Source organism: Plasmodium chabaudi (genome assembly GCF_900002335.3).
Source record: "Plasmodium chabaudi chabaudi strain AS genome assembly, chromosome: 3".
NCBI classification, from domain to species: domain Eukaryota; phylum Apicomplexa; class Aconoidasida; order Haemosporida; family Plasmodiidae; genus Plasmodium; species Plasmodium chabaudi.
In genome coordinates, this window is record NC_030103.2 from 1 (window position 1) to 72089 (window position 72089).

General features: G+C 24.1%; 19 protein-coding genes across 19 annotated transcripts in view; 3 read left to right on the forward strand and 16 right to left on the reverse strand.

Annotated features, from left to right (window-relative positions):
- Positions 1–1335: 1335 nt before the first annotated feature.
- On the forward strand, positions 1336–2765 carry PCHAS_0300100 (fam-a protein; the record flags this gene model as incomplete). The annotated part of the gene is made up of 6 exons (XM_016799233.1): positions 1336–1466; positions 1607–1841; positions 1932–2001; positions 2162–2271; positions 2366–2596; positions 2742–2765. 6 exons carry the CDS (start codon positions 1336–1338, stop codon positions 2763–2765), a joined length of 801 nt encoding a protein of 266 aa, XP_016653127.1.
- Positions 2766–4688: 1923 nt separating this feature from the next.
- Positions 4689–5812, reverse strand: PCHAS_0300200 (CIR protein; the record flags this gene model as incomplete). Its single annotated transcript, XM_016799238.1, has 3 exons — positions 4689–4754; positions 4859–5659; positions 5798–5812. 3 exons carry the CDS (start codon positions 5810–5812, stop codon positions 4689–4691), a joined length of 882 nt encoding a protein of 293 aa, XP_016653128.1.
- Positions 5813–8299: 2487 nt separating this feature from the next.
- Positions 8300–9370, reverse strand: PCHAS_0300300 (CIR protein; the record flags this gene model as incomplete). Its single annotated transcript, XM_016799244.1, has 3 exons — positions 8300–8365; positions 8454–9221; positions 9359–9370. 3 exons carry the CDS (start codon positions 9368–9370, stop codon positions 8300–8302), a joined length of 846 nt encoding a protein of 281 aa, XP_016653129.1.
- A 2281-nt stretch (positions 9371–11651) lies between these two features.
- Positions 11652–12809, reverse strand: PCHAS_0300400 (CIR protein; the record flags this gene model as incomplete). The annotated part of the gene is made up of 3 exons (XM_016799252.1): positions 11652–11786; positions 11891–12640; positions 12777–12809. 3 exons carry the CDS (start codon positions 12807–12809, stop codon positions 11652–11654), a joined length of 918 nt encoding a protein of 305 aa, XP_016653130.1.
- Positions 12810–16085: 3276 nt separating this feature from the next.
- Positions 16086–17272, reverse strand: PCHAS_0300600 (CIR protein; the record flags this gene model as incomplete). The annotated part of the gene is made up of 3 exons (XM_016799260.1): positions 16086–16178; positions 16275–17102; positions 17240–17272. 3 exons carry the CDS (start codon positions 17270–17272, stop codon positions 16086–16088), a joined length of 954 nt encoding a protein of 317 aa, XP_016653131.1.
- Positions 17273–19863: 2591 nt separating this feature from the next.
- PCHAS_0300700 (CIR protein) lies at positions 19864–21806 on the reverse strand (the record flags this gene model as incomplete). Its single annotated transcript, XM_016799267.1, has 3 exons — positions 19864–19950; positions 20038–21669; positions 21789–21806. The coding sequence occupies 3 exons, from the start codon at positions 21804–21806 to the stop codon at positions 19864–19866; spliced, it is 1737 nt and encodes a 578-aa protein (XP_016653132.1).
- Positions 21807–23161: 1355 nt separating this feature from the next.
- Positions 23162–24362, reverse strand: PCHAS_0300800 (CIR protein; the record flags this gene model as incomplete). Its single annotated transcript, XM_016799276.1, has 3 exons — positions 23162–23254; positions 23358–24209; positions 24348–24362. 3 exons carry the CDS (start codon positions 24360–24362, stop codon positions 23162–23164), a joined length of 960 nt encoding a protein of 319 aa, XP_016653133.1.
- A 1930-nt stretch (positions 24363–26292) lies between these two features.
- PCHAS_0300900 (CIR protein) lies at positions 26293–27484 on the reverse strand (the record flags this gene model as incomplete). The annotated part of the gene is made up of 3 exons (XM_016799283.1): positions 26293–26376; positions 26482–27333; positions 27470–27484. 3 exons carry the CDS (start codon positions 27482–27484, stop codon positions 26293–26295), a joined length of 951 nt encoding a protein of 316 aa, XP_016653134.1.
- Positions 27485–30016: 2532 nt separating this feature from the next.
- On the reverse strand, positions 30017–30319 carry PCHAS_0301000 (conserved Plasmodium chabaudi protein, unknown function; the record flags this gene model as incomplete). Its single annotated transcript, XM_730458.2, has 1 exon — positions 30017–30319. The coding sequence occupies one exon, from the start codon at positions 30317–30319 to the stop codon at positions 30017–30019; it is 303 nt and encodes a 100-aa protein (XP_735551.2).
- A 2022-nt stretch (positions 30320–32341) lies between these two features.
- Positions 32342–33524, reverse strand: PCHAS_0301100 (CIR protein; the record flags this gene model as incomplete). Its single annotated transcript, XM_016799298.1, has 3 exons — positions 32342–32413; positions 32518–33372; positions 33510–33524. 3 exons carry the CDS (start codon positions 33522–33524, stop codon positions 32342–32344), a joined length of 942 nt encoding a protein of 313 aa, XP_016653135.1.
- A 2670-nt stretch (positions 33525–36194) lies between these two features.
- Positions 36195–37514, reverse strand: PCHAS_0301200 (CIR protein; the record flags this gene model as incomplete). The annotated part of the gene is made up of 3 exons (XM_016799307.1): positions 36195–36323; positions 36429–37364; positions 37500–37514. The coding sequence occupies 3 exons, from the start codon at positions 37512–37514 to the stop codon at positions 36195–36197; spliced, it is 1080 nt and encodes a 359-aa protein (XP_016653136.1).
- A 796-nt stretch (positions 37515–38310) lies between these two features.
- Positions 38311–38595, reverse strand: PCHAS_0301300 (conserved Plasmodium chabaudi protein, unknown function; the record flags this gene model as incomplete). The annotated part of the gene is made up of 1 exon (XM_016799314.1): positions 38311–38595. One exon carries the CDS (start codon positions 38593–38595, stop codon positions 38311–38313), a length of 285 nt encoding a protein of 94 aa, XP_016653137.1.
- Positions 38596–39945: 1350 nt separating this feature from the next.
- Positions 39946–43130, reverse strand: PCHAS_0301400 (CIR protein; the record flags this gene model as incomplete). Its single annotated transcript, XM_016799322.1, has 3 exons — positions 39946–40485; positions 40588–42978; positions 43116–43130. 3 exons carry the CDS (start codon positions 43128–43130, stop codon positions 39946–39948), a joined length of 2946 nt encoding a protein of 981 aa, XP_016653138.1.
- Positions 43131–45655: 2525 nt separating this feature from the next.
- PCHAS_0301500 (CIR protein) lies at positions 45656–47567 on the forward strand (the record flags this gene model as incomplete). The annotated part of the gene is made up of 3 exons (XM_016799329.1): positions 45656–45670; positions 45795–47153; positions 47256–47567. The coding sequence occupies 3 exons, from the start codon at positions 45656–45658 to the stop codon at positions 47565–47567; spliced, it is 1686 nt and encodes a 561-aa protein (XP_016653139.1).
- Positions 47568–48146: 579 nt separating this feature from the next.
- PCHAS_0301600 (CIR protein) lies at positions 48147–50831 on the reverse strand (the record flags this gene model as incomplete). Its single annotated transcript, XM_016799336.1, has 3 exons — positions 48147–48467; positions 48577–50682; positions 50817–50831. 3 exons carry the CDS (start codon positions 50829–50831, stop codon positions 48147–48149), a joined length of 2442 nt encoding a protein of 813 aa, XP_016653140.1.
- Positions 50832–53307: 2476 nt separating this feature from the next.
- Positions 53308–58207, reverse strand: PCHAS_0301700 (CIR protein; the record flags this gene model as incomplete). The annotated part of the gene is made up of 3 exons (XM_016799343.1): positions 53308–54159; positions 54263–58057; positions 58193–58207. 3 exons carry the CDS (start codon positions 58205–58207, stop codon positions 53308–53310), a joined length of 4662 nt encoding a protein of 1553 aa, XP_016653141.1.
- Positions 58208–60324: 2117 nt separating this feature from the next.
- On the reverse strand, positions 60325–62688 carry PCHAS_0301800 (CIR protein; the record flags this gene model as incomplete). The annotated part of the gene is made up of 3 exons (XM_016799349.1): positions 60325–60459; positions 60568–62538; positions 62674–62688. The coding sequence occupies 3 exons, from the start codon at positions 62686–62688 to the stop codon at positions 60325–60327; spliced, it is 2121 nt and encodes a 706-aa protein (XP_016653142.1).
- Positions 62689–65367: 2679 nt separating this feature from the next.
- PCHAS_0301900 (CIR protein) lies at positions 65368–67871 on the forward strand (the record flags this gene model as incomplete). The annotated part of the gene is made up of 3 exons (XM_016799353.1): positions 65368–65382; positions 65519–67261; positions 67371–67871. The coding sequence occupies 3 exons, from the start codon at positions 65368–65370 to the stop codon at positions 67869–67871; spliced, it is 2259 nt and encodes a 752-aa protein (XP_016653143.1).
- A 764-nt stretch (positions 67872–68635) lies between these two features.
- Positions 68636–72089, reverse strand: part of PCHAS_0302000 (CIR protein) — a gene marked incomplete at both ends in the record, with an annotated part of 4101 nt that continues 647 nt past the window's right edge. The window contains 2 exons of the mRNA XM_016799362.1: positions 68636–69175; positions 69279–72089. The exon at positions 69279–72089 is cut by the window's right edge and continues 495 nt beyond it. Coding sequence (XP_016653144.1) covers positions 68636–69175; positions 69279–72089 — 3351 coding nt within the window. The remainder of the gene's footprint in view (positions 69176–69278) is intronic.

Here is a 72089-nt window from a genome sequence, read left to right on the forward strand (position 1 = left end):
AACCCTAAACCCTGAACCCTAAACCCTGAACCCTAAACCCTAAACCCTAAACCCTGAACCCTAAACCCTAAACCCTAAACCCTGAACCCTAAACCCTGAACCCTAAACCCTAAACCCTAAACCCTGAACCCTAAACCCTGAACCCTAAACCCTGAACCCTAAACCCTGAACCCTAAACCCTGAACCCTAAACCCTAAACCCTAAACCCTAAACCCTAAACCCTAAACCCTAAACCCTAAACCCTAAACCCTGAACCCTAAACCCTGAACCCTAAACCCTGAACCCTAAACCCTGAACCCTAAAACCTGAACCCTAAACCCTAAACCCTAAACCCTAAACCCTAAACCCTAAACCAAAACCCTAAAACCAAAACCCTAAAACCAAAACCTTAAAACCAAAACCTTAAAACCAAAACCTTAAAACCAAAACCATTAATATATTTATTTAAAAAAACCTCTTATTTATACGATCCTATATTTTAATTAAATTCCAATTTCCCCGATAAAACAGTAATAAAAATTTTATATATGAAGTCATAATCAAATTCATTTTGAGTAATTGTCTATGCTATAATATGGACAGATGAATACACATATTTATAATATTAATGAAATAAATATGTATATAATTTAATATAAGATTATAAATTGAGATACACAAAATATAAATCGAAATTCGACATATCGATGTTATTTATAACAAAATAAAGATTTATGAAAGCATTTTTTACGATGTCTAAAAAAACATATGTCAATAAAAAATAATACTATAAAAAATTATTTCTTTTCCAAAAAAAATTCACTTTTTTTTATTTCATTATTTTATATTGTTGTTAAAATTTTAATTTGTATTAATAGAAATTGTTTTGCATACTTTTACTTATTTGCCATCAATTTATAAGATTTATGGTTGGCATATATTATATTTTAAAACAGTTAAAATGGAATTGCCATGATATATATAATTTAATATACCCCTGATCACTAAATAGTGAATACTTAAAGAACTGAAACCCGATTAATCATGTAGAGAATACAGACGCGTCACTAAATTCTATATTCTATATGTATTATTAATATACAATAATATTTTAAAAAATAATTATGTATAAAAATCGGATAAGTGTATGACATAAAAAAATAAATAAACAACTAAATAACAAATAAATAAAATTTTTAAATTATTTATATTTTTTAAGTAAATAGTAGTTTTTTATACTTTATTGGAAAAAATTGTTTTCTTTATTTTTAATTATATTTATACTATTTTTCGAGTTAATTTTTAATTAAAAAAAAATACTATATATTTTTTAATATTTTGTTTGTAAAGTTCAAAATGAATAAATTTTATATTCAAATCGTTTTATTTATTTTAAGCATTTTTATATATGCAAATAATGAAGCCCTTGCAGCTGATGCCGCTCAAATAAAATCTGCGCAACCCAAATTCAAAAAACGTTATCCTACGTAAGAAAATACAACAATATATATATTACATATTTCATTATGATAATATTAAATACATGCATATACAACAATGTCATATACAAATACAATACATTTATTTCTGTACACATTAAAAATATGTTCATTTTTATCAATGATAGTTCAAGAGAAATATATGAAAACAACAAGCACTTATTATGTACAAATCCCGAAGAAACAATAGAAGCGGAAAAACTTATGAAAGAAGTTGTAAAACATTTAGAATACCATGCAACAAGTAAAGATGGTTATAGATTACATCAATACGACTCTTATAGTGGTGTAGATTTTTATATAAAAAAGCATAACGATACAAATGTTGAAAAAATACAATATAAAGTTTATAGCAGCAATAAGGTAACGAATAACGAACAATATAAGTTTTATAAACCAAATTAAATTCAAAAATTGTTATAACTTATATATATTTATCTGTGTTTCCATTAGTATAATAAAGTAATAAGCGAGATATGGGATCCCGATAGTAACACTTTCCTCGATAATGGCTCTGATAAAGGTATACATAATTAGTCAAATTAACATATTATTGTTACCATTTATTCGAAAATTCCCGATCTATTATTTCCATTGTTATATGATGCTATTTATTGTTTCCCATATTTCAAACTCATGATATTTTAATTTCATCTATGCAATTTTATAATATTGTTTTTTAGTAAAAATTGAACGTGTGTACAATCCAAATTTAGTATTGATACAACAACGTTACAAAAATGGGCCGCTGAGCCGTGAGAAATATTTTTATGCTTTAGTCAAAAAAGTTCAAGTAAGGAAACCTTTCCTCTTCTGTTTCATTATAAATAGTATTTCTCATATTATAACATGCAATTTATTCAAATACACTTTTATTAATTTTGTAGATATCGCATGACACAACTATAATTGCCATGGTTTCACCAAATGTAAATGATCACCACCCTTCCAATATAAAATATAAAAACCCAATAATAGAAAATGCAAATTCATTCAAAATTGATATTGATTCTGAAGATTATATTAGAAGAGGAAAACTAAAAAAAACGTTTGTTAACATAGCTGGATACTACATTCAAAAATGCTGCACTCATGTTGATGTCACCTATGTCGAATCTGTAAGCAATATATAAATTTAATAGCTTATTCCAACAATTGTTAAAAAAATAGTGTTTTAAATAAATGTGCATATTTATAATATATACTATAATTTGCAAAAATTTTAATGCTTTATATATTCATCCATTTATGTTTTTTTCGTAGATTACTGGGCGTTCTTTCTTTTAACAAAAATAGATTATTGGAAAAACTTGGGATTATTTTTCCTTCATATATAAACATGTATTTCATATAAATATTTTAGCATCATAATATTAGAAGATTTGTGTTAATAATACGATTTATTTGCATTATAATAATGTGTTGTGTATACAAATTGATTATGTCGTTTAATATTAGGATGCATCTATATGTATTAATTCATGAAAACTACAAATGTAAGTATTATAATTTATGAAAATATTTATTTATGGCTTATTTTTATATTATTATGATAACTCATTTTTTATACTCAAAATCGATAAGTTGTTTTGTCTTTTACTATTTCTGTGATTTTAACTGTTCTTGTAAAACAAATAATTTTCATTAGGAATTCTATATTTTATTAATTCTATCATAGATAATACTATTTTAAGTTAAAGGCTATTCAGTAAACACTGATATTTTAATACATGATAATATGGAATAATAAAAAGACATCTAACATGAATTTAGTTATTAACGTTTTCTTCAATCATTCGGTTTTTTAGATACAAAAACACATATACCAAATTATGTCTTTAACAAATATATATCCTTGATGCCTTTACGATGCATTGTTATATGCCATTTATTTGTTATTTATTCAATAAGACGAATATATATAGAAAACATTTGTATGTAGCATATAGGATATATGAGGTTATTCTTTACATTTTAACAAAATAGTAGCATTTTTTCAATAATAAATAATTCATTATATAATAAATTTATTTTTTTAAAAGGTTTTATATATTATTAACTACTATTATTCATAAAATTTTGGAAAAAACAATAATCAGGCATTAATAATACTTTAAAATGACATCTTTATATAGATTACGAAAATAACAAATGATAATGTTATATTCAACTATTACATAAAAATACACATTCTATTTATTTATTGAACATAATAATTTATAAAAACAACTGATTTACTTATTTATTATTGTTATATATTTATATGTACTTTTAAATATAGAACCATGAATATTTCAGCTTTAGTTATTTTACAACAAATGTAAGACATTAATTAAATTTATAATTCCAAAAAATCGTTTGTTCTTTTATAAACAAAAAAAATCAACAAAAAAAATCAGCAAAAAAAATAAATTAATAAATGATATAGGATTATCCTGCAAATGGTTGTATATATTTAATAATTCCATTTTCTCATCAACCCAACAACTTACTTATCTCCATTACTTTCTTCATTTATCATCGGGTTCAAGATGTGCTGAGAGAGGATATTGTTTTAAATGCTCTTTCAGATGAAATTATAATAAATTACTTACTTATAATTCCATTCTACATCAGTTTCTCATATTAAATATTTTAATTATTTAAATCAACGTCTTTTCTATAACCAAATCGATACTTTGGGATCATCTGTCTATATCTATTTCGATATTTGTTCGATTATCCCATAAGCTATTAACCTCAAATTAACAATAAAATACAAAACGTACATAATGTAGTTCAATACATTTACCATTAAGTTATATTAATACGAAACCCAATTATTATAATTTTTCCTATACATATTTAAAACAATTCTTTAAACTAATAAAAGTTATCAAATTATTAAAAAGTATGCAAAATTATATGTAATGTGGTACTTAATCATAACCCATATATGGGTTCCATAAATACAACTTTAACCCTGATCCACTACATAAAATCATATAAAAATTATACAAAAAACATGCAAAATTATGCAGGAGTGCAATAATTTACACATATAGCTTTATATTTTATTGATTATATTATTTAAATATTCTTATAGACCTCAAATTAGGTTCCAAAGTTATTTATCTCCAATAGACAGTTTCTTAACACATATCAATCATTATTACTGTTCCTGGAATAATCATTACTCTTCGAATTATATGTTAAGATTCGTTTTCTTCTTTATTTTTTTAGCCTTTTTCCTAAATATTGTTTTTGAGATCGTTTACCAAATCCAAATAATGAATACTAATATAAAAATGGTAATCGTATATACATTTTTTGATAATCGCATATAAGGGATCACGAAAGTAAGTTTTAAATATTATATTTTTAAATTCCTTATTATTTACCTTATAAGCAATTCTCAAGAAAAATGGTATTGTAAATGTCAATAAAACTGGAATTAACTTGATTGTTATCGACGAACTTGATGATGCAAATTCAGAACCTTTTTCAGAGCCTTTTACACTATATTGTATTTGTTCTATCGTTGGAAGGGATGAACTATCTTTACATTTATTTTTTAAATTATCATAATCGTTAAATAAAATAGTCAATATTTTTCTATATGATTGATTTCCAATAACGCTAGGATCTTCATTAAATTGATTATATTTTTCAACAAATTCTTTAGCATCTTCCGAGCATTTTGCGCAACTATTATTTTTTGCATCGAATTTATTATACATATTACATAATGATTTCAATGGAGCATAAAAATTAGATATACCATTAATATCCATATTCATCAAATCTTGGTTTTTATTTATAAAATCCATGTAAATATTATAAGCTTCAACATCAACCATTTTTTGAATATCACTCTCTTTGTCCTTTATATATTTATTATGAAAATCATTTAGATTTCTGATCCCGTCGTATGACATTAGATTTATTTTATAACATAACCACAAAATAGCGTATTCAGAAAGTTTATTATCTTCTAAAATATCGTCAACAACCGATTTAAAATATGTAAGCAATTTTATAATAGCAAAGTTAACATTTTGGATGTTACTATCACATTCTCCATTAGTCTTCATCCCCTCGTTAGGGCAATAATCGTTAAATGTCGTATCATTTTTAATTTGTACATTTGAACCATTCAGTTTCACAATAATACCATTATCGATCCCAATAATTAATCCACACTACGAATATATTTTACGAATTAAAGAAAAGAATATGTTGATGTAAATTTTACTAAAATTAAAATTAATATAATTTATAGGCTATTCAATATATGAATTTTATGCGAAGAGCATATTTTGTTTAAAAAAATTATGTACCAATTTCTTAGACATTATAATGAAATTCTGTTAAATTTAGATATTATGCGGGGTGATATGATTATATATATTGCATAAAATGTATGTTATATTTACTTAAGCTCTTTGCATAGAAATTATCTTTAGTTAAACACAGTGTACTTATTTTATGGAAATTAGCTAAATTATCTTAAATAGATGGTTGCTTAATACACTTTTACCATATCTATATATGATACATTTTATACAAAAAATGCTATTATTACTATAATCATTAAAGGAATATAAATATATATTTAATAAAATAGGTTAAATATTTATATACTTGTTTCTAATATTATATAATATAGTTTTTTCTATAATTATAGCATTAGCAAGTTACATGCTTCATTTTCTATGGAAATTACATAAATTTATATTATTTTTATTTAATATAGATAAATTCATAATTCATTTTAATGTGTTCAATAAATTTATATTTATTCCTATGTACATCAATTTAGAAATATGCCTTATTGGGTTATTTTATAATATATTTTGAGCATCTTTTCTACGGTTTAAAAAAACAATTAGCACTCAACCATGAGCAATTTATAAGTTTAAATAAGTCTTCAAATTCATATTATTTTTAAAATAATACATAATAAACATTAATATTTAACACATAAATAACTATTGATGCAAATTTTAAAATATAATAGAAAATTATGTGAAATTAGGTTGCTATATTGCACTTTAAGAGGAAAAATATATGATATATTTGCTCTTTTAACACATTAATTTAGATGAATACTCTCTAAATATTCTGAATTGCTCATTTTATCTTATATATTCTGTTATTATAGTTATCAATGTATATGCATTCAAATAATTTATTAAAATTATATGATAAATAATGCCATTTTAAATTAAAAAAAATGATTATTTACAAATACTGATAATATGGAATAATAAAAAGACATTTAACATTAATTGATAATTTAACCATTTCTTCATTTATCCAGGTTTTTATAATATAAAACTTCATATCCTCAACTGTATCTTTAACAAAATATGTAACGTTGATACCTTTATAATGCACTATTGTATATCATTGACTTATTATTCATTCAATAAAACATAATTTTATATATCTCTGTTAGAAAATATCATTATATTTTTATATAATTTTTTACTGAATATGCATAAAAAACTATTCTATATTGAAATGTATGATATAGATTTAGTGGGCAATTGCTAATATTTATAAAAAATTTATTATGAATTTTTTCAATAATAAATTATTTTATAAATAAATATATGTTAATCATTCATTATGTTGTAATGTTTTATTTTTAAAATTATATAAATATATTTAAAATTGAAAATTAACTGAGTCATTCTAGCAACATCATATTTATCCAGATCATAATATTATATAATTTCGTATTATAATTATATAAATATGTTTTTTAAATTATACTTATGATTTTAGTTACGCATAATAATAGTAATAAACGAATTTACATATTTATCATTTTAATACTTATATTGAGTTTTAAAATCGTGTTCATAGAATCTGAGCCCCAAATAAAAGCTATTAATAATTTTATCATATAAATAATCGTTTTTTCTTTTATAAAGAAAAAAATCGCCAAAAAATAAAATAATAATTGCCATATAATTTTCTACATGCTTAATAATTACATTTTCCCATAAACTCAACAGCTCCTTTCTTATCTTCATTACTTTCTTCATTTATCATCCGGTTCAGGTGGCAACGAGCAAGGGAATCGTTTTAACTGTCATTTTGGTTTAAATTATAATAAATTATTTTTTTTATTCCCATTTTCTCCCTCAGTTTCTCATGTTAAATATTATAATAATTTAAATCAACGTCTCTTCTATAACTATATCGATACTTTGGATTCATCTTTCTATATCGATTCCAATATTTGATCAATTGATCCATAAACAATTAATCACAAATTAGAAATAAAATACAAAAGACATAGTTCAACACAATATCATTAAGTTATATAAATAAGAAATGGAAATCATATATTTTGTCAAAATGTATTACTTTATTCGGTCCTTTTCATAGTCATCTTCATCCTCATTTGTTCTCTTACATATTTAGACTTAATATAAATCTTAACAAGTCCAACATATCCTATACATATTTTAATAATTTGTTTCCTATATATATTTAAAACAATTCCTTAAACTAATAAATATTATCAAATTATTAAAAACTATAAAAAAATAAATGCGATATAATATTTAACTCTAACCCACATGTGGGTTCCACAAACATAACCTTAACCATGATTCACAACATAAAAACTATACAAAAATACAATAAATATACACATATAATATTATATTTTATTGATTGTATTATTTAAATATTCGTATAAACCCCAAATCATGATCAAAAATTACTTTTTCCAAATAGAAACTTTCTTAACATATATCAATTATTATTACTATTCCTGGAATAATCATTCTTTTCGAACCATATATAATGATTCATTTTCTTCTTTATTTTTTTAGCCTTTCTCTTAAATGTTTCCTTTGGACTCGTTTATGAAATCCAAATAATGAATTCTAATATAAAAATGGTAAACGTATTTATATTTTTTGATAATCCCATATAATGAATCACGAACATAATTTTAAATTCCTTATTATTTACCTTATAAGCAATTCCCAAGAAAAATGGTATTGAAAATGTCAATAAAACTGGAATTAGTTTTCTTGGTATCGATGAACTTGGTGGTGCTTTTATCTCTGAAAGAGTTGGAACATCGTTACAAGAACTACAATTTTTAGCACAACCATTTTTAAAACTATTATAATCATTAAATAAAGCATACAATATTTGGCTATATAAATTATTTTCAGTAATCCTATTATCGTCATTAAGTTTATTAAATTCATTAGCAAAATCTTGAGCATCTCGTGAACAACTTGTGTATTTTTCTTTTTTTTCATCACATTCAGTATACAATTTACATAATGCTTTTAATGCTTCATAAAGTCTAGACATTTCTTTAATATCAATAGGCATCGAATATATTTTTTTATTTATAATATCTTTACAACTATTATAAGCTTCACCAGACATTTTCTCAATATCCTTCTTATTATCCTTTATATATACATCATAAATATCTTTTAGATTACTGACTCCATTTTGTGAGTTTTTATTTAGTTTATGGCATAACCATAAAACAGCGTATTGAGCAAGTTTATCATTTTCTAAATTATTGTCATTACAACTCTTAAAATGATTTAGCAATGTTATAAAATAAGAGCTAATTATTGCTTCATAAGAATAACATGTGCCTTCCTCATCCTTGGCAGTACAATACTTACTCTGTATTTTATCAAATTCAATCATTGCAATTAAATTATCCACCTTCACGGTAATCTTTCTATCTAACCGGTTAATTACTTTACACTATGAAAATATTATAAAAATTAATAAAAAATATATTAATATATATATGTTACTAAAATGAAGATTAATGAATTTATAGACGATCTAACATATAAATCACATGAGAAGAGCATATTTTATTTAAAAAAATTATATACCAGGTTATCCATTGTAATGAAATTATGTTATAATTTGGAGATTATGTGGGATGACAATATTTATATATATTGTATGAAATATATGTTGTATTTAGTTAAACTCTTTACAGATCAATTATCTTTCGTTAACCATATTATTCTTAATTTTAACTTCATATAAAATAATAATACAGTAATATTACTAAAATCATATTATACTCATTTTATGATAATTAACTAAATTACCTTAAATAGATAGTTGCTTAATATACTTTTGTCATATGTATATGTAATGCATTTTATACAAAAAATGCTATTATTATTATAATCCTTAAGGGCATATAAATAGTTATTTAATAAGATATATTTGTTTCTTATAACATATAATATAGATTTTTCTAAATTTATAGTATTTTCAAATTAAGTTACATGGTCCATTTTCTATTCAAATTACATAAATTTATATTATTTTTAATGAATAGAAATAGATTCATAATCCATTTTAATGTGTTCAATAACTTTATTATTAATACTACGCACATCAATTTAGAAATATACCTTATTGGGTTATTTTATAATATATTTTGAGCATCTTTTATACGGTTTGAAACAACATTTAGCACTGAGACCATATTTATTGAGTTATTTATAAGCTTAAATAAGTTTTTAAATGCCGATTATTTTTAAAATAATACATAGTAAATATTAAACATATAACATAAATATGTGTTGATGCAAATTTTAAAATATAATAGAAAACTATGTGCAATTAGGTTGCTATATTGCACTTGAAGAGGAAAAATATATGATATATTTTCTCTTTTAATATATAAATATTTGCTAAATGATCTTTATTGCTCATTATATCTCATATATTCTATTGTTATAGTTATCAATGTATATGCATTCAAATAATTTATTAGAATTATATGATAAATAATGCTATTTTAAATTAAAAAAAATGATTATTTACAAACACTGATAATATGGAATAATAAAAAGACATTTAACATTAATTGAGACTTTAACCCGTTCTTCATTTATCCAGGTTTTTATAATATAAAAATACATATCCCCAACTGTATCTTTAACAAAATATGTAACGTTGATACATTTATAATGCACTATTGTATATCATTGACTTATTATTCATTCAATAAAACATAAAATTATATATCTCTGTTAGAAAATACCATTATATTTTTATATAATTTTCTACTGAATATTTATAGAAAACAATTGTATGCAACATATAACAGGGGTTTATAGGGGCATTTTTTTAATTTTTATTATGAATTTTTTCAATAATAAATTATTTTATAAAATAGATATTTATTATTCATTCATTATGTTAATCATGTTTTTATTCTATAATTATATAAATAAATTTATAATTGAAATATAAGTGAACCATTCCAACAACATCATATTTATGCAGATCATAATAATATAAATATATTTTTTAATTGTACTTTTGAGTTTAGTTACCTATAATAATAAATGAATTTACTTATTTATCATTTTAATACTTATATAGAGTTTTAAAATCAGGTTCATAGAATCTGAACCACCAAATAAAGTTATTAATAAATTTATCATATAAATAATCGTTTTTTCTTTTAAAACAAAATAAATTAACAAAAAAATAAATTAATAAATGACATATGGTCGGCTTACATAAGTTTGTATATATTTAATAATCACATTTTCTCATCAACTCAACAACTTCTTTTTTCATTTATCATACAGTCCATGTGGTATTGGGATATGAAATCATAATAAATATTTTCACCCAAATTACCATATTAAACGTTGCAATTATTCAAATCGATGTTGTCTTATAGAATCAAATCGGCACTTTGGATTCATCTTTCGATGTCGATTCCAATATTTTATCAATTGATCTATAAACCATTAATCATAAATTAACAATAAACACAAAAAGTGCATAGTTCAACATATTTACTATTAAGTTATATTAACACGAAATCCAATTATTATAAGTTTTCCTATACTTTTTTTAATAATTTATTTCCTATACATATTTAAAACAATTACTTAAACTAATATATTATCAAATTATACAGAATTAAACATAATTTAACACTTAACTATAACCCGAATATGGGTTCCACAAACACAACTTTAACCCTGATTCACAACATAAAAACATACATAAAATATATAATAAATATACATATATAACTTTATGTTTTATTGATTACATTATTTAAATATTCTTATAAACCCAAAAATTATGTTCCAAATTATGGCCAAAAATTGATTATTTCCAAATAGTCAGCCTTAATATATATCAATAATTATTACTATTCCTGGAATAATCACTCTCTTCGAGTAATAAATAATTATACACTTTCCTCTTTGCTTTTTTTCGTTTTTCTCTTAAATATTGTTTTTGAGATCGTTTACCAAATCCAAATAATGAATACTAATATAAAAATGGTAATCGTATATACATTTTTTGATAATCCCATATAAAGAATTACAAAAATAAATTTTAAAGATTATATTTTTAAATTCCTTTTTATTTACCTTATAAGCAAATTCCAAGAAAATAGGTATTGCAACAAATATAAATGTAATTGGAATTAACGTAACTTTTATTGAAAAACCTCGTGGATAAACTGGGAGGGATGGAAAATTGGTACATTTTTTTTGTAAATTGTTATAATCAGTTGATAATATAGATAATATTTGACTATATAGACTGTCATCAATACCAGTATCATTATTATTAAGAAGTACTTCATATTTTTCAGCAAAATCGTTAGCATAATCCAAATTTTTTTCGCAATCCGGATGTTCATCACTAATTTGATCATACAAATAATATAATATATTAAATGGGGCTTCAAGTTTAAATATATCATTAATATTCATATCCATCAAATCTTTTTTTTTATCTATAATTGCCTTATAAGTCAGACCATCACCACCATTTATATTCTCATTATAATAATTATTTGTATCTATATAACTTTTATAAAAATCACTTAATTTTTTGATTATAGGATTATCCTTTATTTTTAGTTTATAACTTAACCATAAAATAGCGTATTCGGCAAGTTTATCATCGTCTAAATTACACTTTGTCTTTAAATTTTCTAGCAAATAAATAACACCAGAACTAATCATTTCATAATAACCACTACATTTATCATTGTTTTTTGGTTTATCCTTGTAATCACAATAATTGTGGATTGCTTCATTATTTACTTTAGTTTGTGTTCCATCATCTTCATCATCATCAAAATAGCCATTGATCGTAACAAATTCTTTATACTACAAATATATTTTATGAATTAAACAAAAAAACGTATTAATATAAATATTAATCAAATGAAAATCAATATAATTTATGGACGATACAACATATAAAACACATGCGAAGATAATATTTTATTTAAAAATTGTATACCACATCCTCAATCTTATAACTTGGGTTTCTCATAATTTGGAGATTATGAGGGATAATAATATTTATATATATTACGTAAATATTTGTTGTATCTATTTAAGCTCTTTACATAGTAATTATATTTCGTTAAACATGTTATACTTATTTATGGCAATTATCTAAATAACCTTAAATGGATAGTTGCTTAATATACTTTTACCATATGTATATATGATACATTTATACAAAAAATGCTATTATTACTATAATCCTTAAAAATACATAAATAGTTATTTAATAAGATATATTACATTTTTATATACTTGTTTCTTATATATAGTATAGATTTTTCTAAGATTATAGTATTTTTAAATTAAGTTACATACTCAATTTTCTATTCAAATTAGATAAATTTATATTATTTGTTTAATATAGATAAATTCATAACCAATTTTAATAAATCCAATAACTTTATTTTTATTCCTATAAACTCAATTTAAAAATATATCTTATTTGGTAATTTTATAATATATTTTACGCACCTTTTATACTATTTAAAACGAAAATTAGCACTAAACCCGTATTTGTTGAGCTATTTATAATCTTAATTAATTCTTTGAATGCATATTGTTTTTAAAATAATACTTAGCAAATATTAGTTTATAACACATAAATAACTATTGATGCAAGTTTAAAGTATAATTGAAAACTAAGTGTAATTAGGCTGTTATGTTACCCTTTGTTAGGGGAGAGATAAAAGATATATTTGCTCTTTTAATATATAAATTATTCGATAAATGCTTTGTATTGTTCATTTCTATCTTATGTATTCTAATTTTCTAATTGTCAATGTGTATACATTCAGATAATTTATTAAAAAATTAATATTTTATTAATTATATGATAAAATATTGCTATTTTAGATTAAAAAAAGATGAATTACAAACACTAATAATATAATGCACTCTAATGTGTAATAATAAAAATGAATTGATAAAATTGAATCTTTAACTGTTTCCCATCAATCAAGTTTTTTAGAATATAAAACCTCATATCCCAATTGGTATCTTTAACAAAATATATAACATTGATGCCTTTATAACGCACTGTTATACCCATTGATTTATCATTCATTCAATAAAAAATATATTTATATATCTCTGTTAAAAAATACATTATATTTTTATATGATTTTTTACTGAATATGCATAAAAAACATTCTATATCGAAATGCATGAAGAGATATAAAGGGGCACTTTTTATATTTTTTTAAAAACTTTATTATGAAATATTTCAATACTATTTATTAGTAAAGTATTTTATTATATTATATCTGTAAGCATATAATAATAATGCTATTCTATCTATAATACTATTTGTCATTATTAAAGAAAAATATGATATGAAAATTTATTAATATATTTATATTTTATCTTTTAACCATTTTAAAATATAATTTATTTATACCTCAAAATTATAAACTTAAAATATTGTATATATAGTTCAATTTTTATTGTGTTATTAAAAATGTTAGATGCATAATATGCCTTTTATAGATAACGCTGTATTGTCGAACATCGATCGATTGTTTATGAATCTATATTTTATTATTATATATTAGTAGTTTGTTTAATTAATGTTACAAACACATATATTAATCTGAATATATATTGTAATATAGAGGAATATTCAAAATGGTTTTTATTATAATCTATAGATGCCTATTCAGTTTTGTTATTACAGTTTTGTTTGGGAACTTTATAATTGAAATTAAAATAAATATGATACAAATAATAAATTTTTCTAATATGTTTCATCAAATAAAGAAACATAATGTGCTATTCATGATTCAATATCACCCCTGATTAACAAGACTTATATAATAAATAATAAGGATTCTTATATATCGTTATCCAAAAATTACCAATAAAATGTAACATGTGAAGTTATAGTATTGCCAAATTTAATATATACGAACGAATTAGATATAGTATTATGGCTTATGGAAATATGTTCAGTACACCCTTTCATATTAATGGCCATCCCCCTTTGGGGGGTGCATATTTAGGAATAATCTCAAGATTAAACATACGAGATGGAGCATATATTTAATCACCATTTATAGAACAACAATATTATAAATTATAAATATATTATTTCGTAATAACAATATATTTAAATTCCGAAATTGAGAATTTGCATATGTAATATCCTAATATATATTATTAGTTAAAAAAATTTTATTATTATGTGCTTTTTCGATAAAATTAATATTAGTATTTAATTATATGAAATTTTTACAATAAAAAATATTTTAATATTAGTTATAATTATTAGAACAAAATATGATATGAAAATTTATTAATATATTTATATTTTATCTTTTAACCATTTTAAAATATAATTTATTTATACCTCTAAATTATAAAACTTAAAATAGTGTATATTTAGTTCAATTTTTATTGGGTTATTAAAAATGGTAGATGCATAAAACATCTTTTATAGGTAATGTTGTATCGTCGATTCTCGATCGATATTTATGATTACCTATTATATATTGTAAATGCTTAATTAATGTTTAAAACACATATGTAATCTGAATATATATTGTAATATAGAGGAATATTCAAAATGAATTTTATTATAATAAAAGCTATATATATATATTATACTTTATGGAAATATATGCTATGTGACCCCTTTCATATTAATGGATACGGTCATTTGGAGATGCATATTTGGATTTCATTTCGGGATTAAACATACGGGAATGGTAAATATATTTTATCAACATTTACAGACCCAAAATATTATCAAACTATAAAAAATTATATTATAATATATTCCGAACCATAACTCAAAGTCCAGATACAGTGAACAAAACAATAACCCATAATGCATAACCTTGACCCATAAAACATAAACACCTCGGTATCAAGAATATTAGAATCGAAAAAAATTTAATTATATATATTTTTTGATTTTGCAACTTTATGTTTCATTATTTTATTTGTATTTTTTTAAATCATTTTTATATAAACAATAAATATTATTAAAAATTATACAAATTAAATGTAATGTAGTACATAACCCTAACCCATAACATAAAAATCATATAAAAATTATACAAAAAACATGCAAAATTATGCAGGAGTGCAATCATTTACACATATAGCTTTATATTTTATTGAATATATTATTTAAATGCTTTTATAAACACAAAAAATATGCTCCAAAAATATCGTCAAAAATGACTTGTTTCCAAATAGACATATTCTTAACATATATCAATCATTATTATTGTTCCTAGAATAATCGTTAATCTTCGAATCATATATTAAGTTCCATTTTCTTCGTTGTTTTTTTTAATTTGTTTCTTCTATATTGTCTTTGAAATAGTTTATCAATTCCAAATAATGAATACTAATATAAAAATGGGAAAATTATTATATATTTTTTCATATAAGGGATCACAAAATATAAATTAAATATTATACTTTTTAATTCCTTATTATTTACCTTATAAGAAACTACCAAGAAAAGTGATATTACAGAAAATGTCGATAAAACTGGAATTACTGTGTTTAATGTCGATGAACTTGATGGTGTAGCGTCAGGAGTGTCCCCCAATGTTTCTCCAGAATCTTTTACAGAATTATCTACAGTTTTTTTTTGGGGGGTTAATTGTGAAATAGATGAAAAACTGCAAGATCCTTTACAATATTTATTTATTAAATTATTATGATCATTTAATAATGTAGACAATATTTGACTAAATGAACTGTCTATTATATGATTAGAATCTTCATTAAGATTTTTAAATTGATCAGCAAAATTTGCAGCATATTTCGAATATTCTTTGCAAAACGATTTTTGATCAGAAATTTCATGATACAAATAATATAATATATTAAATGGGGCTTCAAGTTTAAATATTTCATTAATATTCATATCCATCAAATCTTTTTTTTTATTTATAATATCCTTATAAGTCGAACCATCACCATTTATTTTATCTTTATAACACTTATTTTTTTCTATATAATTATTATAAAAATCATTTAGATTTGTGACTGTATTATTTTTCTTTATTTTTAGTTTATAAATTAACCATAAAATAGCGTATTCGGCAAGTTTATCATCGTCTAAATTACACTTCTTCTTTAAATCTTTTAGCAAATGAATAACACCCGAACTAGTCATTTCAAAATAATCAAGACATTTATTACTATCTGATCTATCCTCGTAATCACAATAATTGTGGATTTCTTCATTAGTTACTTGAGTTTTTGTTCCATCCTTTTCATCCTCATAAAAATAGTTACTGATCGTCTTAATTGTACTATACTACAAATATATTTTATGAATTAAACAAAAAAACGTATTAATATAAATGCTAATCAAATGAAAATTAATATAATTTATGGACGATACAACATATAAAACACATGCGAAGAGAATATTTTATTTAAAAAATTGTATACCACATCCTCAATCTTATAACTTGATTCTGCCATAATTTGGAGATTATGAGGGATAATAATATTTATATATATTACGTAAATATTTGTTGTATCTATTTAAGCTCTTTGCATATCAATTATATTTCGTTAAACATGGTATACATATTTTATGGCAATTAACATCATAATTTTCATTTCTTTGAACCATGTTTTACTAATTTATATATAATACAACATGTGCATGATACTACTATTTTTTTAATAAAAAACTTTCAAATATTATATACTATACACATATAAAGAACTAACAAATAATATATATTGTATTTAAATTGTTAAAATGTTCGTTATGCCTCATTACTTGTGTATCATTAATATATTAATGTATTCTATTATTTTGTATAATATGTTGAATCTTATTTATAAACAATATAAAATAATTTTTGTTTTAAATATAATATTTAAAAATAAATGGTGTGTATTTATTTTCCTAAATGTGTGAAATATAGTGTGTAAACGTTTTGATTTATTTATACCGATTAAAAGCATTTTAAAGTGTGCAATAATTTTTTATATCCTAATATCCATCTATATATATGCATTATAACGGATAATTGAGTGCATATTTATTTATCTTTTTACGATTAAAAAACATATCTTATAAGGTTAAGTTATTCGAGCTAATTATAAAGTTAAATATTTCACTATATAGAATATTGTTTTAGAATAATAATTAGTATATATAATAAAGCGGTTTTATGACATCAAAATGGGCCTAATAAAACAGTTTTCATATAAATTACTTTAAACTGTGTAGTTGTTTAATTTTATAATCGTACTAATACTTCGGTTGGAATGATCAGTTAATGTGGGAAAATGCAACATAATTTACCTTTTACATACCCCAATTTTACTAGAACCCAAACATATGTTATGTATTCCATATTTTATAATAAAAAACTATACTTTAAGGAAAACTATATAATCATTAATAGAATTGTTATTTGGGCTGGTAGTGCTAATGCTAATATTAGCACATTAAAAAAATACTAATTCAAAATTGTAATATTTCATTTGGCATTCTATGCATACAATTTTAATTTATCATGCCTTTAAGAATATATATAATGAATTTATACCCATATAGGCCATCAAATACACATAGTATATTTGTTCATATTTAGTAACATGCAAATTTATTATTACTATTATTGTTGTATTGGCATACCCCTCTATAGTACAATGAGATAATTAATGCACTCAAAAAGAGTACTTTAAGCCAATTAATAATTTCCCTTGTTCCATTGCTTTAATAAATAACATTTTAGAGCATATATATTATTTCGTAATAACATATATTTAAATTATAAAATTGAGAGTTTGTATATACATGATATCCTAATATATATATTATTAGTTAAAAAAAAATTATTATTATGTGCGTTTTCGATAAAATTAATATTATTATTTAATTGTATGAAATTTTTATAATAAAAATTTTTTTTAATATTAGTTATTAATAAAGTATTTTATTTTATATGTATAAGCATATAATAATAATTATAGTTCTATTTATCATATTATTTATAATTATTAGAGCATAATATGATATGAAAATTTATTAGCATACTTATATTTTATTTTTTAACTATTTTTAAATTTAATTTATTTATGCCTCAAAACTATAAAATTTAAAATATTATGTATATAGTTCAATTTTTATTGTGTTATTAAAAATGGTAGATGCATAAAACATCTTTTATGGATAATGTTGTATTGTCGATTCGAAATCGATATTTTATGAATCTATATTTTATGAATATTTATTATATTTTGTAATATGTTTAAAACACATATGTAATCTGAATATATATTGTAATGTAGAGGAATATTCAAAATGAATTTTATTATAATCTAAAACTATATGTATATTATACTTTATGGAAATATATGCTATGTGACCCCTTTCATATTAATGGATACGGTCATTTGGGGCTGCATATTTGGATTTCATTTCGGGATTAAACATACAGAGGTGGTACATATATTTAATCAACATTTATTGACAAATATATATGATCAAATTATAAACAATTTAATAAAAATATAATCATAACCACAAACCTTCAACTTTACAAAAAATATAGACAATTAAATTTATCATTCTATAGTGTCTCGTTTTCTTTTATAAACAAAAAAAATAACAAAAAAAATAACAAAAAAAATCACAAAAAAATCAACAAAAAAATCACAAAAAATCACAAAAACATCACAAAAACATCACAAAAACATCACAAAAACATCACAAAAACATCACAAAAACATCACAAAAACATCACAAAAACATCACAAAAACATCACAAAAACATCACAAAAACATCACAAAAACATCACAAAAACATCACAAAAACATCACAAAAACATCACAAAAAAATCTACAAAAACACAAAAAAATCTACAAAAAAATCAACAAAAAAAATTAATTAATAAATGGTGCAGGGTATCTTGCATAAGTTTGTATATATTTAATAATGAACCTTTTCCCCATAAACGGAATTTATAAGTTTTAATGTGTGTTTTTTTTGACTATATGATTTTATAATTATTTGTATCTTCTTTCTTCTATCACTTAAGTTTATAACTGTTCATGTCGTTTTATTTACACCAAACAAACTTGGAACTTTTTTCATTTTTTTTCTTTTTAATTTCTTTCTCCGGTCAAATACCAAAAACTAACATAAAATTATAAAAAATGAATAATATTTTACAGTGAGGAAATATTTTAAAAATAGTACACTTCATAATTTTCTTTTATTTACCTTGTACATAATAGCTAAAGTAATGGATATTATAATAACTATAATTGGAATTCCAATTTTTTTGTATTCTTTGAATATAAATATATCACCTATTCCTATTGTTCCATTTCCTTTTGTTTCGGTTCCTGGATTTTCTGATTTAATCACTTGATCTTCAACCGTTTTTTCACCTCCTTGATCGCTTTTATCAGAATTTTGGATTCCAGATGATGTTTGAGGTGAATCTTTTTGGGGTGGTGATTGCTCATCCTCTTCACCGCCTGATCCAGATTGATTATCATCTGAATCACCAGGGGAATCTACTTCATTAGAATCGGTATTTATACTATTAATAATTTCTTTAAAAAAATTACTATATTTATAGTAGGTATTTTCTAAATTAGTCAAAGATGTACTATATAATTTCTTAATAGTATCTGTGCTCTCTGTAATTCTTTCCTTAATCATTTCAAACGAAGTAATTGCATCATTTAATTTCTCCACACCTTGAAATGAGACACTTAAAATTAAAGGTTCAGTATTAAAAAGATCCCCTAGCGTACTTTGAGTTCCATTTTCTACTGGAGCTCTATCTGATCCATCTTGTTCACTGCCTGATCCTTCTTTATCATCTTGTCCATCATCTGTATTTAATTCCCCCTTATCTTTATCTCCTTTCCCATCATTTGAATCTTCTGATCCACCTACTGATGGTCCTGTATCACCACTTGCACCCCCTGTATTTCCTTCACTATTGTCTGAAGTCTTTAAATCAATTTTAGAATCGTCTTGTACATTTGATGAACTTAATTCTCCTGTTTTAGTTTTTTCTAATGCAGTACTGCTTTGTGAAGATGATGGTGTTTCTTCCGAAGAACGTGGTAATCCTGGTGGGTCCGTTGGTTTTGACATTGTAATTTTGTTATGCAGGGATTTACATTTTGAATTATTGAAGTTATATGATTTAAAACCTTTCACTGCGTTCATCTCTCCTCCATCTGGTTTTGTAAGTTTTTTAAGATTAGTTTCTAAATTAATCTTTGAATCAGTTTCCTTAATAGCATAATTTCTAAAATCATCATATATACCTTTTAATTTATTCAATAAATTAAGATATGATTGGCATTTATGAATATCATTATAAATTGATATATATTGATTAGAACATTCGGTAGAATTCGTAATATGGTTCGTAATTTCGTCACGTTTTTTTTCATAATCTGTAATTGTTTTACATATTTTATCAAGTAATTTATAAAATTCGCTCATATACCTAAGATTCGCTTCTTTCAAACCCTGCTGCATATTTAAAAAAATCCAATAATCAAATATTCCTTTATGTTTCTCTAAATACTCTTCATAAGCCTGATTTAAAGTAATTTTTTTGTCTTTTTCTTCGCTTTTGTCATGTATCTTAAATAATTTATCACTTAGCCACATCAATAAATATTCATCATATTTATTATACTCATTTGCTTCTATTGATACTTTGAATTGCTTAAATATATATGCGGCCAAAGCATTAATACCAGCTTCATTTGTTTTACAAACACCATTATAGCAATAATATTTGATGGTTGAGTGTTTGTTAATTATCTTCGTATTGACATTTTCGCCTTTAAAATAACTATCAGCTATATTAAGATATTTACACTAAGAAATATTTATAAAAATATACATTAATTCAAAATTTATTCAAATAAAATTTAATATAATTTAAACATAATAAAATTAAGGATAAATATGTTTTATTTTAAAATAAGGTTATTTACCATTAGTTTGTGATCCATTGTAATGGAATTTTGTTTTTTAACTGTAGATTGACATCATATTATTTTTACATAAAACTTATATACTACACCAAAAAATTTATGCAATTATTTGTCTTTATATGTCAAATTGCCAATAGTTAAACACACTATTAGCATTTTTCTTAATAATAATAGTTTAAAATAATATACAATAATATAATTAAATAAAACTTATATTAAGTTTTGTTGCAATTCAGGTAAGTATGCTTATTTTGCGATTTTTTTGAAACATTTTTATCATATACGAAATATCGCTATTCTTAATAACATTTGGAATAGCTTCATTGTATAATTTTGTTTGACATTTCAATATCTTTAAATAAAACACATTCTCTAATTATTATACGCTATAATATGTAATAACTTTGCTTATGTGCTAACATTTCTTTATATATAAATATAATAATGAATAGTTTCAAGTGCACATATTATCTAATTTGTAAAATTAAAAAAGTGTAACACACAAATTAAATTAATTAAGCTACTACAATTAAAATGAATCATGAATATAAATTAGTTTTAGGATCATAGTTAGTATATATAAAGTCCATATTATTCTTTTTATCCTTATTATTTATTTAGCATATAAATAATGTTTTCCCTTTTATAATTAAAAAAATAAATTAATAAAGGGACGGGGTCGATTGAATAGCATTCTCTATATTAATTAATTTCATTTTCTTATCAACTAAATTTACAAATGTTTTTATGTTTTTTCCTTACTTCCATTTTCCCCACAATTTCTCATAATAAATATTAAATTATTTAAATCGACGTTATATTATAAAATCAAATCGATACTTTGGATTTATTTTTCTGTATCGATTCCGACATTTGATCGATTCTCCCAATACCATCTACCCAAAATTAACAATAAATATAAAAAATACATAGTTCAACACATTTATCATTAAGTTATATTAATACGAAATGCAATTATTATAATTTTTCCTATACATATTTTTAATAACTTATTTCCTATATATATTTAAAACAATTCGTTAAGCTAATAAATATTATCAAATTATTAAAAATTATACTTAATTAAATACATCTAGTACTTAACCATAACCCATATATGGGTTCCATAAACACAACCTTAACCCTGATCCACAACATAAAAATCATATAAAAAATATACACAAATCATGCAAAAATACAATAATTATACATATATAACTTTATATTTTATTGATTATATTATTTAATTATTCTTATAGACCCAAAAATTGTGATCAAAAATTATGGTCAAAAATTATTTATTTCCAAATAGACAGTTTCTTAACATATATCAATCATTATTACTATTCCTGGAATAATTATTACTCTTCGAATCATATATAATGATTCAGTTTCTTCTTTATTTTTTTTAGTTTTTCTCTAAAATTTTGTCTTTGAACTCGTTTATCAAATCCAAATAATGAATACTAATATAAAAATGGTAATCGTATATTCATTTTTTGATAATCACATATAAGGAGTCACTAAAATAAGTTTTTAATATTATATTTTAAATTCCTTATTATTTACCTTATAAGCAATTCCCAAGAAAATTGGTATTGAAAATATCAATAAAATTGGAATTAATTTGCTTGCTATCGACGAATTTGATGTTGTAACGTCAGAAATGTGTACAGAATTATCTATAGGAGTTTTTCCATAACTTTCTACGGAATTTGGTGGAGAAATTTTTTTGAGTTTTATCGATGGAAGAGTTGGTAAATTGATAGATTGGCAATTGCCACATTTCTTTTTTAAATTATCATAATCATTTGATAAAGTAAGCCATACTTGATAATATGGACTATCTTTAGCAACATTAGGATCTTCATTAAGTTTTTTGAAACTTTTAACGAATTCTTCAGCATATTGCGAACATTTTGTGCAATCTGGATTTTTTTCTTTATCCTCATCATACATATTACATAAAATTTGTAATGCTTCATAAAATTTAGATATAACATTAATTTCCATACTCATCAATTCTAGTTTTTTATTTATATGTTTTTTACTAATCTTATCATCACTATCATCAATTATTTTCTGATTATAATTCGTATTTTTTTCTATATGTTTAGTATACAAATCGTATACTGTTGTTATTCCTTTTTGTGGGTTTTGATTTAGTTTATAACTTAACCATAAAATAGCATATTCAGCAAGTTTATCCCCCTCGAATTTTTCCTCATCATTACTGCTATTAAAATTTTCTAAAAAAAATATAAAAGCAGCACTAACTATTTCATCATAACCAAAGCACTCTATTGTATTATAATTCTTCTTTAAGGGGCAATAAGATTTGAGCATGTCATCATATTCAACATATGATACATCAGTCACTTCCAATTTAATTAAAGTATCGATCTTGTGAATGTGTTCACACTACGAATATATTTTACGAATTAAAGAAAAACATATATTAATGTAAATGCTACTAAAATGAGAATTGATATAACATATAGGTGATCCAACATATGAGTTACATGCGAAGAACATATTTTATTTAAAAAAATTATATACCACTTCCTTAAACATTATAATGAAATTCTGTTATAATTTGCTGATTATGAGAGATGGCAATATTTATATATATTGGATAAAATATATTTTGCATTTGGTTAATCTATTTACATAGAAATTGTCTTTAGTTAAACATATTTACTTATTTTATGACAATTAGCTAAATTATCTTAAATAGATGGTTAATTAACACACATTTGCCATATGTATATATGATGCATTTTATACAAAAAATACTATTCTTACTAACATCTGGTATAACATTATTATAAAAATTGGTATCTTTTTACGATGAAATTAAAGCATGTTTTCTTATATTATGTTTAAATATATAAAAGGAATGTATTTATATCTTATGTTTTAATAATTACCCTTCTAAAACTTAAATACTGTATAAACCTAAAAAATTATTAATTATATTATTACTATGCTCCTTAAAAGTATATAAATAGTTATTTAATAAGATATATTACATTTTTATATACTTGTTTCTTATAATATATAATAGTTTGTTCTAAAATTATAGTATTTCAAATTAAGTTACATACTCCATTTTCTATTCAAATTACATAAATTTATATTATTTTTATTTAATATAGGTAAATTCATGATCCATTTTAATATATCTAATAACTTTATTTTTATTTCTATGTATCTCAATTTAGAAATTTATCTTATTGGGCAATTTTATAATATATTCTGAGCATATTTTCTGCAATTTATAGCAACAATTAGCAATGAACCCGTATTTATTGAGTTATTTATAAGCTCAAATACGTTTTAAAATACATATTATTTTTTAAATAATAGATAGTAAATGCTAAATATATAACACATAAATAAGTATTGATGCAATTTTTAAAGTATAATAAAAAATGATGTGGAATTGTGTTGCTATATTACACTTTAAGAGGAAAAAGATATTATATATTTGCTCTTTTAATATATAAATTTAGATAAATATTCGCTGCATGGTCTCAGGGTTAATTTTATCTTATATTCTATTTTTATAGTTATCAGTGTATATGCATTAAATAATTTATTAAAAATTCTATATTTTGTTATTCTATGATAAAATAATGCTATTTTATATTAAAAAAACGATGATTTATTAAGTGCTGATAATATATTGCATGCTAATATGGAATTATAAAAAGACATTTAACATGAATTGAGTCTTTAACCCATTCTCCATCGATCCAGTTTTTTTAAATATAAAACCGTATATCCCCAATTGTATCCTTAACAAAATATGTAACATTGGTACCTTTATAATGCACTATTACATTCCATTGATTTAATATTCATTCAATAAAACAAATATTTATATATTTCTGTTAGAAAATACCATTATATTTTATATAAATTTTTTACTGAATATCTATAGAAAACAATTGCATGTAACATATAACAGGGATTCATGGCTATTGTTTATATTTTTTTTAAATTTCATTATTTTTTTCAGTAATATATGATTTTATAAAAAATATTTTTTAATCATTCATTATGTTAGTAATGTTTTTATTCTTAGAATTATATAAATAAATTTATAATTGGAAATTAAGTGAACCACCCCAACAACATCATCATTATATATATAATAATAGTTGATCATTTAGTATTATAATTATATAAATATTTTTTTAATTATACATATGAACTTATTTGCCTATATTAATAATAAAATTTACATATTTATAATTTTAATACTTATATAGAGTTTTTAAATCAGGTTCATAGAATCTGAACCCCAAAATAAAAGTCGTTAATTAAATTTTTCATATAAATAATCGTTTTTTCTTTTATAAACAAAAAATATAAAAAAATAAATGGTACAGGATTATCCTGCATATTTTTGTATATATTTAATAATCCCATTTTTCATCAACCCAATTTATAATTATTCCAATTGGCTCTTTTCGATGAATGCATTTGTAACGCCATTTTAGGCTCTCTTTTGATCACTCAAATTTATAATCTTTTTCATGGCTTTTCTTTTCGACTTTTTTCGCCATACGGGTGTTAAATACTAACATAAAAATAAAAATATATAATTATTTGTCTTTTTATGCACTCAAAAAATATGTTGTAATGTATATTTTTTAAATTTATATTTTTGAATTGTAATACTTACCTTATATGAAATTCCTAAAATAATGGGTATTAAAATTAATGGGACTGCGATGTAGGGTAGTTTATTTCCATTGTTTATACTTGTGGGGGTTACTGGTAGGCCTGGTAAACTAATTCCGGGGGGTGTACCTATTTCTGAAACATCAATTGCCGGTTCCTTAGCCTCTGGTTCTTGCCATTTTTTTGCACATGTTTCTTCACAGCTCTTTGCTCCTTCGGGTATTGTAAAAGTTGGAAGTTGATCTTTATTATTGTTAGCTTCTCTAAATTTATCATAATCTTTTTTTAAATTTGACAACACACGACAATATGGATTACAAATCTCTTTCCAGGGAAATTGAATAATACATGAATGATACGAATCAACACATTTTTTAGCACTTTCTATGCATTTATTGGTGTCTGAAGAGCCATTACATGTATTAATTGTTTCACATATTCCTTTAAGTAATCTATAAAGTCTCTTCAAATATTCAGAATGAATTCCCATCATATCTTTTATTTTTTCTATGGATTCACTATGTTCTCCAAACCAATCATTTTGTTTAAGTATTTCATACATAGTACCTCTTATAATCTCTATATTCTGATCTTGGCTAATTTTATAATTAAACCATAAAATAGCGTATTGAGCAAGTTTATCACCATCTAACTCTTCCTCATCAATACTCTTAACATATTCTAGCAATCCCATAATACCAGAGTTGAGAAATTCCCTATTAGTATCACATTTTCCTTTTCCATCCTTTCCACTGAGAGAACAAAAAGCTTTGAATATCTCATCTTTAAACGTATAGTTTTGAGTATTTTTATCGAAGACAACATTTTCATCAACAAATTTAATTGCTCCACACTACGAATATATTTACGAATTAAAGAAAAGAATGTATTAATATAAATGTTATTAAAATGAAAATTAATATAATTTATAGGCGATTCAGCATATTAATCACATATGAAGACATATTATATTTAACAAATTTATATACCAATTCCTCAGACATTATAATGGCATTTAATTATAAATATTACGCCTAAATAAATATGTGTTACTTGTAAATATATATGATTAAGCATATACTTACTGTTTATAACAATTGGATTAATGTAAAATAATAATAAATGTGGTTAAAAAGAATATTAAATTTCATTTATGTCTATTTAGCTAAATTCCCTTAATATGCAACATGTTCAAGCATGCTTAATCATATAATAGAAAAAATAAACAAATATATAATATTATTGTCAATATTCAGGTTAGTCTATTACACAATTTTTATAACCTTGTAATAGTTTAAATAAAGTATATCTCCTAATTGTTATACGTTTTCACATAGAAAATAAAAATATATTTTTTTGTTTTTTAAATAAAATAATTTAAAAAATTGTATTAGTATAAATATTTAAATAACCAAACATAAATTGCTATCCGAATTGTTCAAAACATGATTGTGTCTCATCATTAGACACCCTTAATGCACTTATATAAGTTATTATTCCTCATGACATATTGGTCTTTAATATTATTTCCAATAAATGAAAAGACATTTTTTTGTTTAAATTATAATATTTAATAAATAAATCAATATGATTTTTTCTAATTAAATGATATATTTGGTGCATTTATATTTAATCAATATATATATTATAAGCTCATTTTTAAATATACAATAATCTTGCTTATTTCCTAGCATTTCCTTATATATAAATATAATTAATCAATAATTTTTGGTGCATATATGATTTTATTTTTAAAATTAAAAAAACATAATATGAAAATTAGGTTAATCGACCTATTACAATTAAAATAAATTATGGAAATTGATTAATTCTGGAGTAATTGTTAGTATATATATATGTATATCATTTTTTCATCCTTATGAACTATTTAACATATAAATGATCAAGAAATATATTTTAAATATTAAATCAAATAAATGTAATTTAAATATATTATTTTTTAATTTTATAATTGCGTTCATATTTGTTTAGGATAATGAATTAATTTGAAAAGCAATATAACATGTGTTACCATTTTAAATATACTTTTATACTTATAACCTAAAATATATTTTGTATTGAATATTTTATAATATCATATTAGTTATTTTATAATGTAAAAATATTATTTTTAACGAACATATGGAATTATTATTATTATTTTGCTTGATAGCGTTAATTCTAATATTAGTACATTAAAAGTATACTTAGCTAAAAATTGTAATATTTCATACGATCTTTTGTACGTACAGTTATAATCTTATCATATATTTAAGAATATATATAATGAATTTATATCCATATAGCGTATCAAATAAGTATAATATATATTTTCGTGTTTAGTAGCATACTAATCCATTATGATTATTATTATTATTGTTACTGATATATCACTGTATGCTACAATGAGATAATGAATGCACTAAAAGGAATACTTTAGACCAATTAATAATATTCCCTGTTCCATTGTTGCAATGCATAACATTTTATAGCATATATATTATTTCGTAATAACAATATATTTAAATTATAAAATTGAGAATTTGCATATATATGATATCCTAATATATATATTATTAGTTCAAATAAAATTTATTATTATGTGCGTTTTCGATAAAATTAATACTAGTATTTAATTATATGAAATTTTTACAATAAAAAAATATTTTAATATTAGTTATAATTATTAAAGAAGAATATGATATGAAAATTTATTAATATATTTATATTTTATCTTTTAACCATTTTAAAATATAATTTATTTATACATCAGAATTATAAAACTTAAATATTGTATATATTGTTCAATTTTTATTATGTTATTAAAAATGTTAGATGCATAAAACATCTTTTATAGATATCGTTGTATTGTCGAATCTCGATCAATATTTCATGCATCTATAGTTTATGGCTATCTATTATATATTGTAATATCTTTAATTAACTTTAAAACACACGTATTCATATTAATATGTATATTCAAAATGAATTTTATTATAATCTAAAGGTATATATTATACTTTATGGAAATATATGCTATGTGACCCCTTTCATATTGTGGTTATGCCCCTTTTTTGGCTGCGTATTTGGATTTCATTTCGGGATTAAACATACAGAGATGGTACATATATTTAATCAACATTTATAGACAAATAAATATTATCAAATTATAAACAATTTAATAAAAATATAATCATAACCCAAAATATAGTTCCCATAGTACACAACTCTGACCCAAATACGAGTTTCCAAAAATACACCTTTAAATCTGAACCCTTACTTTATAATAATGATATATATTTTTTTTACATCTTCAAAGTTTTAAAAAGTTAATATAATAAAAAAAATTATATAAATATATACGCAATTACATTTACATAAAATGTGGAAGAACAAATACATACTAATATTATTACTATTATTACATAATAAATAAATTAAAAGCATTTCTTCTACAAGAATACAGTCCTATTTTCCTAAATTGGTTCCTATTATATTTTGTAATAAATCTAACCGAATAATGAAAAACCACAACCCTAAAGCTTGATAAATTTCTTAATGGTGTATTTCGCTTTTCGCCTTAATAAAAAAATAAATGATATTGCTAAACCTCCTAACAATAAAAACAAGAATACAACTGCGATGAGTATTGCATTATTCATGAAGCCGCTGAACGTTTCATTAAAAACTGAAAATTTCTCGGTTGTGCCAAAACTAGTTCTTGAAATAGCCTGATTAGATGTAAATTTAGAAATCTCAGTACGTATATCCGAGTTATTTTCACTATGTCTGACATCTATTAAACTTCCACCACTCGATAAAAGGGAAGATGAGGGCATACTTGTTGGCATTTTATCCACATTTGGTTCCACTACTGATTCATATCCCTCATTATTATCGTTTGGTTTTTTCGATATTTTGAATTTGCTTGTAATTCACGATTTAACCTTTCAATATCATGCTCAATATATTTTAATTTGGATAATATATTGCTATATTTGTAATTCGTTTCACCAATATCTATAATTTTTTTAGTATATATTTTTTCTTCTTCATAATTGCTGTCTTATATTTATCGAAAAATTCGACCTCGATTCATAAAAATCATTTACGTCGAAACAATTTGGTTACATATTTTAATAACTTATTATTTCAAAAAAATTTTGAGATTTTTGGAGAATATAAATTTTTCTCTTTTCTTATATCGCATTAATACTTCAAAAAAAAATTATATTAGCATGTATTAATATATTGCACATAATTTAGCTTATTGTTTCTTAAATTAAACGTAATTTTTTTATAAATACAGATAGCAATATAAAGGTTGTGTAAATTTAATATACAAATGAAAAAATAATTATATTCTTAATAACCAAGCGAAACAAATAGCTTGCATTTTTAGTATATTCCAAAGTTCAAAGACCACTATATTTTTTTTAAATATCGAGTATATTAATTTTTAGCGTGATTTGTTTATTAAATAAATCTATTGTATATAGTATGCGAATACGTCTTGATATTCATTCTCAAAATAATTATATTTATTACTTTGTGTATTTTAAGATTATAGTATTTTCAAATAAGTTACACGTTTCATTTTCTATGCAAATTGTATAAATTTATTTATTTTTATTTAATATAGATAAATTCATGATCCATTCTAATATACCTATAACTTTATTTTTATTCCTATGTACTCAATTTAGAAAATTGCCGTATTGTGCAATTTTATAATATGTTCTGAGCATCTTTTCTACGGTTTATAACACCAATTAGTACTGAACCCATATTTATTTAGCTATTTATAATCTTAAATAATTCTTCGAATGCATATTATTTTTAAAATAATACATAGTAAATATTAAATGCATAAAAAATAAATAACTATTGATGAAAACTTTAAGTATAATATAAAACTATGTGTAATTAGGTTGTTATATTATATTTAAGAGGCGACGAGTAAAATATATTTGTTCTTTTAATATATAAATTTAGATAAATATTCGCTATATGTTTTATATTGTTCATTTTATCTTATATTCTATTGTTATTGTTGTCAATGTATATGCATTAAATGATTTATTAAAAATTATATATTTTGCTAATTCTATGATAAAATAATGCTATTTTATTTTTAAAAAATGATGATTTACTAAGCACTGATAAAATAATACATGATAATATGGAATTATAAAAAGACATTTAACATGAATTGAGTCTTTAACCCTTTCTCCATCGATCCAGGTTTTTTAAATATAAAACAGTGTATCCTCAAATGTATATTTAACAAAATATGTAACGTTGATACCTTTATAATACACTGCTATGTATCATTGATTTATTATTTATTCAATAAAACATATATTTATATATCTTTGCAGAGAATACTATTATATTTTTTATAATTTGTTACTAATATTTATAGAAAACAATTGTATGTAGCATATAATAGATATTCAGTGGGGCATTGTTTATATTTTTTATTCATTCATTATGTTAGTGATGCTTGTATTCTTATAATTATATAAATATGTTTTTAAATTATAATTATGATTTTAGTTACGCATAATAATAGTAATAAAAAAATTTACATATTTATAATTTTAATACTTATATAGAGTTTTTAAATCAGGCTCATAGAATCTGAACCCCCAAATAAAAGTCGTTAATTAAATTTGTCATATAAATAATTGTTTTTTCTTTTATAAACAAAAAATATAAAAAAATAAATGATACAGAATTATCCTGTATGTGTTTGTATATATTTAATAATCCCATTTTTCATCAATGTAATTTATAATTATTCTGATTGGGTCTTTTCGATGAATTCATTTGTAGTGCCCTTTTTTGTTTTATCTTCATTACACAAATTTATAATCGTTTGCATATTTTTTTTTTGAATTCAGCTTTTTTCGCTGTCTATATGTTATATACTAACATAAAAATAAAAATATATAATTATTTGCCTTTTATACACTCAAAAAATATGTTGTAATGCATATTTTTTAAATTTATTTTTTTGAATTGTAATACTTACCTTATATGAAATTCCTAAAATAATGGGTATTAAAATAAATGGAATTGCAATATAGGGTAGCTTATTTCCATTATTTATACCTGTGAGGATTCTTAGTTGACCTAGTAAACCAATTTTGTGGGTCGTAACTTGTTTTGTTCCTCCAATTGCCGATTCCTTACCATTCAATATTTGTGTTAAAGATTTGCAATAATTCTCACAATTTTCTCTTCCTTCTGGCGGCTTCAATTCTGGAAGATCCTTTTTATTAATATTAGCTTCTCGAAAATTTTCATAATCTTTTTTTAAATTTGACAATACACTACAATATGGACTACAAAGCTCTCCCCAGGGAAAACTATTCATACATGTACGATACGAATCAGCACATTTGTTAGCAGATTTTATGCATTCACTGGTCTTTGAAGGGTCATTACATATATTAATTGTTTCACATATTCCTTTAAGGAATTTATAAAGATTGGTCAAGTATATAGAATGAAAATTCATCATATCTTTTTTTTTTTCTATGGATTTACTATGTTCACTAAACCAACTATTATTTTTTATAAAGGTGTTGTAAATATCATTTATTCCATGTCCTGCCTTCGTATTTTCCTTAATTTTAGAACTAAACCATAAAATAGCGTATTGAGCAAGTTTATCACTTTCTAATTTGTTCTCATCAACATTCTCAAAATTTTTTAGCAATGCTATAAAAGCAGAGCTGAGCAATTCACCATCATTATCACATTGTCCTTTTTCTCCATTTCTACTGGGAGAACAATAAGTTTCGAAGATCTTATCCTTATACGTATACTTTTTATTTTTTTGATCGAAGACAATATTCTCATCGACAAAATTAATTTGTTCACACTACGAATATATTTACGAATTAAAGAAAAGAATGTATTAATATAAATGCTATTAAAATGAAAATTAATATAATTTATAGGCAACTCAACATATGAATAACATGTGAAAAGCATATTTTATTTAAAAAATTTATATACCACTCCCTTAGACATTATAATAGAATTTAATTATAAATATTACACCTAAACAAATATGTGTTACTTGTAAATATATATGTGATTAAGCATATACTTACTATTTTTAACAATTGAATTAATATAAAATAATAATAAATGTGGTTAAAAAGAATATTAAATTTCTTTATGTCTATTTAGCTAAATTCCCTTAATATGTAATATGTTCAAACATTCTAATCATATAATATAAAAAATAAACAAATATATAATATTTTTGTCAATATTCAGAATATTCCTATTACATAGCTTTATAACCTTGTAATAGTTTAAATAAAGTATATCTCCTAATTATTATATATTTTCACATGGATTATAAAAATGTATTTTTTTGCTTTTATAATAAATTAATTTAAAATGATTGTATTAGTATAAATATTTAAAGAACCAAACATAAATTGCTACCCGAATTGTTCAAAACATGATTGTGTCTCATCATTAGACACCCTTAATGACTTATATAAGTTACTATTCCTCGTGGCATATTGATCTTTAATATTATTTCCAATAAATGAAAAGACATTTTTTTGTTTAAATTATAATATTTAATAAATAAATCAATATATTTTTTCTAATTAAATGGTATATTGGGTGCATTTATATTTAATCAATATATATTATAAGCCCATTTTAAAATGTATAATGACCTTGCTTATTTCCTAGCATTTCCTTATATATAAATAGAATTAATCAATATTTTTTGGTGCATATATTATATAATTTTTAATATTAAAAAAACATAATATGCAAATTAGGTTAATCGACCTATTACAATTAAAATAGATCATGGAAATTGATTCATTTTGGGTAATAGTTAGTATATATAAAATGCATATTATATTTTCATCCTTATGACCTATTTAATATATAAATGATCAAGAAATACATTTTAAATATTAAATCAAATAAATGCAATTTAAATATTGTAATTTTTAATTTTAGGATTGTATTCATATATTGTTTAGAATAATGAATTAATTTGAAAAGCAATATAGCATGTGTTACCATTTTAAATATATCTTTATACTTATAAACTAAAATATATTATGTATTGAATATTTTATATTATTATATTAGTTAGTTTATAATGCAAAAATATTATTTTTAACGAATATTATGAAATTGTTAATATTATATTGATTAGCAACTTTAAGATCATGACACCATAATAAAGTATACATAGCTAAAAATTGTAACATTTCATACGATCTTTTGTACGTACAGTTATAATCTTATCATATATTTAAGAATATATATAATGAATTTATATCCATATAGCATATCAAATAAACATAATATACTTTTCGGATTTAGTAATATACTAATCCATTATGATTATTATTATTATTATTATTATTATTGTTACTGATATATCACTGTATGCTACAATGAGATAATTAATGCACTAAAAGGAATACTTTAGACCAATTAATAATATCCCTTGTTCCATTGTTGAAATGCATAACATTTTAGAGCATATATATCATTTCATAATAGCACTATATTTAAATTATAAAATTGAGAGTTTGTATATATATGATATCCTAATATATATATTATTAGTTAAAAAAAATTATTATTATGTGCGTTTTCGATAAAATTAATACTAGTATTTAATTATATGAAATTTTTACAATAAATAACAATTTTAATATTAGTTATAATTATTAAAGAAGAATATGATATGAAAATTTATTATTATATTTATATTTTATCTTTTAACCATTTTAAATATAATTTGTTTATACCTCAAAATTATAAAACTTAAAATATTGTATATGTAGTTCAATTTTTATTGTGTTATTAAAAATGTTAGATGCATAAAACATCTTTTATAGATATCGTTGTATTGTCGATTATCGATCAATATTCCATGCATATATTTTTTATGGCTATCTATTATATATTGTAATATCTTTAATTAACTTTAAAACACACGTATTAATATTAATATGTATATTCAAAATGAATTTTATTATAATCTAAAGATATATATATTATACTTTATGGTAATATATGCTATATGACCCATTTCATATTAATGGATACAATCATTTGGAGCTGCATATTTGGATTTCGTTTCAGAATTAAACATACAGAGGTGGTACATATATTTAATCAACATTTATTGACAAATAAATATGATCAAATTATAAACAATTTAATAAAAATATAATCACAACCCAAAACATATATCCCATAGTACAAAACTCTGACACATTATACGAATTTCCCAAACACATCTTTAAACCTGAACCCTTACTTTATAATAATGATATATATTTTTTTTACATCTTCAAAGTTTTAAAAAGTTAATATAATAAAAAAAATTATATAAATATATACGCAATTACATTTACATAAAATGTGGAAGAACAAATACATACTAATATTATTACTATTATTACATAATAAATAAATTAAAAGCATTTCTTCTACAAGAATACAGTCCTATTTTCCTAAATTGGTTCCTATTATATTTTGTAATAAATCTAACCGAATAATGAAAAACCACAACTCTAAAACCTTATCAATTTCTTAATGGTGTATCTCGCTTTTCGCCTTAATAAAAAAATAAATGGTACAGGATGATCCTGTATGTGTTTGTATATATTTAATAACCCCATTTTTCATCAATGAAATTTATAATTATTCCAATTGGTTCTTTTCGATGAATACATTTGTAACGCCATTTTTGGCTTTCTTTTTGTCACACAAATTTATAATCTTTTTCATGTTTTTTTTTTTCATCCTTTTTCGCCATGCAGGTGCTAAAAACTAACATAAAAATAAAAATATATAATTATTTGCCTTTTTATACACTCAAAAAATATGTTATAATGTATATTTTTTAAATTTATATTTTTGAATTGTAATACTTACCTTATATGAAATTACTAAAATAATGGGTATTAAAATAAATGGAACTGCAATGTAGGGTAGTTTATTTCCATTATTTATACTTGTGGGTATTACTGATTGAGGTGTTATAGAATTTGATTTATCCATTTGGACGCTTATGCTACTTTGTGGTTCTTCTCGACTATCAGCTAATTTGATTTGTGATCGAACTGGTAAGCTATCTTCGGAGGTTGTAACTTGTTCTGGTTGTTCACTTGTCTGCTTCTTAGACTCGGATTCTTGCTTTTTTTTTTCACATAAGCTATCACAACTTTCTATTCCATTTGGAAGCTTCATTTCTGGGAGATTATTATGATTTTCTCTAAATTTATCATAATCACTTTTCAAATGTGACAATACACTACAATATAAATTATAATTCCTTTTCCAAGGGCAATTGTTAACACAGTATTGATACAAGCTAACACATCTTTCAGCAGATTTTATGCATTCATTGGTGCTTGAAGACTCACTACATTTATTAATTGTATCACATATTCCTTTAAGTAACGCATAAAGATTGTTCAAATATGTATAAAAAAATTTCATCATATCTTTTTTTTTATCTGTGTCCTGACGGTGTTCAGTAAACCACTCATTTGTTGTAATCATGTCATAAATATCATTTATTCCAGCTTCTATCTTCTTATTTTGCCTGATTTTATAATTTAACCACAAAATAGCGTATTCAGCAAGTTTATCATTTTTTAAATTATCCTCGTAATCATCAATACTCTTAAAATATTTTAGCAATGCTATGAAAGCAGAGGCAACTTTTAGTCCATTACTATCACATTCTCTCTTTCCTCCATTTTTCTTGGCAGGACAAAAAGCTTCGAGGATCTTATCCTTAAACATATAGTCTTTAGATTCTAGATCTAAGACAATTTTCTCGTCAGCCTCATTAATTGCTTTACACTACGAATATATTTTAAGAATTAAAAAAAATGTATTAATATAAATGTTATTAAAATGAAAATTAATATAATTTATAGGCAATTGAACATATGAATCACATGTGAAGACCATATTTTATTTAAACAATATATATACCAATTCCTTAGACATTATAATGGAATTTAATTCAAATATTAGGATTAATTTCCACTAGACTAATCTTAAATAAAACATAAAAACATTACATGTAAATAAATATGTGTTACTTGCACATATATATAATATATATATGATTAAGCATATACTTACTGTTTATAACAATTGGATTAATGTAAAATAATAATAAATGTGGTTAAAAAGAATATTAAATTTCATTTATGTCTATTTAGCCAAATTCCCTTAATATGTAATATGTTCAAGCATGCTTAATCATATAATAGCAAAAATAAAGAAATATATAATATTATTGTCAATATTCAGATTAGTCTATTACACAATTTTTATAACCTTGTAATAGTTTAAATAAAGTATATCTCCTAATTATTATACGTTTTTACATAGAAAATAAAAATGTATTTTTTTGTTTTTATAATAAATTAATTTAAAATGATTGTATTAGTATAAATATTTAAAGAACCAAACATAAATTGCTACCCGAATTGTTCATAACATGATTGTGTCTCATCATTAGACACCCATAATGCACTTATACAAGTTATTATTCCTCGTGACATGTTGATCTTTAATATTATTTCCAATAATGAAAAGACATATTTTTGTTTAAATTATAATATTTAATAAATAAATCAATATATTTTTTCTAATTAAATGATATATTGGATGCATTTATATTTAATCAATATATACATTATAAGCCCATTTTAGAATATACAATAACCTTGTTTATTTCCTAAAATTTCCTTATATATTAATATAATTAATCAATAGTTTTGGGTGCATATATTATTTAATTTTTAAAATTTAAAAACCATAATATACAAATTAGATTAATCGGCCTATTACAATTAAAATGGATCATGGAAATTGATTCGTTTTTGGAGAATAGTTTGTATATATAATGCATATTATTATTTTCATTATTATGATCCATTAATATATAAATGATCAAGAAATATATTTTAAATATTAAATCAAATAAATGTAATTTAAATATATTAATTTTTAATTTTATAATTGTGTTCATACCTTGTTTAGAGTAATAATTAATTCGAGAAGCAATATGAGTTACCATTTTAAATATACCTTTATACTTATAAACTAAAATATATTATGTATTGAATATTTTATATTATTATATTAGTTAGTTTATAATGTAAAAATATTATTTTTAATGAATGTTATGAAATTGTTAATATTATATTGATTAGCAACTTTAAGATCATGACACCATAATAAAGTATACTTAGCTAAAAATTATAATATTTCATACGATCTTTTGTACGCACAATTTTAACCTTATCATACCTTTAAGAATGTATATAATGGATTTATACCCATATAGTGTATCAAATAAATATAATATATTCTTCTTACTTAGTAGCCTACTAATCCATTATGATTAATATTATTGTTATTTTTGATATACCATTGTATGCTACAATGAGATAATTAATGACTCAAGAGAAATACTTTAAACAAATTAGTAATTCACCTTGCTTCATTGTTTTAAACTATAACGTTTTATAACGTATATATTATTTCATAATAACAATAGATTTAAAATATAAATATATAAGCTTGCATATATATAATATCTTAATATAAATATTATTATTTCAAATAAAATTAATTATTATTTGCCTTTTCGATAAATTAACATTTAATTATATGAATTTTTCACAAAAAAAACAATATTTAAATAATAGTTATTGGTAATGTATTTTACTATTTTATATGCATAAGTACATAATAATAACTCTAGTTCTATCTATCATATTATTTATAATTATTAAAGCATAATGTGCTATGAAGTCTTATTAATATACTTATATTTTGTTTTTTAACTATTTAAATTTAATTTATTTATACCTCAAAGCTATAAAACTTAAAAAATATTGTATATATGTTCAATTTTTATTGTATTATTAAAAATGTTAGATGCATAAAACATCTTTTATAGATATCGTTGTATTGTCGAATCTCGATCGATATTCCATGCATCTATATTTTATGACTATTTATTATATATTTTAACGTGTTTAATTAATCTTAAAAACACATATTGACCTGAAGATATATTATACTGTAGGCAATTATTTCAAATGAATCTAATTATAATTTATAGCTTCATATATAAGATTACTATATAGTTTGGTTGGAACATTATAATTTAAATCAAAATAATAGTGACAAAAATAATATATTTTACTAAATAAAATGTTTCATAAAGTAAAGAAACATATTGCGTTATTCATAATTCAATATAGCTATGGGCTAGCATGTCTTATATATAGATATCCAAAAATTAGCAATAAAATATAAAATGTGAAGTTATAATATTCCGCATTTAATATATATGAATGAATTAAATGGAAGTATTATAACTTATGGAAAATATGCTATAAGGCCCCTTACATATTTATCATTCTATAGTGTTTCTTTTTCTTTTGTAGACAAAAAAAATTAACAAAAAAAGCAAATTAATAAATGGCATAGGATCGGCTTTCATAAATTTGTATATATTTAATAATGATATTTTCTCATTAACTGAATTTGCAATTATTTTCGTCTTTTTTCTATCGCTTGAATTTATAACTGATTTTGTATATTTTTTTGTATGTTCTGAATTTATAGTTATATGTGTCATTTGTTTTTCATCCCATGGATCTATCGCCTTTTTTATTGGCTTGATATTATCATCTGAATTTATAGTTATATATGTCTTTTGTTTTTCATCCCATGGATTTATCGCCATTTTTATTGGTTTGTTCGTATCATCATAATTCATAATTATCTTCGCTATTTTTTTATTATCACCTGAATTTATAATTATATTCGATTTTTTTTCCCTATCAATTGATTTTATAAATGTTTTTTCCATTTTCCTTCCATCAACCAAATTTATAACTTTTTTTGTGATTTTTTTTTTCTTCGATTTTTTTCTCGATCCAAATGATAAATACTAAAATAAAAACAAAATAAATATAATATATTTTTTATAGCGTAATTATGCATTTGCGAAAAAATTAAAAAATGATATATTTAATAGTTGCATATTATTTACCTTAAACATAAATGCTAAAAAAACAAATATTGAAATGCCTATAATACCAATACCTATTATGTCACATTTTTTATTTGATCCTATACACCATATTGATGGTTTTTCGTCCATTTTAACGTCAGCTACAGTTGTGCTTGATAGTGTTTCTTGTTTCGATTCTGATATACTTGGTAGAATACTTGTTGAACTTCCAGAAGCGGCTGATCTCTTTCTTCGAGATTTTTTGTTTGAACCACCATTTTGTCCAGGAAATGTGATTTCTATTGATGACATAGATGTCTCAGCCTGTTCACCTGTTGATACAAATTCAGTTATTGGTATTGTTGTAGTTGTTCCATGCGCTAAAGGTGATAAAGTTATGGATGGTTGTAGTACTCGTTTTGGAGATGATTCTTGTGCGTTTGATGGTGTAGCTGATGGTGATGATGATTGAGATGGTGGTAAATATGATTTAGTTGCTGGCGGATTTGCTTCTCCTTGCTTAGATGCATTTTCCACTTCCCCTAAACTATTGAATCCAACACCTGGACTTCCTGATTCAATACTATGATCTGCTGATGCACCATTTGGGGTTCTTTGTTTAGTGCCTAGGTTTTTTTGCTCACTACTTGTGTCAGCTGTTGAATATTTTATATTATTTATTCCAGGGTTTGCATTACCTTTGGTGCTTCCTACTTCATTCTGGGTATCTGGTGATTTTTCAGATCCATTTTGGTGGTCATTTAAGATTTGAATTTGGCCAATTGTAGAACCTACTTTTTGTATAATTTGTTGATATTTGTGAATTTTTTCAATAATATCATTAATCTTAGACACCACTATTTCTTGTATATGATCTTCAATTTTATTAACGACATCATTAAATAGTGAACTATATGTTCGGAAAAAATCTACAGAATAATCTATAACTTTCTTAATATTTAATTCTTTATTGGAATCCGACGATTCTTGTGTATCTTTTGATTGTGTTGATGAGGAATCTGTGTTTTCTGTTTTAGTGGTTTCTTTTTGATTCTCTGAATTGTCTTGTGATGCACTCCGTTTCGTTCTTTTTGCTGACCCACTCTCAGTATCTGGTAAGTTATCACTTAAATCTCCTGTTATATTCGTAGGTTCTATTGTTTTATTCGTAGATTCCACTGCAATATTCTCAGATTTTACTGGTATTTTTTCATTAGTTGACTCTGGCGGTGGAGATAGCGGTGCATTATATTCCCGTATTTGAGGAGTCTCTGATAATGATAAATCCCTTTTTGATCTATTTTTTACGATTTCGGGTTTATTTGCATGATTTTCTGATATACTTTCCACATCTTTTGATGTGTCTTTAGCATCTACTGAAGCATGGTTATTATTTTGTGGCACTTCTTGAATCTCTTGTGAAATTTTTGGCAATATTTGAACTTGTGAATCACTTTTTTGTGAAATATCTGATATTTTAGGCTCTGGTGCTTTAGGTTCTGATGGTTGACTTTCCTTTTTAATAGATTGTATTGTTTCCTCTTTAGCAGGTTGCTGAGTATTATTTTTAGTAGATGAGTTCGTATCATTATTAGTAGGTTTCTGCGGTTCCTTTTTAGGTCCTTTATGTTTTTCTTTGCCATTTGATGAAGATTTGAATACCCCCATTATGCTTTTTGGTTTATATTTTGTGCCATGTTTCTGAAAAAATAAATGCACTCTTTTACACCCACTACTTTCAAATTCCAATTCTGGCGGACTATATTTATAATTAGATATTGAAGGAAAATCTGAAAATTTTATTTTACCATGTTTACCTTGTTCAATTTTCTTATTAACTAAGATTTTATATTCATCATATGTTTTTTTTAAATCAACTAATAATTGAGCATATGGACTACATCTAGAAACCCGCTGTTTAAGGAAATGATAGGTTATATGGCATTTCTTATCAATCCCCTCAATTCTTTTAAGGTCAAATTCGGATTTTTCATTTTCCAACAATGCATTACATATATCCATAAGTAAATAATAAAATCGAGCCATCAAAATAATATTACTATCCTTCCAAAGCATTTTATCATCCAATTTTTCCCACCAACTAAAATTATCTCCAGGTTTAACTATAAGCTCCTCATAATAATCATTTAAACTGAAGGAATAGTCATTATTTACCTTAAGAAATTTGTCAGCTAGCCACATATAAATGTATTCATAATCTAGATTGCCATTATTATTACCGCCCTTTTGCTTATCATAATTTTTTGGCAATTCTGCAAGTAAATAACCGCATAAGGCGCCAAGTCTATCATAATTAGTATTACATCCTCCTTTAGGACAAAATTTTTTATATGAGTCAGAATTATTAAATTTATTTACATTGATATTTCCCTTGGTAAAAAGCTTGTCAACATCAATAAATAATTTGCACTAATAAAATTTTTAAAATTTAATAAAAATATATATTATTGAAATTGTTATTAAAATGAAGTTAATGATAATTTATAGGCGTTATAACATCCAGAAATATAAAGGGAAACATTTTTATTTAAAAAAATTGCATTTACCAATTTTGTTTCCATTATAACAGTGTATTGTTTTAATCAGCAGATTAAAGAATATCATATTAGTTTATATATGTAACACACCATAATATGGGATATGCTTGTCTTTTCTATATAATTATTATATGCAATTAAACTTATATTATATTTTTAAAATATAAACTAATATAGAATAATAATGCAATAATATAGTAAATTAAAATATGTTTAAAGCATTTTGGGTTATATATAATACATATATGAAAATATCAAGATTATTAATAATAAGTGAAGTTGTCACATTATATTATCAATTTAAATAAGTATATATCTTATATTTATATTTTTCCACAGATGTATGAAGTAAGTTTACTGTGTGTTTTAATAAAGATGCTCTAATTATTAGATGCTGTAAATATATAGAGAACTAATAAATCTAATATTAGTAGGATTATTAAAAGGCATTTTATCTCATCATTTACATGCCATTAATGTATATATTTTAGTTACTATTCAATATTACATATTGAAAACTTTAACATTATTTTTAATAGATATAAAAGAAATTATCTATTTAAATTAGAATACATACAAAATACCTTAGATTATTGCATTTTATAGATAGGCCATATATAATGATACACCGTTTTATTTATCTACATTATTAAAAAATAATTTTAAAGTGTGCAATAACTTTATTTACATCTAAACATTTTTCTACACATAAATATTATTTATTAATATTTTATGGATATAATTAGTTCTAAATATATTAATTTATTGACTATACAGGTATAATATTAGATTAATCATTTCTAATTTTTAAATTCCATAGTTTTGAGGCATAAATAAATTATATTTTAAAATAATTAAAAGAAAAAATATGAGTATATTAATAATGTTTCATATAATATTTTGTTCTAATAAATTTTCTAATAATTATAAATAATATGATAGATAGAATATCATTATACCCTATATATAATCTAATAAAATACTCTAATAATAACTAATATTGAAATAGTAATTTATTGAAAAGGAAAATAATAATTAATTTTATTTGAACTAATCATATTATTAGGTTAATATTTAGATTAGATTATTACATATATACAAACTTATAAATTTATATTTTAAATATAGTGCTATTATGAAATAATATATATGCTCTAAAATGTTGTACTTTAAAACGATGAAGCAAGGAAAATTAGTAATTGTTTTAAATTATTTCTCTTGAGTCATTAATTATCGCATTGTAGTATACAGTGGTATATCAGTATCAATAATAATAGTAATTATAATGAATTAGTATGTTACTAAATACGATAAATATATTGTTTATTTGATACACTATATAGGCATAAATCCATTATTCATATTCATAAACATGTTAAAGATTATAATTTTATGCATGCAATATCAAATGAAATATTATAAAAGCTATTTAAGCTTTAATATGGTAATATTAGAATTGCCATTGTCAAGCCAGGAAACATTAATTTTATTAATAATTATATTGTTTTCATTAAAAACACACCTATTTATTATAGAAGTAAATAATATTTTATTAAAAATTATGCAATATATAATATATGCTTAGGTTATAAGTAGGAATATGCGCAATATGTGATAAACTAACGTTATACTGATTTTATATGCTAACTGACTATTATCACAAAATGAAGAACAATAATATAATTTGGAAAATAAATTAAATGAAATTAACTTCATTTATTTTTAATTTATAATTAGATTAATATTCTGTGTTTTTTTTAATTATGTATTCATATATATTTATTAAACTATATGTGTATATAGAGAAATATATGCATATAAACAAAGATATTAGATATTCTAAAAACATTTATTTAATAAATTCGAATTAATTGAAATAAAAATAAACATTATATATCATATATTTAAAAAAAATAGTATAACCCATTTTACAAATATTATAGTTTAAATAAAAAATGTTTACATATGATAGAAATACGATTAAAATGCTCACTATGCAAATGTGTATAAACACATTAGAAACGTCCAATTAATGGAGATATACATATACTTTTCCAATTAAAGCAATAATAAATTTATTATTATTTATGTATTTATAGGAGTATAATCTTGGAAATTCACTTATTAAAAAAACTATAAACCATATATTTATTTCTATATGTAACCATATATATAAAGATATACCTTATTAAATAAATGAAATTCATTTATTTTTATTCTGAAATTACATAATTTTTTGTAATAAAGATATACCCGATATTATTAAAAGTAATCATTTTTTTATAAATAGTATTTTATATACTACTAAGTAAACATGTTTTAAACAAATTCCAATATATGGCAATTAGTTCAATTATCATAAAAGTAAATATAATATTGCTTATTATTTTTAATTAATTTTTTAAATAATAAAGTATAATTAATTACAGGTATTAGTTATATATATAACTCAAATAATTACATCGCCGGTGTTGACACAATATATCTGTTTAATATAAAAATAATATAACATCACTTAATCCCCATGATAAATCCAAAACTCGATCATAATGCCTACACATACGGTATACACACCTTTTTTAATAAAAATTGTTTGTCTTATATTTTCTAAATGATATGCTTCTTATATATACCATTAAATTTTATTATAATAAAGTTTTTATTGATTTTTTAAAAATATTTTGTCAGTGCCAAATGTTTTTAGAAATTAATCGGCAATTGCCCGATGAAACAAACGATTTAGGAGAATATATATATAATGATGAAGTATACAAAGCTTACTGCCCACGTAACGAACTCACCGGAGACCACACATGTAATTCTAATATCGAAAGGATTAACGCTGGGTGTATACTATTACTTAATATGCTGTTTAATATTGATGATGATATACTGGAATCTGAAAATCAAGATACCAGTTTTGCTCAATACATTATTCTTTGGTTAAATCATAAATTACAACAATTGCCAAAGAGCGAATTAATTGATCTAAATAATTTTTATGATAAGTATATAAAGGATAATGAATGGTATGCGTCATTTATAAGTGAAATAGATACACAAAAGGAATTGATGAATGTTGATGCTACAATGTTGAGTGATCTTTATTATATATTTAAAGAAATGTGTAACAAATTTTCTAACACTGAAAATCATGAAGACTTCACAGCTTATTTTTATAATAATAATAATAATAACTTTGTTAAAACGTATGAAAAACTTGTTACTCAATTTTCTGCGAGTACTATGTGCTCGTCATATTATACACTATTGAATGATTTTAAAAGTAGTTATGAATATTTTAAAGATGGGCATAAAGATATAAATTTACCAGAACTTTCTTGTCTCAAAGACATCAAAGAAATTTCTAAACCCAATTTGGAAATATCAGATTCACAGGATAGTACGGATGGAAACCCAGAATCTCAGGATGGTGGATCAGAAAATTCAAATGGTACGGAAAACAGTGACCAAATAACTCCTACAAATGAACTAGGACAGCAAATAGAAGAAACTAAAGAAGATGCAATACAAAGTATATACATAGATGGTTCCGATGTGGCATTACCAGATTTAGAAGATGACTTATTATATCTAAATAATGAAACTTCAAAATTTTATAGTAATCCCCCAGTGTATTTGGATGGATTCACTGTTCTAGATGATGAATCTCACGTTTTTATGGATGATATAGAAGCTTTAGATGATGAATATCCAGATAATGGCATTGGGGGTTTCAAGGTAAATATTGATTTCTTAAGTATAGACGATGAATTCCCAAATTATGATATGGTATCATCACCTTTAAATATTGGATTAGAAAATAATGAAATAATAGTAGAAGACTTTGAAACTCCACAACAGCCACATCAAATTAATACATTAATATTTGACGATCCATTCGAGAATCCAAAGGATTTCCCAGACAGTATTATGTGCAAACTACGTGGACCAAAATCAGTATATTGTAATAGGATTATATGTAATAAGATAAAAATTGGAGTTATAGCTCTTTCAATTCCTATTATTTTGGTATTTATATATAAGGTAATTAATAAAACAATTACTTTATTTGCCCTTTTAAATATTGTCGTTACTACATATATGCGAATGAAAAAACATTATATATATTTATTACTTTTATATTAGTATTTTCCATGGAAGAGGACAAAAAAACCAAAGAAAACAAAAAAAATGAAAAGAGTTGTAAATTTACTTGATAGAAAAAAAACAAAAAAGATAGACATAAATTCAATTGATGGTAAAAAAACGATACAAATAACTATAAATTCCAATGATAAAAAAAAAGAAACAAAAAAAATTATAAGTTCAGATAATGGAAAAACAACACTATTATTCAATATATACAAACAGATGCAGTTAAGTCCTATGCCGTTTATTCATTTATTTATGTTATTGATTTTTTTTATTTTTAAAAGAAAAAAAGATTCTATAGAATAGTAAATATAATTAAAAATATTAACATACTTTTAAGATTTTTTGGTGTTTAAATTTATTTTTTTATAATTTTATAGTATATTTTTTCTATATATGATTGTTAAATATTATTATGATATAAGCATTCATATAAAATGATCAACATGGGTTGCATGGTTTTATAATTTATCAATATCAACAAACAATATTATTATTAATATTTAAAATTATATATTTAAGAAAATAAATGATAATATATTCATTTATATAGTTTCTATAACTCAAAATGAGGCATCATCTTATTATGTATTAAATAATCAATATATATAAAAAATGGTAACATGCATTAGATACTATTTTAAAACCCCTTCATATATCATGGTTTGTTTAAGATTAAATTATATTGAATATATTATATTTTATCTTTTATATTTTTTCAAACTTATATAAAGATAGATGATTTATATCAATATAAATTATGAGCTTTACTAAATACTATTTTCATCAAATAACGAAACATATTGTGTTATGCAACCACTTTCATATTTTATATTATCTTTTAAATACGAAACAATATGTCTTTTACCATAAAATAAAAGTTAATTAAATTTGCCACAATATAGTGTCTAGTTTTCTTTTATAAACAAAAAAAATCAACAAAAAAAATAAATTAATAAATGGTACAGGATCGGCCTGCATAAGTTTGTATATATTTAATAATGATTTTTTTCCCCCGTGAACGGGGTTTATAATTGGGTTTGTTATTTTTTTCGTATCAGCCGATTTTATAATTATTTTCATCGTCCTTTCCCTTTCAATTGAATTTATAACTGTCTTTGCCGTTTTATTTACACCAACCAATTTTATAACCTTTTTCATGTTTTTTTTTCTCTTCGATTTTTTTGTCCGCCCAGGTGACAAATACTAATATAAAAATAGTAAAATATATAATTAATTGTTTTTTTATGCACACATGAAATATGTATAATATATATTTTTTTTATTTTATATACAGTGATTTTATTTTATTTACCTTACACATAAATGCTAAAATAATGGGTATTAAAAAAGCTATAACAACAATGCTAATTACTTTATATCTATTACATATAGCCCATGAGCATATTTTTTTCTGTATATTTCCTTTTATTTCATTTACATGATGTCCTGATTTATCTTCTGAATTTTTCGATGAACTATTATAATTTACTGGTACAGGTCCTTTTCGTTCCATACTATAGACATTTTGATGTGATATTTGTAGATCTTGGTTCAAAGATTTTGGTGATGAAGATTCAGAAGGTAATGGTAATAGAGTATGCATTGTCTGATTCTCTTGTGTCTCTTTTTGATTGCCTTCTGGTTTATCTTTTTGGACTGGCAAATTATTTTTTGTATCTTGAGATTCTGGTTCTTTGTTACCTGGTGGAGATGTTATTTCATTTGTAGGTATTTGATTTTTTTGAAGTAGCTCACTTGCATCATTAGGTAAATTTTCAACTAAATGCTTCGAGGGAGGTGCGGTGTTTTCATGATTTGTTTGCTCACTTTGTGGATTTACGTGATCATACTCGGAATCCTTTTGTAAACTCTCATTGTTTGATGATACATTTTGAGGAGATGGTAGTTCGTGAGTCGGATGTGGAGATTCTTGTGATGACGATGGATTTGGGAATGGTGGGGATCCTTCAGGGCCTATTACTTTAGATGGGTTATCTTGAAGATTTGGTGCATCTGGATTATTTTTCTCGGGTTGTGTTGATTCTATTAATCTGCTTTGGCTACATTTTACACTTTCCGAATTATCCTCTTGTTTTTCGGGTTCATTCGATTTATTTTCGAAGTCCATTTCTTGGTATTCTGTATCACCATCGTTATTTGTTTGCCCATCATGTGAACTATATGATGTAGTCTGTGATTCTTTGGATGGCCCCGAATTTAATGATGAAGGTTCATCCTTTTGTTCCGTTTCTTGTGTTTGTGACACTAATGGCTGATGTGGCGGTAATGGTTCCGGTTCAGGTTCTGGTTCTTTAGGCGTTTCTGTGAATGATTCACCACTTTTTTGGTTTTCTAAAGAGGTTCCTATCCCATTTCCAAGACATAGTGCTTTGCCATTTGAATTGTCTGTATTATTTCTCATGTTGCATTGTGATTGATTTGAGTCATCCTTTGATTCATTTGATTGATCCGATAATTTTCCTGTATCTTTTTCATGATTTTTTGATGCATTATCTATATTTTTTATAATATCGAATTTTTTTTCGCTATCACCACCATTATCATTACCAGCATCATCGCCGTCAGCATCTTCATCATCATCAGAAACTAATAATTCCATTAAAGTATTTAATTCATCTTGTTCATCGTGTTCTTCTTGTGCCTTGTTTTTAAGCCTAGATATTTTTTTTTCTAAAATTTGATGCACTCGATTGCATCCTTTACTATTGAATTCAGATCCAAACTTGCTTTTATTTATCGATGAAAGTTCTATAAGACGATTACGTAAGGACTGATCGTAGTTATTGTCTTTAATAACAGCTTTTATAAAATCATCATATGTTGTTTTTAAATGATTAAATAATCGAAGATACGGACCACAATGATTAGCCAATTCATAAAGTTTACTATACATAATATAGCATTGAGTAACATCGCTTATGTATTGGTGCTGTTGTACATTAGGTGTTTCATATATGTTAATTGTTTTGCAAATTTGATGAAATAAAAGATAAAACATATTCATAATCGCAATGTTAGAATCCATCAAATACTTTTTATTATTTAATATCCCATGATAATTAAAATTTCCTATAGATTTACTTAAATATTTATCAAATGAATGTTTTAGAGATAAATTATGATCTTTTGATATTTTATATAATCTATAGCACCATCCCATAAACAAAAACTCAATACTTGGGTCATATTCACTATATATATCCATCAGATCATTATTTGCTAATTCTATAAGTGCATATCCAGTAATAGCGCTCAGTTTTTCATAATCAGTGTCACATTTTCTAATCCCGCTTTTTACAGGGCAATACTGATTGTATAATACAGATTTAGTGTTAAATTGACCCCCATCACCATATTGATCATTAAAAAGTTCATCAATTTCAAGAAATAGGTTACACTAAGAAAACATTTTAAAAAATTAATAAAATATTTATTAACGAAAAAGTTATTAAAATGGAGTTAATGACAATTAATACCTCATGCAAAACATGGAATATACTAAATTATTTTTATTTAAAAAAATGTATTTACCGCTTCTATTCCCATTATAATGGGGTTATGTCTTAGCTTGTAAATCAATTAGATCATATTATGCTTTATGTAAAGCATATATACGTGCCAAATAAGTTATACAATTACTTAAGTTATATGCATAATTAACATCGTAAATTAAGCATATTCTTATTATTTAAATAAATATAGAATAATAATGTAATATTATTACAAAAGATATATTACATTTTATTTTATCAAAAGTGGCTTAATTATCTTAAATTTTGATTTGTTTAAAATATTTTTTGTCTTAGATGTAAAATTCAATTTACACACAAAATCCCTTTTTTTAATAGTAACAGGTATAAAACAGTTGTATAATTTTTTATAATCTTGTAATAGTTTTAATCAAATACATCTCCTTACAATTATAAGTCTATTTTTTTAATAAAGATATTCCAAAATATAGTTAATGGAAATGTATTGTCACTATAACTTTTAAAATATATGTGTCTCTCATTACTGTATGCCACTAACATATTATGTAATTTATTATTAGATAATATATTTTAATATTATATATAATAAATATAAAACAAAGTGTTTATTGTTACTATGCTTAAAAACATATTATTATATCTTCTAAATAAATTATATATTTTTTATATTTAGATTTTAATTAACAATTTAAATTAGAAACACAATTTAGATGTGCAATAATTTATATCCATGCACCCTGTATATACAAATTCATTTTAGTGAATAGTTCAAGGTGTGCATTTTATGTATTTTTTTAGAAAATTAAAAAGCATTTGGCAACTAATATAAAATAATAAACCCAATTATAAAAATAAATAATATATATACCTAAATTGATTTTAGAGTAATAGATGTATATATCAAATATATATTATTTTCATTCGTATTACCATTTAATATACAAATATATAGAAAATGTAAATTTAAATTATAAATTTGCCTTAAACTTAAATATTTTTTTAATTTTAACAATTGCTCTTGGCTTGCTGGTAATTATCACTTCTTAGAATCAATATAACGTTATTTTATCATATATTGCACATATTCCTACTTATAGCATAAACATATATTATATATTGCATAGTTTTTAATAATATTATATTAATTTCTATAATAAAATATCTATAATTTTGAGTGAATTTATATAATTATTAATAAAATTGGTATTATCTTGCTTAATAATGTGAATACTAACATTATCACATTAAAAGTATACATAACTAAAAAATATAGTATTTCATATGATTTTTTATGCGTGCAATTACAATATTATCACCTTTTTAATAATATATAATAAATTTATACTTATGTACTATACTAAATAAACATAATAGATTTGTTCGTATTTAATAACGTATTAATCTAATTTTATTATTGTTGCTTCGGTTATAGCATTGTATACTACAATGAGATAATTAATGACTCAAGAGGAATAATTTAAACCAATGTATAAAGTTTCTGTATTCCATTCTTTTAAAGTATAATATATTTAAAATATAAATTTATGAATTTTTATATATATGATAGCATAATATAAATATCATTAGTTCAAAAAAAATATCATTATATCCCTTTTAGATAAAATTCATATTAATATTTAATTATATGACGTTTCCACAATAAAACAATATTTCAATATTAGCTATTAGTAAAGTATTTTATTAGATTATATGTATAGGAATGTAATAACGATATTATATCTATCAGATTATATATAATTATGTAACAAACTGTTAGAACAAAATGTGATATAAATTTTATTAATATGCTTATATTTTGTTTTTTAACTATTTTAAAATTTAACTTATTCATACCTCAAAACTATAAAGCTTATAAATGAATAGTGATTAATATATTATTATACCTTTATGATAAATAAATTAAAGTGTATAAAGCCGTTTTTTATTAATGCTAATTAATTTTAATGCAAAAAAGAATAGTAACTACAATTAAAACTTCAAAAAATATTGTATATATAGTTCAATTTTTATGCATTACAAAAAATGTTAGATGCATAAAACATCTTTTATAGATATCGTTGTATTGTCGAATCTCGATCGATATTCCATGCATCTATATTTTATGACTATTTATTATATATTTTAACGTGTTTAATTAATCTTAAATCACATATTGACCTGAAGGTATATTATATTGTAGGCAATTATTCCAAATGAATATAATTACAATTATAGCTTCATATATAAGATTACTATATAGTTTGTCTGTAAATTCCAATTTAAATAAAAATAATAGTGACGCAAATAATAAGTTTTACTAAATAAAATGTTTCATAAAGTAAAGAAACATATTGCGTTATTCATAATTCAATATAGCTATGGGCTAGTATGCCTTATATATAAATATCCAAAAATTAGCAATAAAATATAAAATGTGAAGTTATAATATTCCGCATTTAATATATATGAATGAATTAAATGGAAGTATTATAACTTATGGAAAATATGCTATAAGGCCCCTTACATATTTATCATTCTATAGTGTTTCTTTTTCTTTTGTAGACAAAAAAAATTAACAAAAAAAACAAATTAATAAATGGCATAGGATCGGCTTTCATAAATTTGTATATATTTAATAATGATATTTTCTCATTAACTGAATTTACAATTATTTTTGTTTTTTTTCTATCGCCTGAATTTATAACGGATTTTGTATATTTTTTTGTATTTTCTGAATTTATAGTTATATCTGTCATTTGTTTTTCATCCCATGGATTTATCACCTTTTTTATTGGATTGATATTATCATCTGAATTTATAGTTATATGTGTCATTCGTTTTTCATCCCATGGATTTATCACCTTTTTTATTGGATTGATATTATCATCTGAATTTATAGTTATATGTGTCATTCGTTTTTCATCCCATGGATTTATCACCTTTTTTATTGGATTGATATTATCATCTGAATTTATAGTTATATGTGTCATTCGTTTTTCATCCCATGGATTTATCGCCATTTTTATTGGTTTGTTTGTATCATCTGAATTTATAGTTATATGTGTCATTCGTTTTTCATCCCATGGATTTATCACCTTTTTTATTGGATTGATATTATCATCTGAATTTATAGTTATATGTGTCATTCGTTTTTCATCCCATGGATTTATCGCCATTTTTATTGGTTTGTTTGTATCATCGGAATTTATAATTATCTTCGCTAGTTTTTTATTATCTCCTGAATTTATAATTATATTCGATTTTTTTTCTCTATCAATTGATTTTATAAATGTTTTTTCCATTTTCCTTCCATCAACCAAATTTATAACTTTTTTCGTGATTTTTTTTTTCTTCGATTTTTTTCTCGATCCAAATGATAAATACTAAAATAAAAGCATAAAAAATATAATATATTTCTTATATTCGTAATTATGCATTGGAGAACAAATATTAAAATGATATATTTAATAGTTGCATATTATTTACCTTAAACATAAATGCTATAAACGCGAATATTGAAATGCCTATAATACCAATACCTATTATATTACATTTTTTATTTGATGATATACACCATATTGATGATGCTTCTTTCACTTTAACGTCAGTTATGTTTTTTAATAAATTTTGTGTTTGGTTAGCTTGTGCTTGTGAATCTGTTATTTGTGTGTTTGCTGCATCTGATGTAGTTCCTGATCCAGTTGTTGGAGTATATATTTGATTTCCAGGATTGGCTGATCTCCTTGCTCGAGATGATCGTTTTGTAATATCATCTTGACTATGCAATGTGTTTTCCATTGATGACATATCTGACTTAACCTTTTCACCTCCTGACACAGTTGTAATTATTGGTGCTGTTTTAGTTGTTCCAGATGCTGAAGATGGTAAAGTTATTGATGGTTGTGGTTGCAATACTATCTTTGGAGATGATTCTCGTGTGTTTGATGTTGTATCTGATGGCATAGCTGATGATGATTGAGATGGTGGTAGAGATGATGGCGCAGTTACTGATATAGTTAGTGATGTAATTGTTGATTTAGCTTCTGGAGAAACTTTTTGTGATTGATTATCTGTATTTATCCCACCCTCTGAAATATTGGATTCAATACCCTGATTTTCTGAAACAGTATTTTGGGGTCCTTGCTTAGTTCCTAAGTTTTTCTGTTGACTATTTGGGTCATTTGTTGGGTTTTTTAAGTTATTTATTCCAATATTTGTATTATTTTGAGTGGTTCTTACTTTGTTATGTATATCGAGTGATGCACTCGATCCATTGTTTGGCATACTTGGTGCATTTTCTGGTTGATTCCCTTGATCATTTAATTTCAATGATTGGTTTTTTTCTTTTCCGTTTGCGCCTTGTGGTTGATGGTTTAATAATGAACTATTCACTTGACTCATTTGTGGTTGTGTATCTTTTTTTGAACTAATCCCTGAATTTTCTGCTGTAATATGCTGACTTGATGATTGACCTCCTGTATTTCCTGATCCAGGTGTTGGAATATTTGTTAAACTTTCAGGATCGGGTGATCTCTTTGTTCGATATAAAATTTGTTGAGTATCATTTTGTTCAGACAATGAGGTTTTTATTGGTAAAATAGTTGTCCCAGCCTTTTCACCTGTTGATACAGTTGCATCTGCTGACAGTGTTGCACTCGTTGACGATGCTGTACCTATTCCAGGTATTGTAGATACTAAAGCTTTGAGCGATGCTTTTAATGGCTGTGCTTGTGGTGGGTCTTCTGGTTTTGCAGGTGCTAGTTGTCTAGGTGTTGATTTCTCCAATTCTGATTTTATAGGTGTTGATGACGTTGTATCTGGTGATATAGTATTTGATATTTGTTGTGATTTTACATGTGATGCTTCTGTAGGTGTTGATATTTTTGAACTGGTTGATGTTGTTACACTTGTTGATGTTTTTGAACTGGCTGATGTTGTTACACTTGTTGATGTTTTTGAACTGGCTGATGTTGTTACACTTGTTGATGTTTTTGAACTGGCTGATGTTGTTACACTTGTTGATGTTTTTGAACTGGCTGATGTTGTTACACTTGGTGATAGATTTAGACTGGATGATGTTGTTGAAATTGTTCCAGATGTTGCCGATGATAAAATTTTTGATTTCGGTTGTACAGGTGTTTGATTTGTAGTTGTTGATGGTGTTGTATTTATTGATACTTTTATACCTTCTGATATCGTTGTACTTGCTCCAGATGCTGTCGATGGTGGTTTTTTTGGTGATTTTTCAGGAGCTGGTTTTACAGTTCTTGTTTGTGCAGGTGCAGGTTTTGCAGGTGGTTTTGCAGGTGGTTTTGCAGGTGGTTTTGCAGGTGGTTTTGCAGGTGGTTTTGCAGGTGGTGGTTGTGGCGATGCTTCTGATGTGTTAGGTCTTGATGGTGGCTGTCGTTTTGTTTGTGCAGGTGGTATGCTTGTTTCTTTTTGTGTCTGTGGTGATTCTGCTGATCGTCCTAGTTTTAAAGGTGCTACTTGTGTAGATCCTAGTTTTGCAGATGGTACTTTTGGTTCTGTTTGTTGGTGTGATACTTCTAGTTTTACATTTTCTGATATTTTAGGTGTTGATGGCGCTGTATTCATTGATAATTTTGTACCTGATGATATTGTTGTACTTGTTCCAGGTGATGTAAATTTTAAAGTGCTTGGTGATTGTTTTGTTGATTGTGCAGCTGCTGTTTGTGCAGGTGCTGGTTTTGCAGGAGTTGGTTTTACAGATACTGTTTGTGCAGGTTCTGGTTTTGCAGATACCGGTTTTGTAGCTGCTGGTTTTGTAGCTGCTGGTTTTGCAGGAGCTGGTTTTGCAGCTGCTGTTTGTGGAGGTGCTGGTTTTGCAGCTGCTGTTTGTGGAGGTGCTGGTTTTGCAGCTGCTGTTTGTGGAGGTGCTGGTTTTGCAAGAGCTGGTTTTGTAGTTGCTGGTTTTGCAGATACCGGTTTTGTAGCTGCTGGTTTTGTAGCTGCTGGTTTTGCAGCTGCTGTTTGTGGAGGTGCTGGTTTTGCAAGAGCTGGTTTTGCAGCTGCTGTTTGTGGAGGTGCTGGTTTTGCAAGAGCTGGTTTTGCAGCTGCTGTTTGTGGAGGTGCTGGTTTTGCAAGAGCTGGTTTTGCAGGAGCTGTTTGTGGAGGTACTGATTTTTTAGCTGCAGGTGCTTGTGCTTGATGTCCTTGGTGTGTTTGTTGCGGTGCTGGTACAGGTGATGTTCCTTGTTGGCTATTTTCTAATTGACTTAAAAATTTTTTTATGATCGCATCATAATAAGCAGCATCAGGATCATTATCATCATCGTCAACAGCATCAGCATCGTCATTAACATCATCACCATCACTATCACTATCACTGTCACTATCACTGTCACTATCACTGTCACTATCACTATCATCGTCACCATCATCATCATCATCATCATTATCGTCATCATCGTCATCATCGTCGTCATCATCTTCCGTATCTTGAGATGCTATTGAATTAGATCTTCTTCGGATTCTTCTTTTTGCATCATCCTTTAACATTTTAATTCCCAATTTTATAATCTTGGAATTGCTTTTTTCTAACTTTTGATGCAATCGTATGCATCTTCCAGTTTTGAATTTACATCCCAACTTGGTTTTATCTATCTCTGGAAGCTCCATAAGCCGATCAAGTATATCTCCATGGTGATGTTCCCTTTTAACCCTTTTTATAAATTCGTTATATATTGTTCTTAAATGATCCAATAATTCAATATACGGGCCACAACGTTTAATCAATTTAGAAATTTTATCATATATAAAATAACATTCAAAGGCCTTGCTTGCATATTCGTGTCCTAATACATGTGGTTTTTTATATATCTTAATTGTATCACAAATTTGCTGAAAAAAAAGATAAATCAAATTCATAATTGCCATATTAGAATTCGTCAGATACTTTTTATCTTGTAAAAGGTACCAATGCCTAAATTCTCCAAAATTATCCTTTAAATGTTTTTTATAAGCCGACTTTAAAGTAATGGTATGATCTTCTAATTTCCTGTATAATATATGACTTAACCACATAATAAAGTATTCAATAAATCTATTATTATTGTTCCCTCCATTTATACTGGAATTTTTAAAATATAATTGCTTAATTAAATGTCCTCCAATAGCGTTGATTCTTTCATAATCATTATCACAACTTTTATATCCATTTTTTTCAGGGCAATAATCGGCTACATCCTGGTAAGTGTTAAATTTTCCCACATTAACAGATTTCTCATCAAAAAGTTTATCAACTTCACGAAATAGTTTATACTAAGAAAACATTTTTAAAAAATTAATAAAATATTTATTAACGAAAAAGTTATTAAAATAAAGTTAATTATAATCAATAGCTCACATAAAACCTGAAATATAATAAAATATTTTTATTTAAAAGAGTGTATTTACCGATTCTGTGTCCATTATAATGGGGTTATGTCTTAATTTGTAGATTAATTAGTGTCATATTATGTTTTATGTAAAGCATATGCACGTATCAAATAAGTTATATGCATAATTAACATCGTAAATTAAGCATATTTTTATTATTTAAATAAATATAGAATAATAATGCAACATTATTACCAAAGATATATTACATTTTATATTATCAAAAGTATCTTAATTATCTTAAATTTTTATTTGTTTAAAATATTTATTGTCTTAGATGTAAAATTCAATTTACACACAATCATTATTTTTATTAGTAACAGATATAAACCAGTTATATAATTTTTTATAACCTTGTAATAGTTTAAATCAAATACATCTCCTTATAATTGTAAGTCTATCTATTTTTTAGTAAAGAAATTCCAAACTATAAATAATGGAAATATATTGTCATTATAATTTTTAAAATATATGTGTATCCTATTATTGTATGTCGCTAACACATTATGTAATTTATTATTAGATAATATATTTTAATATTATATATAATAAATATAAAACAAAGTGTTTATTGTTACTATGTTTAAAAACATATTATTATATCTTCTAAATAAATTATATATTTTTTATATTTATATTTTAATTAACAATTTAAATTAGAAACACAATTTAGATGTGCACTAACTTTACTTATATTGATATATTCTCTACACCCGAACTCATTTTAATGAATAACTCGAGGTGCATAATTTGTGTATTTTATAATCTTAAAACAATATATGACATTTAATATAAATTAATAAAACCAATTATAAAAATAAATAATACATGTGTATAAATTATTTTTAGAGTAATGGCTGTATATATCAAATATATATTATCCTTTTCATTCATATTAACATTTAATATACAAATATATAGAAAATATGGATTTAAATTATAAATTCGCCTTAAACTTAATTATTTTTTTAATTTTAATAATTACTCTTGGTTTGTTGGTAATTATCACTTCTTAGAATCAATATAACGTTATTTTATCATATCTTGCACATATTCCTACTTAGAACCTAAACATATATTATATATTGCACAAATCGTAATAATATTATATTTATTTCTATAATAAAATAACTATATTTTTAATTAAAACTATAGAATCATTAATAACATTAATGTTACCTTTCTTGGCAATGCTAATTCTAATATTACCATATTACATCTTTCTTAAATAAATGCTATAATGCTTCATTTTATCTTTTATATATTTATTTTTAATATCTTCATACCTTTAAGAGTATATATAATAAATTTATGCCCATGCCGTGTATCAAATAAACATAATATACTTGTTCGTATTTAATAATATGTTAATCTAATATTATTATTGTTTCTTCGCCCATAGCATTGTATACTGCTGTGGAATAATTAATGCACTCAATATAAATAATTTAAATCAATGGAGAATATTTCCATGCTTCGTTGCTTAGAATATAGATTTGTCTATGTATAATATAAAAAAATATAATATTCAAACTAATTAATTGGTATATTATTTTCCTGAAGTAAACAATATTTCTGTATTTACTCAATAATGCAATATTTTATATGTATATATATTATAATAATAACTCTAATTCTGTATACATATTTTTTAATTAATAAAAACAAAATATATTAGGAAATTTTATTAATATGCCTAAATATTTCGTTTTATCAAATTAAAAATATTATACTTTTGTGCCTAATAAACAAATAATACAAAACAATTTATATTAATGTAAATTAAAATTCAACAGAAACATAAAATATTCAAATACAAAAATGAGCATTATTTATATTAAATTTTAAATGCATTCTTATACATATACTATAATTTATTTTAATATAAATATATGCATTAAGTATAATCACAAATAAACATAGTTTAATAAAGGATTTCACATTAGTAATATCATTCCCATAAAATATTATGTTGCGTTTTAATCATATTTAAATTGAAAAGACAAATGAAATATGGGTATTATATTTTATGAAATATGCTTCCTTTATGAGAATCTATAATATTAATATTAATTTTCTATTTGTGTTACAATAGTCTTCCTCTATATGATTTTATATGTTTAATAATTCCATTTTCTCATCAACAAAATTTATAATTGTCCCCGTTGATTATTTTCGATAATGTATTTTAAATTCCTTTTTATTTTATTTTTAACACACATATTTATAATTTTTTTCATTTTTTTTTTTCTCTTCAACTTTTTTACCCCCCCAAGTGGTAAATACTAACATAAAATAGTAAAAAAATATAATTATTTTTTTTCATGTACTCGCAAAATATTTTGTAATATATATATTTTTATTTTATATTTTCAAATTGTCTTATTATTTACCTTATATGAAATTCCTAAAATAATGAGAATTGAAATAAACGCAACTACAATGTAAATTACTTTGTTTCCATTAAAATTTGGATGCAGTTGTTGTGTTTTTACATCATTTAAATTTGATTTTGAATATCCTAAAGGGTTATCAAAAAATAAATTTGTAATTTTTCGAGGTGAATTTACATTGTCTTCTAGCGTGGTTGAATTATTTTTGGATTCATTTTTTAAATGGGGAGAACCATACTCCATATCTAAGGATCCGCCTTCTTGACTTTTCAATCCCTGCGTCCAACCACCGGTTCCTTCCATAAGGCCATCTAATCTACCATATTGATCATAAAAATCACCTTCTAAACCTGGTAATTTATGTCTTAAATCTGATTGGCCTTTCAATTTCTGTGTTCGATTACCTGTTTTCTTCACATATCCACCTAAACCATTAATTTTGGGGCTTATTCCACCTACATTTTCGAATTCACTATGGCTATTTAATACACTATATTTCCAATTTGAACCACCCTCTAAACCTGAAAAACTATCTCTTAAATATTGTTTAAACCTCAATATAACTGGAGATTCACCTTCTTGGCCATTCAATCCCTGTGTTCGACCGTTTAATCCATCCGATTGACCATAAATATCACCCTTTAAACCAGGTAATCGATATGTTCGGCCGTTTAATCCATCAGATCGACCATAAATATCACCCTTTAAACCAGGTAATCGATATGTTCGGCCGTTTAATCCATCAGATCGACCATAAATATCACCCTTTAAACCAGGTAATCGATATGTTCGGCCGTTTAATCCATCAGATTGACCATAAATATCACCCTTTAAACCTGGCAATGCATGTGTTGGATCTCTTATTCCACCTTCTTCTCCGTTCAATCCTTGTGTTAGACCGATTATTTCCTTCGCATGACCACGTAATCCCTTCTGTTTGGGGCTTATTCCACCTACACTTTTTAATCCACTACTCTGGCCACTTAATACATTATGCTGCCCATTTGAACCACCCTCTAAACCTTGCAAACTATCTCTTAAATATTGTTGAAACCTCAATATAACTGGAGATTCGCCTTCTTTGCCTTTTAATTTATTCAAAAAGTCTAATAATTTATCTTTTATAGAATCTGAATTAACCTTATGGCCTTCTATACCACTCAGTGGTTTTTCTCGATGACCGCTTAATACGCTTGGTAATTGATCTGGTAAACTATTTTTTTGGGGGGTAGCAATTTCTGAAACTTCAGTTATCGGTTTCTTAGTATTCGTTTCTTGTTCTTTATTTTTACATAAACTCTCACAACTGGGTATTCCGTTTGGAAGATTCAATTCTGGAAGATTATTTGGGGTATAATTTTTTCGAAAATTTTCATAATCCTTTTTTAAATTTGACAATATACGACAATATGGATTACAATAACCATAATACTTAGGGCCCTCCTTAACAAATCCTTGATATAACTGAACACATTTTTTAGCATGCTTTTCACATTCTTCAGTGTTTGGAGAGTTATTACATTTAGTAATTGTATTACATATCTCTTTAAGTAACTCATAAAGTCTGGTCAAATATGTATAAAAAAGTTTCATCATATCGCTTTTTTTTTTTATGGAATTATAATGTTCTCCAAACCAATCATTTCGTGTAAGCATGTCATAAACAGCATCTACTCCAATTAATCTCTCCTCATATCGATCAATTTTGGAATTTAACCATAAAATAGCATATTCAGAAAGGCTATCATTTTTTAAATTCTCCTCGTAATCTTCAACACTACCAAAAAAATTTAGCAATGCTACAAAAACGGCGCCAAGAATTTTCCCACCACTATCACATTTTCGATTTGGCCCCTTTCTCTGTCTGTCATCGTAAGGGCAATAAACTTTGAATATATCATTTTTAAACGTATAGTTTTTAATTTTTTTATCGAAGACAATAATTTCATCTGCAAATTTAATTGCTTCACACTACGAACATATTTTACGAATTAAATAAAAGAATGTATGAATATAAATGCACTAAAATGAAAATTAATATAATTTATAGGCGATTCAGCATATTAATCACATGTGAAGACACATTTTATTTAAAAATTTATATACCACTTCCTTAGACATTATAACGGAATTTAATTATAAATATTAGGATTAATTATCACTAGACTAATTTTATATAAAACCTATAAATATTATACCTAAAAAAATATGTGTACTTGCACATATATATATGATTAAGCATATACTTACTGCTTATAACAATTGAATTAATGTAAAATAATAATAAATGTGATTAAAAGGGAATATTAAATTTCTTTTATGTCTATTTAGCTAAATTCCCATAATATATAATATGTTAAAAACATGCTAACCATGTAATAGAATAAATATATAATATTATTGCCAATATTCAGAATATGCCTATTACATAACTTTATATCCTTGTAATAGTTTAAATAAATCACATATCCTAATTATCATACACTTGCACATAGAGGATAAAGATGCATTTTTTCGTTTTTTTAATAAAATAATTTAAAAAAGTTGTATTACTATAAATAAAGAACCAAAAATATATTGCTATTCGAATTGTTCAAAAAATGTTTATGTATCATCATTAGACATCCATAATGACTTATATAAGTTACTATTCCTCATGGCATATTGATCTTTAATATTATTCCCAATAAATGAAAAGACATTTTTTTGTTTAAATTATAATATTTAATAAATAAATCAATAATTTTTCTAATTAAATGATATATTGGGTGCATTTATATTTAATCAATATATATTATAAACTCCTTTTAGAACATGCAATATCCTTGCTTATTTCCTAACATTTCCTTATATATAATTAGAATTAATCAATAATTTTTGGTGCATATATTATCTAATTTTAAAATTAAAAAACACAATATGCAAATTAGGTTAATCGAGCTATTCCAATTAAAATAAATCATGGAAATTGATTCGTTTTGGGTAATAGTTAATATATATATATATATAAATGTATATTATATTTTCATCCTTATGATCTATTTAATATATATATGATCAAGAAATATATTTTAAATATTAAATCAAATAGATGTAATTTAAATATATTAATTTTTAATTTTATAATTGTGTTCATACTTGTTTAGAATAATGAATTAATTTGAAAAGCAATATAACATGTGTTACCATTTTAAATATACCTTTATACTTATACCCTAAAATATATTATGTATTGAATATTTTTTAATATCATATTAGTTAGTTTATAATGCAAAAATGCTTTTTAACGAGCAGTATAGAGTTACTATTATTATTTTGCTTGGTAGCGTTAATTCTAATATTAGCTCATTAAAAAAAATACTAACTAAAATTATAATATTCATATGATCTTTTGTACGTACAATTATAATCTTATCATATATTTAAGAATATATATAATGAATTTATATCCATATATCCTATAAAATAAACACAATATACTTGTTCATATTTAATAACATAATTCATTATGATTACTGTTATTATTGTTACTGATATACCACAGTATGATGCAATGCGATAATTAATGACTCAAGAGAAATACTTTAAACCAATTACTAATTTCCCTTGTTTCATTGTTTTAAAGTATAACGTTTAGAACATATATATTATTTCGTAATAACAATATATTTAAAATATAAATATATAAGCCTGTATATAAATATTAACCTAATAAAAATATTATTAGTTCAAATAAAATTAATTATTATTTGCCTTTTCGACAAAATTAACATTTAATTATATAATATTTCACAACAAAATAATATTTAAATATTAGTTATTGGTAGAATATTTTACTTTTTTATATATAGATATAGGTATATAATAATAACTCTAATCCTATATACCTAATTTTTTTTAACTATTATAAAAGTTATTAGAGCAAAATATGATATGAAATTTTATTAATATACACATTTTTTTTCTTTTAACTATTTTAAAATATAATTTATTTATGCCTCAAAACTATGGAATTTAAAAATCAATAGCTATGAATCTAATATTATACCTGTATAGTAAATAAATTAAAATATTTAGAATTAATTGCATCCAAAAAATATTAATAAATAATATTTATGTGTAGAAAAATTTTTAGATGTAAATAAAGTTATTGCACACTTTAAAATTGTTTTTTTAATAATGTAGATAAATAAAACGGTGTATCTATTATATATGGTCTATCTATAAAATGGGATCATCTAACGTATTTTATATGTATTCTAATTTAAATTAATAATTTCTTTTATATCTATTAAAAATTGTGTTAAAGGTTTCAATATGTAATATTGAATAGTAACTAAAATATATATATTAATGACATGTAAATGATGATATAATATCCCTTTTAATAATCTTGCTAATATTAAATTTCTTAGTTCTATATATATTTATAGCATCTAATAATTTGAGCATCTTTATTAAAACACACAGTAAACTTACTTCATATATGTGTGAAAATATATAAATATAAGATATATACTTATTTAAATTGATAATATAATGTGACAACTTCACTTATTATTAATAATCTTGATATTTTCATATATGTATTATATATAACCCAAAATGCTTTAAACACATTTTAATTTAGTAATATGATTGCATTATTATTCTATATTAGTTTATATTTTAAAAATATAATATAAGTTTAATTGTATATAATAATTATATAAAGAAGACAATTATATCATATATTATGGTGTATTATATAAACTAATATGATGTTCCTCAGTCTGCCGATTAAAACAATATACTCTTATAATGGACAAAAATGTGGTAAATATAATTTTTTTAATAAAAATGTTTCCCTTTATATTTCTGAATGTTATAATACCTATAAATTATCATTATTTTCATTTTAATAATAATTTCTTTAATACATATTTTTGTTAAATTTTTAAAATTTTATTAGTGCAAATTATTTGTTGATGTTGATAAGCTTTTTACCAAGGGAAGTGTCAATGAAACACTATTTAATGACCCATATAAAAATTTTTGTCCTAAAGGAGGATGTAATACTAATTATGATAGACTTGGCGCCTTATGCGGTTATTTACTTGCAGAATTGCCAAAATTGAATAACAACCCCAAGGGGAGTGAAGATAATGCTCATCAGAATTACGAATTCATTTTTATGTGGCTAGCTGACAAATTTCTCAAGATAAGTCCTGACCGTTCCTTTAGTTTAAATGATTATTATGAGAAGGTTATAGTTAAACAAGGAGAAAATTTTAATTGTTGGGAAAAATTGGATAATAAAAAAGATTTTAAGGATAGTAATCTTTCTATTATGTCTTTATTTTATCAGCTATTTATGAATATATGTAGTGCACTTATGAAAAATGAAATATCCAACTTCGAACTAAAAAAATTTAAGGATATTGATTATGATTATTATCAAATATTTGATTTAATTAATACACAGGTTTCTAATTGTGATCCATATGTTCAATTATTGATTAATTTTAAAAAAACATATGATGAATATAAAGGCTTAGTTATTAATAAAATTCCAAAAAATGAACACGATAATATATATTCTTTAGCGTGTTCGCCAATAAATAATAATGATGATCAGCCAGAATTACTATTTGAAAGTAATGGGTGTAAAGAATTGCACGAATTTTTTCAGCAAATTTTCCAAAAACATAAACCAAAAAAGCAACTGAGGCGATCAAAATATTCATCAAATGGTGAAGGAAAACATAAAGGATCTAAAAAAGACGCTCAGCAATCTACTAAAAAGGAAAACCAACCACCAGAATCTAAAGCATCTGATAGTTCACAAAAAAGTGATACACAAGTTCAAGCAATCCCCAAATCATCACAAAACCTTCAAGAAGCGTCACCAAATAACAACCATGTTTCATCAAATGCGGCAAGCGTATCAAAAGGCATGGAAAATGTATCAGAAAATCAAGTAAATAGCCAAGAACTCGCAAAAACGAGATCAAGAAGGAGTCTATCATTACAACAAAATCACCATACACCGAACCATAATGAATCATTATCTCAATTGTCAGAGACAATTGTTGAAAAAAACCCAGTAGAATCAAGTGATAAATTACCAGATAATGTAAGTGGGAAAGCAAAAATAATTAAACGGAGTGTGCCACAAGACGAACCACAGAATCATGAAGAAACCACTGAAACAAACCCGTCAGATTCTCTACCATTAGAAAATTCGGAGAGTAAATCATCAAATATTGAAAGTATTATAGATTATTCTGTAAATATTTTTCAAACATGTAGTTCACTATTTAATGATACCGTTAATAAGATTGAAGGTCATATACACGATATGGTAATATCTAATGTTGATGATATTGTTGATAAAATTACCAAATGCCAACAAATTATACAAAAAGTATGTTCTTCAATTGGGCAAATTCAAATAGTAAATGACCACCAAAATGGATCTGAAAAATCACAAAACGAAAAATTAGAACACTCAACATCAACAAAAACTACTGAAGAAACCACAGGATGCTTGGATGGTATATCATCAATGTTAGTGTCAGAGCCAGGAAGTAATGTAATGGAATTAAATGGAAATATAAACAAATTGGTGCCATTTAAATTTGGAGGATATAAAGTATCTATTATGGCACTCATGGTTGTTTCGATACCTATTGTTTTAGCAATTATGTATAAGGTAAATAGTAAGACAATTACTAAATAAAATATTTAAAATATACATAAATGTTACATAATTTGTGATATATAAAAAGAATTAATTATATTTTTTACTATTTTTACATTAGTATTTATATTATGGATGGGGAAAAACCTCGAAGAAGAAAAAAATGGTAAAAAAAATTATAAATTCACATAATGGAAAAAGAAAGGTAAAGAAAATTATAAATCCAATTGATGGGAAAAGGACATTGAAGACAGTTATAAATCCAATTGATGGAAAAAATACTTCAAATATAATTATAAGCCCAATTAATGTGAAAAGGACTTTAAAGACAGTTATAAGTTCAATTGATGAAGAAAATACTGAAAATGCAACTATAAGTCCAAACTGTGAAGAAACAAACGTAAAAACAACAATAAATTCAGATTGTGAAAAAAAAACAACGATAGTGATTATAAATTCATACGATGAAAAAGATGTAACGATACAAAGTGTAAAATCGTCTTCTCCCAAAACAACATCATTAAAAGGATACAAACATATATTTGCAAATCCTGCTCCATTTATTAATTTATTTTTTTTGTTGATTTTTTTTGTTTATAAAAGAAAATACAATTTTTTATAGTAATAAATCCAATAATAAATATTAACTCATATTTTATATGGTCAAAATATATATTAATTTTTTATAATTTGATAATATATTTTTTTCTATATGTAATAGTTAAATACTATTATGATATAAACATTCATATAAAAGTGATAAACACGAGTTACATGTTTTTATAATTTATTACTATCAACAAACAATGTTATTATTAAAATTTCAAATTATATATATACGTAAATAAGTGATAATATATCAATTTAGATAGTTTCTATAACTTAAAATGAGGCATAATCTTATTATGAATTAAATAGTTAATATATATATAAGGGCAACATACATTAAATATTATTTTAAAATATATTTATATATCATGGTTTGTTTAAGATTTAATTATATTGAATATATTATATTCTGTCTTTTATATTTTTTCAAACTTATATAAAAATATATAATTTAAATCGATATACATACGAACTTTACTAAATGCTATTTTTATCAAATAAAGAAACATATTGTGTTATTCATAATTCAATATAGCTATGGGCTAACAAGTCTTATATAGTATATAATAAGGGTTCTTATGTATAGCTAGCCCAAAATTAGCATTAAAATATAAAATGTGAGGTTATAATATTTCTACATTTAATATATATGAACGAATTAGATAGAAGTATTATAATATATGGAAAAATGTTATGCGCCCCATTTCATATTTTATATTGTCCTTTAAATACGAATTCATATATTTTTAACACTAAAATTAAAGTTAATTAAATTTATCATTCTATAGTGTTTCTTTTTCTTTTGTAGACATAAAAAATTAACAAAAAAAACAAATTAATAAATGGCATAGGATCGGCTTTCATAAATTTGTATATATTTAATAATGATATTTTCTCATTAACTGAATTTACAATTATTTTTGTTTTTTTTCTATCGCCTGAATTTATAACGGATTTTGTATATTTTTTTGTATGTTCCGAATTTATAGTTATATCTGTCTTTTGTTTTTCATCCCATGGATTTATCGCCTCTTTTATTGGCTTGATATTATCATCTGAATTTATAGTTATATGTGTCATTCGTTTTTCATCCCATGGATTTATCGCCATTTTTATTGGTTTGTTCGTATCATCAGAATTCATAATTATCTTCGCTATTTTTTTATTATCTCCTGAATTTATAATTATATTCGATTTTTTTTCTCTATCAATTGATTTTATAAATGTTTTTTCCATTTTCCTTCCATCAACCAAATTTATAACTTTTTTCGTGATTTTTTTTTTCTTCGATTTTTTTCGCGATCCAAATGGTAAATACTAAAATAAAAACAGAAAAAATATAATATATTTCTTATGTTCATAATTATGCATTAGCGAAAAAATTATAAAATGATATATTTAATAGTTGCATATTATTTACCTTATACATAAATGCTAAAAAAACGAATATTGAAATGCCTATAATACCAATACCTATTATGTTACACTTTTTATTTGATGATATACACCATATTGATGATTTTTCGTTAATTTTAACGTCAGTTACAGTTGTGCTTGATGATGCATCTGATGTAACTCCTTGCCCACTGGATGAAATGCTTATTGAACTTTCAGGAGTAGCTGATCTCTTTCTTCGAGATGATCGTTTTGTAATAGCATCTTGACTATTCAATGTGTTTTCTATTGATGAGATGTCTGACTTAGCCTTTTCACCTGATGATGCATTTGTAGTTATTGGTTCTATTGGAATGGTTCCATGTACTGAAGATGATAATGTTGTTGATGGTGTAGCTGATGGTGATGGAGACGGTAAAACTTTTTGTGGTTGCTTATCTGTATTTATCCCACTCCCTGAAATATTGGATCCATTACTCGAAACTCCTGATCCACCTCCTGAGCTTCCTTTATTGGCGTCTTTATCTCCTGTTATATTACCTGAAACTCCTGTTCCACTATTTATATCTACTGATTCACTACTTGAACTTCCGTGTTTATTATCTATACTTTGACTTTGAACGATTTTTTTATTTTTGTCTTCTTGATTATTTACTGTGACGCCATTTGAATTTCCTTCCCCACTTTTTCCAGTGCCTGCATTATCTTTAGTGCCTCTTGTTCCATTATCTATACCGTTTGGTATACCATTCCCACTGTTTTGCACGTTTGGTGAAGTAACTCCCCCATTCCCTTGATCTCCCGACCCCATTGCTTGACTTTGTGCTTTGGGTCTTGGTGGGGGATTATCCACATTACCTGTTTTATTTGGTGTATTATTTGTTGATTTTTTCCCTAAACTTTCTAACCCACTACCAGTATCTCCTTGCTTAGGATTTGGACTTTGAGGTTGATTGCTTATATCGCTTGAGGGACCTGTTTTATTTCTAGTATCTGCATTGCCTTGGCCATTTCCTACTTTATTCTGTGTATCTGGCGATCTGTCATATTCATTTTTTGGTTGGTTTCCTCGATTATTCGATCCCAATGTTTGATTTTGTGGTTGAGGGTTTAATGATGAACTATTGACTTGGTTCATTGGTGCTCCTGTATCTTTTTTTGAACTACCCCCTGGGTCTTCTTGGATGATATGCTGGCTTGATAATTGACCTCCTGTATTCCCTGATCCAGTTTCTGAACTATTTATTAAACCTCCAGATTCGGGTGATCTTTTTACTCGAGATGATTCTTTTGAAGCACCATTTTGTCCAGTTAATGCGCTTTTTATTGATGAGCTAGTTATCGAAGTTGTTTCACCTGTTGATGTTGCTGTAGATGATAGAGTTTTTGATGGTACTGTAATCTTTGATGTTGTTATAGGTATCGATAATGTTGTTGTGTTTGGTAATGTTGTAGTGTTTGACGATGTTGTAGACTTTGATGTTTTTGTAATTGTTGGTACTTTTTCACCTGTTGGTGCTGTTGTGCTTGTTCCAGGTGCTTTAGGTAGCAAAGTTTTTGGTGATTTTTCTAATGGTTGTGGTGTTGCTGGTGGTTTTGCAGATGATGGTTGTGGCGATGCTTCTGATCGTGCTAGTTTTCCAGTTTCTGATGTGTTAGGTCTTGATGGTGGCTGTCGTTGTGGTTGTGCAAGTGATTGTTTTGTAGTTGTTGATGATGCTGCTGGTGGTTTTGCAGGTACTGGTTTTACAGCTTCTGGTTTTTTAACGTTTGTTTTTTTAGCTGCTGTTTGCGCAGGTACTGTTTTTACAGATTCTGTTTGTGGAGATGTCACTTTTGCAGCTATTTTCGGTTGTGCTTCTGGTTGTGTAGTTGATGTTTTTGGTGCTTTGGGTGGTATTTTTGTTTCTTTTTGTGGATTTGATGGTTCTTCTGATCGTGATAGTTTTAAAGATTCTGATTTTGTACCTGATGATGCTGTTGTGTTTGATGTTTGTGTATCTGTTGGCGATGTTGTAATTATAGATGATGCTGTAGATGATGGTCGTCCAGTTGTTGGCTGTGCAAGTGTTTGTTGCTGTGTTTTCTGTTGTGTTTCTGGCTTTAGTTGTGATTTCGATGGTGCTGCAGGTTTTGTAGCTTTGGGGTTTTTAGCTTTTGGATTTTTAGCTTCTGGTTTTGTAGTTGCTGGCTTCCCAGGTGGTGGTTTTCCAGGTGTTGCGGGTGTTGATTTTTTTCCTGGTTGAGCATTTGTATTATGTGTTACATTCTTGGAAGATTTTCCTTGAGTTACTGTGGCGGATTTGTTAGATTTTTCAGGGATTTGTAGTTCACTTCGTGAATCTTTTGATTCATCTCTTTTTTCAAGTTTCCTATCTTGTGATTTCACATTTCCAGGCTCTTTATTATTATCATCACCAGAGGTTAATAATTTCAAAAGACTACTTAATGCGTCATCATCCTGCCCTTCGTCGTCCCCTTCGTCGTCCCCTTCGTCTTCCTCTTCTTCTTCATAACCATTTATTTTTTCTTTTTTTTCTGCTTTTCCGTTTCCTTCTTCTTTTTCTTTTTCTTCTTTAATAAGCTTTTGAGCATTTTTTATTAACTGTTCATGCACTTTCTTGCATTCTGGACTTGTGAAATTAAATTTCTGCGTTGTTTTATCTATCTCTGGGAATCTTCTAAGAAGATCAGGTGTATATTTACCGTGAATTTTATTTTGAATAGCAGCGTCTCTATAGTCATCATATAATGTTTTTAAATGATCCAATAATTCAAGATATGGACTACACGGATTAACAAATTTAGAAAGTGCTGTATATATAATAAAGCATTG